The sequence below is a fragment of the Coloeus monedula genome (assembly GCF_965178545.1).
Source record: "Coloeus monedula genome assembly, chromosome: 2".
NCBI lineage: Eukaryota > Metazoa > Chordata > Aves > Passeriformes > Corvidae > Coloeus > Coloeus monedula.
Genome location: NC_138782.1, coordinates 105,030,127 through 105,082,568, shown reverse-complemented (window position 1 = coordinate 105,082,568; position 52,442 = coordinate 105,030,127). Strand labels below are relative to the sequence as shown.

The 52,442-nt window shown below is 46.3% G+C and overlaps 1 protein-coding gene across 1 annotated transcript; it reads right to left on the bottom strand.

Annotated features, from left to right (window-relative positions):
* Positions 1-13,333: 13,333 nt before the first annotated feature.
* GRHL1 (grainyhead like transcription factor 1) lies at positions 13,334-51,560 on the bottom strand (the record flags this gene model as incomplete). Its single annotated transcript, XM_082302299.1, has 16 exons — positions 13,334-13,786; positions 14,944-15,008; positions 16,579-16,664; positions 18,408-18,496; positions 18,596-18,633; positions 19,495-19,634; positions 21,871-21,958; positions 27,419-27,577; positions 39,893-39,987; positions 40,954-41,065; positions 41,544-41,700; positions 42,506-42,582; positions 43,325-43,715; positions 45,220-45,290; positions 48,301-48,487; positions 51,514-51,560. 16 exons carry the CDS (start codon positions 51,558-51,560, stop codon positions 13,672-13,674), a joined length of 1,917 nt encoding a protein of 638 aa, XP_082158425.1. The 3' UTR covers positions 13,334-13,671.
* Between the last annotated feature and the right edge of the window lie 882 nt (positions 51,561-52,442).

The window sequence follows — 52,442 nt, the reverse complement described above, 5'->3', positions numbered from 1 at the left end:
GTGGGGACACGGGGTTTGTGCCTCTCCTGTGAATCACTAACTGTTCTTTGTAAAGAGCCAATTGCATGGATCCATTTCAAGAAAAACCTTTAGGGAATTGTAAAACTAGGAGAATACTGTTCTATTTTGCATGTGTTCCAATTCTGCTGTGGCTGGGAAGCGACTTGTGTTTGTCTCCTTGCTGCTTGTTGTAACACATGCAGTTCCTGCTCGAAGCAGTTACTCGCACAGCCTTAGTCATTGACAGCACAGACTTTTAATTGAGTAGCAGCATCTGGGGGCAGCATAGCAGCCTCACCAGGGAAGAAGCAGTCACAGGGAAGTAGAATGGAATCATTTCTCCTAACTCCCAGCAGGATGTTTTCCCATGTCACACACTACAGACTCTGCCTACATGTTCCAAGTCCCCCAGGGGTCCTCACTACAGCTCATGGATGCGAGACCAGTTAAAAGAAGTGACGTTAAGGTCTGTACTCTGACTTGTGCTGTAGGGAAATTGTGTTTGATTATGTTCCCCTTGCTGAGCTAAAAATGGCAACTAAAGTTTTTAAAATAAATCCTCGGATTTATTTTAAAGTCACCTGGTTTGCCCTTTTTGTGCTGCTGCCAGCTGAGGCAGTGTTAGATGAGGAAGGAGCACCTTCATCCTCACATCAAATGTCAGGGGTCTGAACCCCATGGAGCCTGAGACCCCAGCCCTGGCAGCCTTAGAGCTTCTCCCTCTCTCCTGGCTCCTACTTCTCCCCCCTTTCTCTTTCCCTTCCCAAGGCTGCACCAAGGTGAATAATAAAGCAGTTAACATTATCCTGCTTCTTTGTACTTGCGCCTACACCCACTGATTTCCCCATGGGTTTCACCCAGCAGCACAGCTTCCTGAGCACGGCACAAGCAAGCTCCTCGGGATGATCCACGCTGGCTGCAGTTTCCCTCCTTGGAAGTAGTAACCTGGAACAAAGCCCAGCTATGCTCAGTACTCCATTCCAAAGAGCTTGGAGCAGCCTACCTATGTCGGTGTCCCTGCCCTGCCTGGCTGTGGCAATGTGCTGTCCATCCCAGCAGAGCCATCCTACACCAGCCTCTCCTTCCAGTGCTGCTGCTCCGGTATTCTCTGGATCAGGCTCTCTGAGGACCATGTGGTTTTATAAAGGCCTGTTTAACTCAGACTGCTGGCAAACACTTCAGAGAAAAGCTTTCCTTGTTGAGATAGACAATGCCTTTGTTCCGAGGTAGGAAGGAGCAGATATAAGTGGCTGCAGTGGAGGCTTGAGAAGGCTCTGCTCTGGTTATCTTATCCTTTTGGCTGGGATGACAAGAAAGAATCAAACATCCTGTGTGAGTAGGAGGGAAAATAATTAATACTGGAGACTGAAAACAACAAAAGGTCATGCAGGCAGCTCTCTCCCATTCCCTTCTTGCAGCTAATTATGCCATAAACAATTCAAAAGAGACTGAAGGGAGAATATTACGGGCTCAGGCTGTTTTCCTAATATTTACCAGCAGTTAAAAATAGACCAAAGCAGTTGTCTGGGGTGCAGCTATACAGCTAGTGCATTTTGGCAGCGGCATCTGGTCTGGCTGAAGCAGCTACTGCAGCAAACACACAGAGCCTAGCAAATGGGACAGCACGGAATAAATGTAGATAGTTACAGTCAGAGCTCCCATGCAGGGGACGTGAGAAGATGCATGGGAAGAAGTGAAAGACTGTGATAGGATGCATGTGGTAAGACATGTGTGAGGATGTATCTCTGTCCCCTCTCCCTCCTCTGTTGTGAAGGACAGAGCAGTCAGAGCTGCCACAACCCCCGATTGTCCCAAACGACGCTTGCTGGGCCGACAGCAGGCTTGCAGAGGAGAAACGCCCCACCACGGAGGAAGCTAAAGAGCTCTGCCAGGTGGTGTCTGTCACCAGCTGATGGAAACGGCTGCAGCAGCCCCTGGCCAAGGGCAGCAGCAAGACCGGAGGGATTCACCCAAGGAGTGAATGCACTGTCCTCAGTGGGAATAGCAGAGATACGGAAGGAATGCAGAGTTGTATATACAGGGTATCTCTGAGAAATAGCGGGGGGAAAGGAATATAAGAGAACCATGGAGAATAGAGGTGGGAAGAAAAAGAGAATAAAAGAAAGCAGGCAGACCAACAAGGAATATTTCTTGGTAGAATAATTTCTGAATGCAAAAGTGATGATAAGTCCACGGGCTTTTACAAAGACTGTGCCCAGCTGACATCGAGTGTGAGGGACCTTTTGGGGGGTTGCCTCTTTGCCGTGGAGCGAGCGGGTACAGCCGGAGCGACGTTCGGCCGCGGGCTGCTGGCGCTGTCCCCGCGGGGCCCAAGGGACAGGGACGCGCTCCCGGCGAGCCAAGGGCAGCGCTGGACAGCGCGTCAGAGGGAAGGGCAGTGCAGACGTGCCGTCCCCCCACACTGTCACGCTGCGTGTGGCCAGCTGCCCAAGGGGACATCTCATTTGTGGCTGCGGGTATCGGGTAGCGCAGCAAATCCCCCCGTCCGCCCCGGCGGACTGCCTACGTGTCTGCCAGCAGGGACAGCTGGCGACACAGCAGCCTTTCCCAAAGGGAGGACAAACCACGCTCCTCACGTGCTGTCCCCAACTGCTTTGAGTCAAAAGTCAAATTCTTCCTCGCCTGCATCTTTCATACTCGCTTTCAGAAACAGATTGAGCTTTTGGTGCGTGGATAAGCATCCAAGGAGCGGAGAAGCAGCCAGCACAGCATAAGAAAACATAGCCAGGTTACAACAAAAGGAAAGGCTTTAAGAGAAGAACCACAAAAACTGTTTCCCGCTCTATTTTGGACCCAGTGTGCTGATAGAATAAACACACGCTGCCAATTTTTTTCTTCACTCCCAAAAATATGTTTCTACATGAAGAAATATTAACTGCATCAAAGACTTCGTGAACCCTGGCAGTACTACTGGGAGAAATCACCACTCAAACAGATTTGTTATGAGTATGTGAAATACAGTGTTTACTGAACTGAAAGAATCCAGTCCACAAATATTGATTACAGGTGTGGACTGTCCACAGGTCCACTGTAATAGAAATAAAAAAGTGACAGCGATAAGTGTAACATGCTAGTGCACCATCTGCTTGCTCAAGTGCACCATCTGTTTTTTCTACCGCTGCGATTTGTGCCCTGATCCTATTTTAGTGGCACCAGGAGATGGATTCAAATACTAGCAAAAATTAAAATTACATCTCTTTATTTATTGTTCTGCTTAAGAGGATGTCTTCATTGTTTTCAGTGTTCCCTTGACCTCAGCACTACTGTTAGCTAAGCCTGTACATATTTTCTGACACACAGTGTATTAAAGCATTAGCAATGCTGATGGATGTTCCCCTCTTTTGGTCATCTCAGGACTTGCTGGGGCAGGTATCAAGCCTATGTGCAAACATGTGTTTCATCCTGAGTTGTCTTCCACATGTTAACAACCCTGCACTGTTTTCATGCAGCACTCAGGTGCTGGAAAACATCCTGTGTGACCAGAGACCAACTTCTGGACCACTGGACATCATTCCTAGTGGGGGTGATTGGTGCCACGGAGCCGCACAGGGCAGCAGTGGCCTGGTATTGGCAATGGCTCCCCCAGTACCAACCCTGGCATCTCCCCTGGGATATTGTCCACGGGCACCCGAGTGTTGTGCAGCACCGAGCACAGAATGGTGCCAAGCCCCAGGGAGGGCTCTGGGTCATGGTGGGGATTGTGGCTGGTCACAGGTGTCCTGCTGTCTTGTCATGTGTCATCTTTCTTGACACCAGATGGGACTTGTTTAAGACCCTGCTTTTTCCTGTTCTTCAGACTGGCTCTGGATTACCCAGCTGGTATCAGAGGGGCTCTCTGCATGGCTCAGATGTACAGTCTCTGTCCCCTCTCTTGTTTGATAATGTGAGACACTACTGAGCACCTTCAAAAGTTTCCCCCAACACCCCTTTCTGGGAATGGCCCCTTCTTATGTGCCTGGGAATGGCCAAGACATCCCAGACTTAGATTTCTGATGAAAGGTTGCTGCTGCTTGAGGTCATGTCTCTAAGCAGACCCCAAAGTAAGAGTCCATGTTACTTCTGGTCTAGTGCCTTATCTGTATCCCTGCTACCCTCCCCGATGCACTTCCAGGGTGACTCCTGACCCTGCACTTCCTGGGGAATTAATCAGTCACATATCCCTGCTCCACATCATCCATTCTGCAGCCTTTCCATCTCCTCCTCTTCCCTGGAACTGCATCTCCTATGCTTTCCTCCCTCAGCCCTGCAGAACGAGCCTCTCCCTCTCCCTTCTTGGCCCTCTCCTGGCAAAATATTAAGAATAAGGAGCATCCCAGTAAAAATGTCAGTATCAGGGATTGCAGTTATTGACCATCACTGAAAGTCAGACAAATGAGGGGACTGAGCAGGGGCAGGAGACCAGGCAGGACAACCCTGGACAGAAGTAAACACAAGGCTTGTGTGGAAGAGAATGGGACAGATGAGAAGGCCACTGTCCTTGGCACCAAACATGCCTCTAACTGCTGCTCTCCTGCATGTGGATGTCCTCATGGACACCAAGGCTCAGCCCTGCTTGCCCTGGATGTGTTCTGGCCAGGGGTGAAGAACCTGGCTGTGGGGCCACCAGCACAGTGGGAGTGTGGTCTGCCCCCCTTGCTGCTCACAGAGGCACAGGGTCTGCAGTAGGTGAGCAAGAGACAAAAGCTGAGGTAGCCCTGCTCTGCGTGCTCAGCTTTGCTTGCTGCTTCCTACAACAACATACGCGTATCAAATTGTGTCAGAGTGAGTGCACTGCGAATTCTGCTGCACAAGGTCCTCCCCACGGCAGCCAGCTGTCACACCACACACATCCAAACAGGAGTGTGATTGCTAACCCATCATGTTTATAAATAAACTCCTCACCAACCACTCTGGCTAAACCATCACCTTCTTCGAGTTTCCTTGGACTGTGCTGTGCCCACTCCCATCTCTGCTCCTGGTTGCAGGATCTGCATCCTGCTCATCTGACACCTTCCTTTGCCTCCCCAAACACTTCCAGAGGGCAGAACAGCTGTGCTCTCACAGACACGTTGTCTCCAGCTCAGGCAGCCCGTGCTCCCTCAGGGGTGACAGAGTTCCTGTGTCCCTCTCCAATGCCACATTTGTCTCACTGGGCATCACAATGCCAGATGCTGGGGGGCCAGAGAAGAGCTGCAGCTGGTAGCACAGACACCAAATCCAGGGACAAGGACATGTCCCTGGTAAATGACAGCCAAAGCAAAGGACAGTATGGGCTGAGGAAATTGCTTGTAAGGGTGATTTCCCCCACCTTAGTGCTTGCACTCAAACTATGCCACCAATGATTATATACCCTGATCAGCCTCCTACATAAAATGCTGAATTAAATATATATTGAGGGACACAATCAAGTATAGGATTTTACTGCTGAAAAATACATTTTCCATTAATAGTTAAATAAATACAAAAGCCACCTTATGAGCTTTTTTGGGGGGGAAGTCAGTAGCAATTGAGTTGTTTAACAGTTTAAATCCCTGTTCTAGTATCTAAAGCGAGGTGTCTCACCCCAGCAATGGCCACATCCCATCCCTGCCCCAGCTGAGGAGCTGGAAAACTGCAATTCCTGCTGTTGTGATGCTTCCTTAGCAGCATTGTTGGTCATACATGACTCAGTCGGCTCCATTCACTCGCTCAGCTGCAGAACAGACCCTGCCTGTTGCTTGGATCAAGCATCCAGGCAGCTTGATGATTTTTCTCATAACTAGTGCTTGCCTGGACTTACTCGCTGCAGCTCCCCTTGCACACTGCAGATCCTAATACCTCCCTTCAAAAGCACTTTCCAAGTTAGTTTTACACTGTTTACATAAAAAGGACAAGGAGTCCCTATTTTTTTCCCCAGCATGGGTAAATCCTTACATCAGCCTTGGGTGTGCACTTCCCCTTCAGGATGTTAAGAGATGCAAGAAGATGACTAAAGTGAAATAAACTCAGGTTCCAGTTCGGGGCTGCAGCTCTTCTGGGTGCATAGCTGTGCTCTTTTCCCTTCCTGAGTACAGGTAACACTGTTTACACTCAATTTCTTTCCCCTTGGTTATCCTTCCACGGTGCCAGCAGAGCAGAGAACTGAGCTGGCACCATGTCTTGCGGTGCGTTTGCAAGGGGTGGATGTTGTCCAGGGATGCCCCCAGCTGCATGCCCCCCCTCTGGGCTGCTGCACCTCTTCCCCATGGCTGCAGCTCACCTGAAGCAGCCATCACCACTTCATCTCTGATCTCTTGGTATTATTTCCTCCAGGAGACCCAGCACAAACCTTCACAAGACAAAAGGCACAAACAAGGAGGAGTTTCAGAACATCAGGAAATACTTCTCTGTGAGGGTGATCCAGAACTGGGATGCCCAGAAAGGCTGTGGTGTCTCTGTTTCTAGGGATATTCAAAAACCCTCTGGACAGGGTGCTGGGCAGCAGGCTGGGGGTGGCTGCTTGAGCAAAGGAGGAGGACCATGTGCCAGACAGCCCTTCCAACTCCAACCATGCAGTGACCTGTGAAGAGCAGTCTGAGGCTGAACATTCACAGTTCACAGTTCTGCTGGATGGGAAAGGCTCTGGACTGGGGAGAAACATTGATTTTATCCCAAAACCTTCCCCACACACCCAGTTAATTTCCAGCCTTATGGTCAAACTGAGCCCTCGCCACAGCTCCTTCTGCTCCACAAGCACCACCCCTCCTTTTCTCCTGAGCAATTGACCGAAGTAAGCTGAGCTGCGAATAACCTGCCTGAATATCTTAACCTGATGGTTTGGGCTTCCAGTCAGTGCCAAACACAGACTTGCCCAGCTGGCAGCTTATTTTGTTCCCCAGCTCAGGTCAAGTCCTTTTCCCTTTATCAGGGCATGAAATCCCAGTGCTGCTGCAGCAGCCAGGTCCCTGCTGGCCAAACTTCCACCTGCTATCCCTGCACTTTATGGCATTCACACGCTCTGTCATGCTGGATTACATCCACCCGAGCGCTGTCGTCAGGGAGCTCAAATATAAAAGCCTCAAGATGTACCTTTAGAGGAAAATAACAGCAGGGTAATGGGTAGATGTAATGCAGCGTGAAGAAAACCTTGAGGATCAGAGAGAGAGGGTTTTCAAAGAAGGGTGATGGGGCAAAATTCCACCAAGAAATTAAATATGGCATGATTTGATGGTGTTGAAGAGCATAATTAACCCCCAGCACTTAGGAACTGAAAGATGGACCTGAAGGAATAAGAAAAGCGAAGGAGAGTGATTTAGGGTGAAAATCATCATCTTCATTTTTCTTCCTCTTGAGGTATCTTTCAAATTTTCTTTTCAGTCCTGGAGGAGGACTCAAAATTTTCTTTTGAAAAAAAACACTGGAAGTCAGAATGGAGTCTTAGGGGTGCTGCTGGCCATGAATGGGGCAGCACTGTGGTCCCTTGCCCTGCAGCATGTACAGAGGAGGAGGGACAAGCTGTGCCTCTAAGGAGATAAGGTGGATTTGGGCCCTTCTCTCATCAAAACCCTCACCCCTGTTGGGGCTGGGCAGCCCAAGGCATTGCAGCATCCCCATGGGCAGAGCTCAGCTGGCCCCCAAGGCTGAGCTGTGGGTCACTGGCAGGCAATGCTCTGGACGGGACTGCCATGAAGTGCCAGCTCACTTGGGAATGGCCACATAGCACAGCAGGGGGTGATTCAGGCAGCAATGGATGTTCTTTTAGATTGCCATCGCTGATTTTATAACTGTCTCCTTTTGTCTCCGGCATTACCCTGACCTGGGGCTTTGTAGGCAGCAAGTCTCGACCAGCCTCTTGCCTGCAGCCTGGGCTCTTTTTTAAGCACACAGAGCAGAGGCAAGTGGGAGAGCAAGGGGTGGTTTAGGGCCCTTTAGGATATTCACATGGTGGGGGACCCAGCACTGCTGCTCCCCAAAAGCCCTTGGTCAGCACTGGCTGAAAGGCTCAAAGCATTTCAAGCGAGAAGCAGCAAAGACTGTGGGCACACGACCTGCAAAGCTGACCATTGTGTGATCCCTTTTCCTTTATTTACTTATTAATAGCTCACGTAACTGTTTAAGAAAAAAAAAAACCAAACAAGCAAACCTTATCATGACAAGATTAGAAGCATCACCAAACCAAGCACTGGCAACAACCCCTATGCCACTGGCACAGCTGCTGAGCAGAGCCAGCACCAGTCCCTGCACTCCTGTGCCCTTATCCCAGACACCCCCTGAGCAGGGCTGAGCATTGCTCCCAGAGTGGTCCCTGCAGACAGCAGCTGCTCCAGCCATGTCTCTTCAAGCCAGGGACTGGGCTCTGGCTGGGCACGTTCCCATGGCTGGAGCAGGCAGGTTGGTTCAATCTGAACTCCGGGGCAGTGGCCACAGGACAGCGCCCCACTCATCTCAAATCACCAAGCTCAGAAGCTGGAAGAGCAAATTCAACAGGTTGGCAGGGTCAGCGCTGCCAGCTGGGGCTGCACCCACCCAGCTCTCCTCGCCTGCTGGGCACTGAGGAGTCAAGGGACTTGATTTCCCTGGTGCTGGGGAACCACAGGACTCCATTCACCTTTCCCCATGTCACTTCATCCTCTCCGAATTTCCCTCCAGTTTACACTGTTGTTTTCAGCCTGGTGGCAGCAGCCACACGCACAGCATGCTCCATCATCCCTCACTGCTATCAATCCCTGAGCCCAGGGCTGTCTCTCCTCCCTGTGACAAATCCCCAAGAGATCTAAACACTTTCCCACCATGTTCCCACTTGTCAGAGCTGCTGCCAGGCTCAGCCACATACCTTTCCTCTGCCTGGTGCGTGGTTCCCAAACTGCAGTGGTGGTGACTAACCTGCAAGCCAGCTCTAGGCTCGGGATGCCACCTGAGGTGACCAGCGCTGCAGCAGGGACACACAGATTCAGTGCTGTTGACACTGGTCACCAGTTGGTATTGGGACATGCATGTGCAGCCTGCCCACGCTGGAGATGTGACAAAATAAATCCTGCTTGAGCCAGAAGGCACACCAGCCATCCACAAGCTGCATGCAGAGGCATGTACGGATGGATGGGGCAGGGGAGCACTGCCCTGCAGGATGTGCCAAAACCCCTGCCACCACCCCAGCCACAGCAGCTACTGACACGAGCCAAGGGGGGAAAAAAGCCAAATATCCCTTCTGCAGTACTGTTAACTATGCAAAGCTACCCAGCGGTATGGCAGGATAGTCCAAGGACAAGCAGCTAAACAAGTTCTGAGAACTCATATATTAGATCAGTTAATCTAGTTGAGGCATCATCTAAATATTGTCTAATATTTCATAATTTAATTGTAATAATAGATCCAGTGATCTAAAATACAAACCAACCAAATAGAGGAGCATGTAAGCTCCATGCTCTTGCAAACCCTGGTTAGACAAAAGTTCTGAAGAACTTTTTTCAAGAAGCTGGGGACTGATGCAGAATTCAGCTTTCCCATACAAAAAGAGGTCAGACCTTAAAAGCTTAACTAAATGTTTTCAATATTAGAACCTCAAGTCATGCCCCAGGAAGAAGCACGGAGCTCCATGTAAGGCTGCCTGCCTTGGGAGCTCAGAGCTGCATCTTTGGGGGTTCACCTTCACTTCCTTTAAACTCACTTGAATAGAAAAGGGCTGAGAGGTGTCAGGAGGAGGGACTGCTGGTGCAGACATACACAGACACACCAGGTGAAGGCTGAGGAAAATGGTGGTATCACACTGCCAGGGAAGAGGGGGTAGCAGCTGTTTCTCAGACAGCCCTGCAGCAGATTCTGTCTCATGCTGAGGTTTGCTGATGGCCACACACCAACTGTATGGGGGCAGAACTCTGCCCAGTCTTCCAGCAAGCACAAACTCAGGTGGAGATGGGACAGGGCATCCCCCAGCACTGGTGCACCACCCAGTCACGACACACTGCAGCATCTTCCTGCATCTGGGAAAAACTCTGCCACCCTGCAAAAGAACTACAAATAAGTAAGGAAATAAACTGAAGTTTTCCTGGCCTTTTCCTATCCCACAAATCTTCTGCCACCCACGCTGCTCCCCACCCAGCCCCCAGCATGTTGATGCAAGCCTGGAGGTTGGGAAAATGCCAGCACAGGAGCTGCTCCAGGACAGCAACTGCTGCAGGGGCTGGGAGCCAGCTACAGCAAAAGCTTGTTGAGACATTTTCTGACAGTGAAAAAGAGGAGGTGAACACCACTCCAGACACCATGGCATTAGGATTATCCTGGAGATGTTAGCATGAATTTTGTTTTCAGCTTAGGAAAGTCAATGCCTGCAGCTTCACTGGTGGTCCCGCTACACACCTGATCTTAGCCATGGATGTTCTGCTCTCCTGCCAAAGGAAAGGGTCCTATGGAAGCAAATGCTGTACAGCTTCCCCACGCACTGAACTGAATGAGGTCAGCTGGAATAAAGCAGCTGAGAATAGGGTGGCCATTTCTTATGTGGGAATAACAACAGCAAGGCTGGCACTAGGATTATTTTCTTTTGCAAGGAAAAACTAGGAAACAATCACTGGGGTTTTATAGATACTCTGTCAAAGGAAAATTGAAGGGGTAAGAGCAGATGCATTTGTTATATAAATGACTCATCATTAGAAATGAACATATAAAATTTAATAGCTTGGTTTAAAATACATTTTCAATTAAAAAACAGCAGGCAAACCAAAAAAAATCAGTTTCGTAAAACATACATGACATTGCTGCTACTGTTATAAGACCCGTGTCCCAGAATATCTTATAGTGGAAAACAATCGTCAGATTTAGTTCACATACTTCATTAAGCAGTAAAAAGAAATAACATTCATGTCAATCTTACCTCTATGGAGACTCTAAATCTACTTCCCTGACCCTAGACCAAGTTTCTGCAATAAAACCTCCATTTTCAGTAAAAATGTGTAAATATATAGATATGTATTCAATATATCAGGTTTTTTTAAAAAAATTCCCTTGCCATAGTAAAATTATTCCCGTGACAGCTGAAGGGAAGCCCAGGCAGGAGGCTGGTGCTGGCTGGGTACGAGTCCTGTGGCTGCTGTGCTGGCAGTGGATTCCTGTATGGGGTGGCAGGCATTGGCCAAGTCTCCCCAGCATCGTGCTGCACATCAGCCTCTCTCCTTTGGCCTCCAGCCCACGTGTTCTGGCTGCAAGCCCACAGTCAGAGATGCATCCATGTGGAGTTTGCTCGACTCCAGCCACAGAGCAAAGAGGGGAGCACGCAGTGCCCAGAGCATCGCCAACCCTCTCTTGGGGCTCATCAATGGACGAGAAGAAGGAAGGAGGAGGGAAGAGAATGGGTAATGGAATGAACCAGCTCAGGAGTGATCCAAATACAAATTCCAAAATACTGTATTTCATATAAACCATTAAAAAAGAAGGTGGGGAGGGACTTCAAGTGGTCACCTGGACTCACCACCAAGGGAGAATCAATTACACCTGTGACAGTCCAGAGATACCTTTGCCCAGCCTGGCTCTGAAGACCTTTGGTGCCAAACCACTGCCTCCATGGGCAACCTCCTCTTCTCACTAGAGAAAACTGCCTCGACAACCAGCCTGAACTTCTGCGATTCACACCCACTACTGCTTGTGCTTGCCATGAATAGGGATGACACTTCCATGGGTTGGGAGGCTGCTCCTCTCAACCATTGCATCTGAACATGACCCCTCACCAGCTAAACCATGCAGGCCATCTTCCTCAGAAGCCACAAGCTCTGGCTGAAGGACCACATGGTCTGACCTGTCTGAGACATCTGCAAGGACTCAGCTCTGCTGACAGGGCACCGTGCTCCAGGGGAGGCCTCAGCGACGCCAAGCAGAGCCAAGGCAGGGGGGTGTCTCCTGTTTCTTGCAAGCCATGCTCCTGCTATCAACTCAACATGCCATTTGCCTTCCTCTTCCAAACACCACCATGATGGAGCTGAACAATAGTAGGTTACGATTTGTTAACCATCAAGTAGAATCGTTAATTATTAAGTAAAATCATGTGCTACTTTTCCGGACTATTTCTCCAGTCTTTGCAGGTTGACCTTCATGTCCTAGGTGAGGTATGTGCAGCTTTGTAGTGTCTGAAAACATTATAAACCTCTTTCATTACCCAGATCCCTAACTAAAGCTCTGACACTGGACCTGGCACTCACGTTCATCTGCTCACTATGTAATGGAGGTTTTTGCCTTAGAGCCAAGTGCTGCCCTTTAAATGCTCCTCTCTCACTTGCTGTTAACCAAAGGGTGCCTTTCCTTCATAAACACATGCACATAAGCAAACAGCACAGAGCAGTACTTTTTGGAGGTGTCTGGCACTCCCAGCTGGGGCTCAGTGCTGTGCCCATTGGGTCTCTCCAGCTCAGCAGCTGGTCCATGGTATGCACAGACACCAAGAATGCATAATCTACTTGCAGGCCCTATGCGCTGCTAACACTTGGCCTGCTGAGCCATTTTGCCCCCTTCCTCTCTCAAAAGCCTTGTCTGTGCATTTCCAGTTGTTGACATTCTAGGCCTTGCAAGCTGGCTCCAGCCCATGGGTTCATCCAGCCTGAGCTGCTGGTGTGGGTAGCATCCAGCTGAGCCTTAAGTACACTGATACAGAAAAAAACCACCCTCCAGGAGACCTTCTTCCTGACCCCCAAAAGCGAGACTTCAAGAGAACTGCATTGCTCAGCTCCTCTTGTGACCCAGCTCTCAGACTCAGGCCCAAATTACCTCCCAGGACAGCAGTACACAGCTGTTTCAGGACTGAGTGGCAGTTCATGAGAGAAACCAGGACTTCCATTGCCTGCCTGTGCATGAGGATTTAGGAGAGAGCCGGTATCTTTTTCCTTCCACATAGGAAGATCCATGTTTAACAAGCAGGTCTCTTGTGCCTTCTATGAATGTACAAACGTGTGCTCACCTTTGGTGTATGATAAGGGTTTGTCCATTTTTAAATATCTACGTTAAATATGTTTTCTCTGTATATGGCATCCTTTTAGATGGGCTTCATTGCATATATTCACGGTATATACAGAACACCATATTTTATATATATTATATATCGCTTATATGTACACATTTACAAACCTTCAAAAATATATTGCACTTATATACAATATAGCTTCATCTGATGAGAGTTCACACAGTTACTAAGGCGAGTTCTTCATAAGCAAGGCAGTTTTACATTCCCCCCAAACAACACGAGTGATTTCAACAGTCTGCCCTGGTCACAAGTAAACATTATAAAGACTTTTCTCCAACCTGCATGCAACTCCTACTAGTATCAATTAGTAGTTTTGCAGCTCTCCCTAGCAGAAAACAGTCCAGTAAAATGGTATTAGCTGATAACGGGCTCAAACATGGTTACTGAATAGATAAATAAGACATCACCAGGCTAAAAGGCCACCTTCCAGGAGATTTCCCCTCCCGTACCTACTAGTGGTTTATACACTAGTAAAAATATATACATGCTCTCCATTTAATTGCCGATCTTTGCTTGCCCATTTCAAGTGCAAATAAGGTCATGAGCAAGAAAACAAACACAAACGCATTAAGCAAAACCACTGCTCTGCTCCCCAGAACAAGTCAAACACTTGGCTTTCTTCTGGAGGTGATTAGTGTTTTGCCCAACATACTGAACTATGGGAAAATGTTCACTTGAGACCTTTGTTTAAAATCCACAGAGGATCTGTGATCTTAGATCTCAGTCAGAGTGAGCTTGTAAGATCCTCCAACCTCTTCAATCTGCAGCTGGAAGGTATCTTCATTAGAATAGTGTTTCACAATGTTATCATCCATGTTGACCAGAATTCTGGAAAAACAAAATAGATCAGATATTTTACAGTTCTAAATGCCAAAGAGAGCAAAGGCATCCTCAAACCTAAGAAAGCCTGGACTGCCCAAGGGTAACATAAGATCCCTGCTCATCTCTCTCTGACTCATTGCTTCCCATAACAGATCTGGCTGTCCTTACCCAAATGTGCCATCAAGGCTGGCAGCCACACTTCTCAGAGTCTGAATGGAAGAGTTAAATCTGGCTCCTGGACCAGGGAGGGAGAGAGATCTTGGAACTGGCAGAATCCTTCTGAAGCTGCATGCACTTGGGGCTCTGATTGGGTTTGCTTGTCAGTTATGACCTATCAGCACAGAACCCTACAGAGCTCGCAGGGAAGAAAGTACCCATGCTTGGCCACTTCTTCCACTCGCCAGAAAGGTCACACACACACACACACAAAAAGCTGTGCTTGGCAGTGGTTTAGATATCAAAAATTCTAAACTTTTGCAGCTGTTCTGGTGGGGTAATTCTGCTATGAAAGCACAACCCTGGAAGGGTGTAATTTTCTGGCAAGAAGGGCTTTGGAGAAGGGGCTAAGACCAAAGTGACTTACAGACAACCCAAGAAAATTATTGAGAAATTAAAAGATAAAACAAAATCAGACAATGTTCAGAAACTCAGTTATTTATGCTACAAAATAAAAAGATGGTGAAGTATGGCCTCTGGGAGAAACAGACACTTCACAACAAAGTTCTCTCCAATTCAGCCCACAAAAAGACAACCAGGGTCTAGTAATTGTAGCCAAATGCAGATATAGTGAGCCCAGTCAACCACTGGAACAATTTAACATGGGTTGAAGAAGGTTCTTCATCACTGGGAGTCTTTTAACAAACTGAACTCATCTTCCTCTGACATGGTCAACTCTGGTTCAAATAACAATTAGCTCAGAGAGGTTCTGTGACTTGTATTTACCCAGAAGTCAGACTACATATTTCTATAGGACCTTTCCTATAGTCTTCCAGTTTTCAGCTGTGGATGATGTTGGAATGTGTGTACATTGTGTGCACACACACATAACTGCAAATGGCATTTGCATACCTGCAGTGCATGGAGGAATTATACAGCAGATCTGCCCACAGGTTTGAAAAAGGTGTTCATGTTCTTAGGAAGTTGTTACACAGGTACATACTCACCCTTTTTTACATTTTTTGAAGATTTTTCCTATTTTATCAAAAGGAACATCATACTTGTCAGATATCTAGAACAAAAGAAAGCAATGATTGGTGAAGCAAGGAGACTGCTGTTATTGTCTTTCACTTCCTATTTTACAGAAAGGAATAACAACAAAAAAAAAGCCTGCAAATGAAGACAACTGCTCTGCCCTATAAAGGCAACACTAAATCCCAAACTATAGTTTAAGTCTACAGATGAGAACGTCTTCTCTGCATTTAGCCAACTTCTGCACAAAAAATCTAATAATGTTTAAAACCTGTCTACTTACTTCTCATACAGCAACCTCTTCCCCTACACTCAAAAGCCCATCCATTAAAAGCCACTCTACACCCTGACTCTCATTCTCTCATGCTTCTCTGTTCTCTTAGCATACTGAAAACCATTTTTAAATTCAGTGTCAGACGGATCAAGTGAAAACTAGTCATGAGAGTGGCTGAAAGAAGAAAATACCAACACAGAGAAGACCTCTGCTGCTAAGGGCATGAGGTGATCAGAAACACTCCCCTTCCCCAGAAGGTTGACATCAATGTGGAGCCCCAGACACTTACCATGGCACTTCAGTACAACCTCCAGAAAGTCGGGAGGTCAGTAACCTAAGCCTGGTTTACTTTGGCAAACTGCTCTATCCCACCAACAGCAAGTACCAAACCAATACACTGCTTTGACATGCAAATGTACAGGGAGGTTCCCCCAAGCTACAGCTCTTGGTTCCTTGCTTTTAGAAATCCAAGTGAAACAACAAAGGTGCAGCTTCACTTCAGGACCACAGGATAAGGGAGGACTTCACAGCCTTCAATCCCTCTCTCCATTAACCCTCACCCTCCAGCTGGCAAAGCCTCACAGCCAGGATAAGATAAAAATTCTGGTTTCAGAACTATCTCTAAAATCAAAGTTAGTGGCCAGACCTGCCTGTACACTCCCAAAGCCCCTGTTCCCTGAGCAGAGGCATTAGTCACAGAAAGAGACAGACAGAAACGTCAGTTTTGAGCTCATGCCAAACATTACACCATTCCTTGGACTTAAGCTCTGTACTTCCCTTGCTCTGCAGCAGCAGGGATAATGGAAGGCTATTTTGGAAGTCAAGCACCAGAGAACAATTTCACACATGTGCACAGTTATATAAAAGTCTTCAGCAACACACGGAAGCTGGGACTTGGAGCCCTGCATTACTGGCTTGTGAAAGGGCAGTGGAGGCCCCCAAACATGGCTTTGAAATAAACCCAAGCCCCTGGACACATTCTGAAAATCACTCCATCTTCTAACTAAAGTACCCTCTCTGACAAGAGGAACATCCAATCATCAAGTTTGACACACCTGAATTTTCAGGAAGGCTTCTTACACTCAGACCCCACAGATGTGAGGTAAGGTACTTAAAAGAGAAGCTTCCTGAATTCCCTTAATAATAAATTAAAGCATTATTTGCATTAATTTGCACGTTATTGAAAGGAAATCTTCCTTATTCTCCTTATCCAGAAGGGCAGAAATATGTGGACACAAGCTGTGACTGAAAGTCTGACTCCTGTGACTGGCCAGTGTGTAAGGACTGGGTAGCCAGGGTTTTTTCTCAAGGACTATAAACCAACCTTGTTACTTACCGCTTCCATTAGGCCTTTCAGAGATGGTGTCTTTAACATTAGTGCATCAAAGACTTCCTCTGACTCTTTTCGGACATAGAGCAACACTGGAAAGCAATTTGGAGAGGAATTAACTGTGCAATTGCTTCTCAGGAAAGATCTGTGTCCCACAGTGACTAAGCACATGGGTACATCCACTGAGAATCTTAGGAAGAAATATACATACATACATTCAATATCGACTTGAAACTGCAGCACAAACATGCACAACTAGGTTAGCTCAAAACTTACTCCTTCCACATAAAGCCACTGTATGCTCAAGCATCTTTCCTGTCAAAATACTTTCACATTTTATTTTCTCTATTATTAGAAAAAAAAAAGGTCGTATTTGAAACAAAGAAAGGAGGAACAAAACCCACAAATCTTGGAGACTCTTGGGTTCCTCCTTATCTCACAGTCATTTGCCAAGAGACTTCTCACAATCAAATGATTTGACAGATGCTATCACAGCAGGTGAAGCCATCCTGGCCACCTCCTCATTTTTAAATAATTTATTTGTACAGTTCTCTGCTCCTCCTACGCTGTCTCATCTTTCCTCCTACCCCTTGCTGTGTTTCAGTAATACTCATACCACCACAGCTGAAATACAATGCAGGCTTGGTCTCCTGCGAGGAGGGGAACCAAAGAGCAAGAACCCCAATTAGGTGAGCATCCCTAGCGTTCTCAAGCTGGCATAGACTCCCTGTATGTAACATCAGCCTCATTAAAAACTGCATTAAGGCTGAGGAATAAGCCAGGAGAGCAAGAAAGCTTGGACTTTAACAGCTTTGCTGTCTTTAATCCATCTTCTAATGACTAGGTATTGCAGCCTGGATTGTTTGCAAGGGTTCATCAGCCACAGCTTTGACACACCTGCAACATGGGACAATTACTGGCATTTCTAATTGAACAAGGTGAACTCAGAACAGCACAGCATCTTGATGCATTTCCCAATTTTCCTGCTAAAGGCAGGTTTAACAAGGGAGGACTGTAGATTTGAGAAAGGAAGACAGGACACATACTCTCAGTTACAGCACAGATGAGAGTCAGCCAAAGAAGAGAGAATCCCATGGGCCTTGTTTTATGGCATACAGCAACATGGAAAAACAAGAAGTCTGATTTCCTTCTATAAAATTCATCCTTCCTTACTAGTTTATCCAGACTGCAGAAGTGCAGCCCCACTGTGGTCAGACTTGCTAGACTTAGCATTTTCTGCTTCACAGGTTTAATACTTTGTTGTGGTCTTTCCACACACAACTGTCATCAAGCAGGCACACCACCTCCAACATCCCAAAGGGACCTCTGACCTCCATCCACAACACCACAGCAACATTAAATTGCAAAGACTGAAACTCAGTTAAAAATTAGCAGAATATTCTCTTATCTTAGCTTTCAGAGGTGAAAATCCCATTTCCTGGCACCATGAAAGATGCAACAGTGTTATATCCAGAACCAGTTCTGGTGTTCATTGCTCCTGGAGGAGATTTCCAGAGCATTTTGTAGCAGATTACATGATGAATTCTCTCCCCCAGTCTATTAGGAATACTGGTAAGCTGCTCACCTCCTCTTGACTCTCTTTCCTTATAGGTTCAGAGCCAATTACTGTCTGAGTTGGCAGAAATCCCCAGATATTCTCACAACGTACAAGATTTGCACAGCTGAACCACATCCTGATACATGAACTGTCATACTCAAAGCCAGAAAAATCAAGCTCAAGTATACATCAATATGAATTTAAAAATTCATTAATGCATTTCTCTATCATGATGGACAAATACTCCAAACATTCAGTTTCTGAATGAAGAAAATACCTCTTTTTGGCTCTTCTATTCTGGACATCTTATTTGGAGTAGCAATAAAGTCCTCTTCACCAATATAAGCTCCTCTCTTCAGGTTGGAGCTGTCATTGACAGGGCAAAAAGTCAGCAGTGGTACAATTACAGGGACTTATCCCTCTGTCTGAGGGCAAGGTGTCAGGAGGTTGAAGGGCAGCTCTTACCTTTCACCCTCTAGTTCTTCTGAAGCAACAGGAAGGACCTTTAAAAACAAAGGGGAGATTTTGTGAATATTTCATCCAGAACTAGAATTCCTTTTCTCTTATAATCTTTTGATGCTCAATCTTCCAAAAGCCAGTAAGCATCTTCTTTACCTTTTTTCATAAAAAATATTAAAGGATCTCAAATGAGAGACAGGAACAAAGAGGAGCTAACCATCTTTCTACCTGGACTGGTGTAGAGTCTTCTGACAAAACTCAGCACTAGGGCCTTTGTAGGAAAACATGCAGGACTGTCAGCCTTAGGGATACAAGTTTATTCTCCATCCCTGTCAGGAGCTCAGACAATGCTCTTAGAAAGTAAAGCTTAGATGCTGTGAGAGCATGGCAGAACTCTCAGCACAGGAAAGTTCAAGATTTTGAAACCTGGTTGCATGCTAATTTTTTCCCTTCCAGTTTCTTGTAAGCTGGAACTTTCCAGGAATGCTGAGGCAGGGCGCTCTGGCAGGGGATCACAGAGCTGACATGTGCCAGTTCCACAGGATAGATTTTCACCCTGCAGCAGGCATCTGGAGGAGCCTGTGCTGCACAACAGCACACCAGGACCCCAAGGGATGTTACAAGAGAAAACCAGCCTGCAGTTCATGCAATGGAAATGCTGTGGAAAAATTCTTTCAGGTTCACAGAAACTGGACTTGATAGGAAAACAATTTCATGATAAAACATCCCCAGTTAACTCCAGCTAATATATCTTGGAGCAACATCTCTTGCCCACATGACACTCAGCCTGCATTTGATTACAGCACTGCTGCAGTCTGTATGTACATATGCACACACAGCATCCCAAGCCTTTTGCAAATATATGCCAGAGCCTCCTCATCCCCACACCCATGAGCTTTACTCACATGAGCCCCACGCTGCAGGTTTGCAAAGTGAACATCAGGAATGAAGAGTACAGGCTGAGTGTCTAGGTCCATGAAGGGCTTGAAGATGGTGATGTCAGTACGTTTGTGTGAGGGAAGCATGGGCACTTTGACATCAGAAACTGAGGAGACAAAGATCAGGATAGAGGATACTGAAGGCCCTGATGGGGCCCTACATCATTTAAAAGGTACACACGCTACTGAACAAGGGTACTCTGCAGTCAGGGTTAAAGCAAAAAGCTCCTGTGGTAAAGGAGTTTGAACTTTGGTTGTCTACCTCTCAACTGAGGGCCTGGGCCCTGAGGAAACAGCTTGTTTCACAGAGTAGTCAAAGCTTTCTCCATCTCTCCAACTGAGCTGCTCAGTTTTGTTCAAATATTAATTAGGATGGACAACAATCTAGCACTCATCCCAACAGAGGAACCGAGGTCTTCCATCTACCAAGTAAGCCATCCAAACAGAGGGCAAACACTAGTGCCTGCCCCACCTTCTCCCTATCCATTCCCTCAAAAGCTTGCTGGTGTTCCTATATCAGGAAGGTAGAAAGAAGACAAAGGGAGAACTTGCGTGTTCCCAATTGGGAGCATCTATCTCAAAGAGACAGCACCACAGGAGCACTATACTACAGAGACAGTACAAATACTGGTTTGTGCAAGTCGTTGAAGTTACATTTTGATTCCACACTTTCAAGTTTCCCATTTTGGTTCCTCTTGTTGTTCATCCTGGTCACCTCAGGGTGACAGCCCCTAGTCCATCCCCCTGGGATCAACACTATCTCCCACACAGCACTTTGGCTCCCACAAGGCACCAGCTGATGTGACACAACCCACCAAGAGGACAGATTTCACCCACAAAGACTCTCTGAGGAGAAAGTGAGGCAGGAGGTGCCTTAAACTGCACCTCAGATATAGTCATGTAGTCATGTCAAACTACCACAGTTGAAGACTTTATTTTACTAAGTGGAAACATATCCATCTGAGGTCAAACCAAGTGCAAACAAAACAAATGTTTTTCAAACAAAACCATTTCTCATGTCCTCAGCAGAAAATACACTATTATCTCCTTGCAAAACCGATTTTTTTGAAGATCGCTCAATTCCTGTAAAAATAACTTGGACCAAAGGCCACCAACTGTTTCTGCTGTTGAAGAGTTCATGTAAATGTGGCATTAGCGATCCTGGAGGTGAGCATAACAGCTTATGGCTTAAAAGAATCAAAACCTTCCCACATAAGAGCTAAAAACCAAAGGATCGCACTTTCCAGGAAAATAGGGGGCTCATCAGGCTAAGCCCAAGACTAGAAAATTAACATTGGAAAGCAGCTCTTGTAAAATCATCAAATCCTGGAAATGTGTACTGAAACTGTCTTCCCTTTCCAGCCTTTATGCAAAGGGCTGCATGCAGTAATCTTTTGGGAGCTGCTGGGGCTACTACGTTTGTGAAACACAAACAGTGTGCTAAACTGCCTCTCATGATGTATTTCAAAAAAAAACCAAAACCCCAGCCCTTTCCACAACTGCCCTTGAGCAAACAGGCTCCCTTCAGCATTATCTTCTGAAGCTGCTCCAGCAGCCTGTACCTGCTGTGTCAGGAAAATCCTGCCCAGTGAGCTGAGAGGTGTGTGCTGGCTCAACCAGTTGGGCTGGTAACAGCACACGGAGCAGAGCAAGTGAGAGCACGCGCCTGCCCCGTGCCAACGAAGCACAGGGAGATACAGCTTCCACTAAGCAGCTCTGCTGGTGAATAACCAGTCATCCAAACACAGGATCTGTCATCTGCAGCAGCTAAAGGAAGATGCTCAGCAGGAAGAAACTCTTCATCCTTTACATACCACAGTGCTGAGGTCTCCACATGCTTCACATGTACAGAAACTTTGAAATTACTTGCTAAGGACCACTTTGCTCTAGAAGAGTGAGCATAGGGCTGAGAGGCTAGAGGCTCAGCCCCAAGGCTCCCATGGCCTTGCTGAGGAGCTGTAAACACATTTTTAATATAAGTTAAAGCCTAAGTTTAGAATCAAGCTGAAAATACCTGGAACAGATTGTTCTCACTGCTACCTGGATTGTGAGGGGCTCCAGCACTGCCCAAAATCCCACCCTCACCCCACCACTTCAACTATTACAACCCATACTTGATTGGATACACAGAAGAACCCTGTCTCGGACAGAAACAACTATACAGAATGAAGCCCTAAATGACCCAGTGTGTTGTAAAACACAGTGTCTGTTCCATAAGGAACTGCTTAGAACAAGCACTAGTCCACACAGCATAAAAATTGACTTGAGAGTTCTACTGCACAAGCTATTTCTAGCCAAAATGAAATCCAGTATTAAAATACTGACGGAATAAGTTCTACTTACAGGCATTCAGCTGAGAGCTGGGATCAGTGCACTTGCCTTTTCTTTTGCTTTGCTTTCGCTCTTCATCCCTGATCTTCCTCTCTGCTCCCTGTCAGACAAGAGAGGGAAAGGAATGGGGGAGTGAAGAAGAGGGGAGGGGGTGAGAGAGAAAGAGAGGTATTTTTATTTTTTTGAGGTTTTTTCAGCTGCAGAGGCAGGAACACCAATTCTTCCAGAGCTGTGTTTGTGGAGGTCAGTTCCACAGTACCCGAGCTGCAGGTTTGCCAGTGTGCCAACTCTGAGATCTGCTTACTTTTGAGTCCTATCATCTAATGAAATCCAACAACCATATCCAAGATGCAAACACTTGCTTTTCTTTCAAGTCAGATGCAGATACGATGACAAAAGATACCCACATCTTACAATTGTATAACAATTGTATAAAGCATTAGATAAAAATATAGTTGAAGTGTTTAAAACAATAAAGATTTGCAGGTTCCCCCAGTTTAGGAGTTCACTCAATTGTCATTAAAATCTACAGAAGTCACACCACACTTGGATCACCAAGTGCAAGATACTTCCTGCACATTTCACACAGAGCCTGCAGCAGTTGCACCAGCCTTCACTGAGCTCAAGCTGCAGATGTGTATTGCTTTAAAGCAGGGACTATTTCTTCTCTTTTTATCAGGGCCAGGCCATGGTGGAACCCACAGATCCCTAGCTGGGTTCATGCCTGCACTGTTCCTGGCCTTCCAAACCAAGCAGTAGAGGGTACAGTGCCATATTGCCATACTTTCTGCAAGGTGCAGACAGCCATGATGGAGAGAGAGAAGGAAGGAAGAAGCTTTGGAATAGTGGTCATTCCTCCAGCTCTGCCCAGATCTCACATGTGACTGTGAGTTAAGTCAGGGATGTTATGTTTCCAGCTGCATGAAGTGATAAGCCCACAGGAGATCCCCAACACTCAATCCTGGTGCTACCACCAGATCACCAAAACTGGTATACACAAGTTCTACCTGTCTCCCAACACCCTTCTGCAAAGCAGGGCAAAAGGTAACAGTTATCTGGCCACACCAAGCCCTTATTTCTCATTCCCTCCCCTTCAAAGCTGCCAAAACACATCCACGTCCTTGTATGGTGCTGGAGGAAGACTCGATTAGCTATGGCAAATAAGGTGTTAAAACTCCTGTGGCCATGGGGTGGGAATCCATGCCTAATGGTGCACATGAGAAGGGGAGCAGCCCTCCTTACTTCCCAGTAAATCAACACTCTATAGATGCCAGGCTGCCTATGCCTGCTGGTAGCACTGGGCTCATCTGCACAAGCAATAAAAAGGAAAACTAGCCAAGATATTTGATACACGTTAATATGTATCATCTTTTCTCCCACCCAACGAGAAGGAAAAAAGCAGCTTCAGGCAGCTGTGGTAAAAAAGAGAAAAAAATTACACACGAAAACACAGGCATTGCCAGGTTTGCTTGACCCCATAAAGCTGATATGGTGCACTACAGTGAAGACATCCCACCTAAACTTCAGCACAGCTGGACATGAACTCCTCTGTGTCATCCCTTACCAGAGTAGTCACAACATCTCAGCTTGACAACAGAAAGATCAGATTTGGCTCCAGATCTGATTTTTACCTTTCATGCAGAAGTAATAAAGTTGTGCTACTCAAACACTGTGCTACAGAACAACATCTGCTTCCTTCTGGAGAGCATGCTGATTCAGCAAAAGCACACATTTTGAGAAAACCTCTGCCTTCCCATTCCCTGCTTGAAAGTCAACTTGATACAGGCTACTGGGGCCCAGGTAAATACATCTCAAATCCCACATTTAAAAAAAAAAAAGTAAGTTATGTCTTGATAACACGCTTTTCTGCCCTGCCAGCAGAGCTCAGGGAGCAGTGGTTTCAAACTGAAAGAGGGTAGTTTTATATTGGACATAAGGAGAACATTTTTTATGGTGAAGGTGGTGAGGTGCTGGAACAGGTTGACCAGAGAAGCTGTGTATACCCCATCCCTGGAAGTGTTCAAGGCCAGGTTGGATGGGGCCTTTGAGTAACCTGGTCTAGTGGAAGTTGTCCCTGACCATGGCGGAGATCTAGACTAGATGACCTTTAAAGGTGCTTTGCAACCCAAACCATTCTGTAATCATGCAACTGAAGGAACAGTCTCTACGTTGCTGCCCATTCACATCAATGCTCCAGCAGCCTTGCACCCACTATTTCCTTCCAACAGCATCTCACTCATTTGTTCCTACCATCCCATGAAAGCCTTCCCACAGCACTGCCCATCGCTGCCAGAGTAAACAGCAGATCCCAGAGGGCAACACGAGCTGTAGTCTGTGAAACCCCGGATTTAATTTTCCTCATGTGGATGCACAGCTAAGGTACCATTCAGAGCAGAGGTCTTCCTCCTCTGGGACAGGTCAGCCCTATCCCTGCTCAGCCCAAATATTGCTGGGCCAACTGAAGGAAGCTTGTGCCATAAAATCCTACAGGATGATACCATTATGCCCATACTGCTTTACTCAGGTCCTGAAATGACACAAGAGTGGATGAAAACCAAACATCCTGGGCACTGCAAGCACAGCCTTGACAAAGGAATAGAGGAGACATCTGTGTTAGGTGGCCACAATATCATAATTTTCTGTTGGTTTGGGGTTTTTTTCCAACAGACCTCCACACCATAGACTTGGCCCTCCATGAAGAAAATATGGGTAACAGAACTTCTACAGGTATGAATGATCACATGGGGACAAACACATTCAGGGCTGTAACAGGTGTGGATATCATAGTAACAATGGTCCTATAAACATTCAGAAGCAGCTGGCTGATTACACAAGATTCAATACATGGCAGAAAATAGGTGCTTTTTCTGAAATGCCAATGCTCTTATAGGAGCCTGGAGCAACCAGCCAGCATTAGGGTCCATAAGTACATGGGGTTGTGTATGGTATGATAGCATGCAGGGGCTACAGGCATGGCTTCTCTGAGAGGCTGTTTATTCCAAGAAGCAGGCTCCCTCATGCCCAACGGAGCCAACGCCAGTCAGCTCAAGATGGCCAAGGCCCACTTGGCTACGCAATGGGGGTAGTGCCTCTGGGCTTATGTACTTAAGAAAGGGAAAAAATGTTCTGCAGCAACACTCAGAAGTGAGGTGAGAATACTTGAAAGCAAAAGCTCTGCAGATTCCAAGGTCAGTGCAGAAGGGGGAAGCCAGGCACTGGAGCAGCCTGTGGTACAGCCCATGGTGACACAGCTGTGCCCCTGCAGCCCATGGAGACACATGGTGCAGCAGAGATCCTGCCTGCAGCCTGTGGAAGTCCCCACACCAGAGCAGGTGGATACCCAAAGGAAGCTGTGATTCTGTGGGAAGTCTGTGCTGGAGCAGGGTTCTGGCAGGACTTGTGGCCCTGTGGGGCAGCAACACTGGAGCAGCCTGTTCTTGAAGGACTGCACCCCATGGAAGGGACCCCCACTGAAGCAGTTTGTGAAGAAACATAGCCTGTGGGAAGGATTCATGTTGAAGAAGTTTGTGGGAACTGTCTTCCATGGGAGGGACCCCATGCTGAAGCCTGGAAAGGGTGTGAGGAGCCCTCCCCCTGAGGAGAAAGGAGCATCAGAGATGTGTGGTGAACTGACCACAGCCCCCATTCCCCATCTCCCTCCTCCCCTGCAGCAGTGCAGGGGGATAATTCGGGAGTGAAGTTGAACCTGGAAAGAAGAGAAGGGTGAAAGGAAGGTACTTTGAGATTCAGTTTTATTTTTTATTATCCTGTTCTGATTTTGCTTTACATTTCTCCTTCCTTTCTTCCCTCCTCTTTTAATTCAGGTACAATTCGCAAAGTATCTGGAAGAATAAAGCAGGAGAGTAAGTCAAAATCCCAAATGGAAATAAAAAATACACTGGCATTACTGTATTACTAGATTTGCTGAAATTTCTGCCATAGCTTGAAGGAAGCCATTGGAGTCTATGTGCTGACTACACATCTGCCATTTTATTAACCAACTTGTCTTACTAGCAGTGGCACAAGCCTGTCAGTCATTTTAGTATTGTGTCAGTAATTGACTGGACAATTTAGGAGTAAAAGATCCCCCTCTACCCTGCAGCAAGTCTGTGCTCTCTGTATTGCAGAGAATACAGGTTGATAGCACACAAGACTCCCAGATTACTTTGGTGAAAAAACTTCAGATGACACACTTGCCTCAATCTCATCTTGAAGTAGGAAAAAGAATAGAGAAAAAGAAGGAAAAATAAAGGCCTGAAGAAAGCTCATGAGACCCAAGCCTCTTAGGCTTACTGGCAAGTCTTTAAGATGGCTCTGGAGAGCCTTTGCTAAGTCCCTGTAAATTCTTTGCAGAAAGCATCACAACAGCAGCAGCTACAGGCAGCTCTCCCAGGCATGCAGGAAGGCACAGGGACCTATTTAAAAGCCTATAGATGGACAACAGAATGTGGCAGGGTGAGTTAATGGAATGCTACAGCAGGGGCACAGTACAGAGGGCACCATATATTTTGGGGGTAAGCAGAGACAGAACAACGGTGCACAAGAATCCTTGTGTTGGTGTCCTGGGGAACACCAGGCAAGACTACACAGTGTGTGACCAGGGCAAAGCCAGCACAGGACTGGAGAGGGGGGCTACAGACCTGCCTCAGCTCTGCAGCTGCACAGACAGGCATTTGAGGTATCACCTGTAAGAGTCCGCCCTATGAAGATGGAGTCAGGATTCAAAGAATGAGAGGTCCAAATCAAGCAGGGTATCAGCAGATAGGAAGTCAACATGGTTCACAAAAATCAAAAGGACTGGGGAAGTCCAGGAAGCATTTATCATAGCCTACAATAATCTTGGTCTCTCTGGAAATAACTTTACACATTACTTGCCCTGGACTTTCAAAAGACTGCTCAGACAGGAACAGGTTATGAAGACTGGGAAATTTCCTTTCTTTGCAAACTCAGTTAAACTTTTACAGCTGCTTTCAGCGCAGCTTCTGCTGTTTCTTTCACAGCTTCTGTTGAACAGTGGCTTTGGGAAAGGCATTAATTCTGTGTGCTAAATGCATTAGGCAGAGCAGTCAAATTACAGCACCCATCCAGCTTGTAAATAGGCTTTTTCTTTGCTGCTGTATCTCACAGCGGTACATCTTTTGTTCACAAGGTCTGCAAATTACTGGTTCAGGGTTTTTTTATAACAAATGCAGCATGAACACATGAAGAAATTTAAAAGGAACAACACAACAGAGCTTGGGCAAAAAGACAAGCCTGCACTTGCTCCAGTCAATGGCAATGATTTCTCCTGCTGAAGGCTCTTCCCACTGTCAGTCTGCCACTGACTGACCTTTCTCTAAAGTCAATGCTTAGGAACACTTAGCACTCCAGCATTTTGAGAGCAGCAAATGTATTTGAGGTCATCATTACATCTATGAGCCAAATAGAAGGGGTTGAAATTTTTTCCTTGCAAAGGCTAAACACAGGACTTTTCAGTGAGCCAAAATAGCAAGTGACACAATTTGCTAAGCCGTGGAGCAGACTTTCCAAAACAGTCATTAGCACATTGACCCAACCTTACCTTGTCGCAGAAGACTTTAATTTGGCAGTAGGCTCTGTGGACAGGTTTGTTACTCCTGTTATTGTAGCTGTAAGTGTCAATCTGAAGATTCAGGGGCAGGCCTTTAACTCCTTTCTGAGAGGAAAAATCTGTGCTGAGGCAGTTCACAGAAATGAAAACCTGCAGAAGAGGAAAGCAGCAGCTGTCAGTAGTGACACACAGAATCCTGGCTGACCACTGAGCAAGTGATACTCAGGGAGTGCTAAGGCCCAAATGCTGGCCCTTGCTACTACAAGCAGCACCTTGTTTCTTCTGAGACATCAGGTAAAATCCCCAGGAAGCAATATAACATTTTTACATCTTTATATAAGCCATTAGAGGGGACACAAAGCCACTTTGTCCAAAACAGATTTCAACAAACTCTCCAAACTTTGGTAAGACTCCACCCATTTTTCCACCCAAGAACTCTCAGATGTCACCATCAAACTTTTAGCAAAAGGAATGGTCCTACACTCAATCCTCACTGCTCAGTGTTTATTATCGTCTTGGTAAGAACACGACCATGTTTCCAAAAATTCATATTACTTCGGGCATGTTAAAACAAATCTTTCCATGAATTTTACATGAGCACAGCTTATGCTTGAAACTACTTGGTTGAGGTTTTTTTGGTTGTTTTTTTCTTAAGGTTATTAAAAGCTTTTAAAAAATTATTAGGCAACATGTAATCTTTAAACACAGAAATAGCACCATTATTCCAGTGAAGGTTTCTGGGCTTTACACTAAGTTGAACACTACTGTGAATATTCCTTAGGAAGACCTGCAATATCCTGTTAAGATTCAGACGGTAGGAGCAAGAGAAACATTTCCATTATTCTTATAAAAAATTAATTACAGGGAAAATTAATTGCATTTCTGAACATATCTAATTTCATTTCCATAACTGCCTGAAAAAAACAACAAAAAAACCCTCTCAAAACCACAAATTACAGACAACCAGAGAACAAGTCCAATGCTGCTTAACAGAAAGAAGAACCGTCCTTAAGTGGATATGAGCAGATAGACCAGAGTACTTTGTATCTACATAATGGGCTTGCAGTGTGCTAGGCTTCTCTACAGACACATTACTGGCACATCTCAGAAGCTGTAAGGATTAATTACGAGGAATTTACGAGCCACCAAGACCTGCAACAGCTCCTCTCCTCTCTGCCTGAAGAATAAAGGCTGGGAACTCACTGCTTAAAAAAATAATCAAAGCCTTGGGAGCCAGAAGCACCTTCGCAGCGATTTTGCAGGAGGACCGTCCCAGGACCCGATCGCTCACTTACTGCGGTGCTTCCACCAGCACAACTCGAGTCTCAGCAGTGAGCTGGTGCCACCTCCCGGAGCTGCAGGGGCTCACACAGACTAAAGAAAGGTTACAGGCTTTGGCTTTGCTAAGTGCTCGAGGTCCTCTTCACACAGGTTCTGCAGCATCCTTCACCAGTTTTAACAACGATGGGAAATGGAAATGTAAAACCCTGATCTGGTGATAATTTATAACCACTGTTTTTTCCCAGCCATGCATAACACAGCTGTATAAAAACTCGGGGCAGGGAGGAAGAATAGTGCAGGTGAGGGACTCCTCTTGTAATAACTTGTCTGAATATTGAAGGTTCACATGCAGCTTCCTGCAGCCCCTGTGCTCCGGGAGGGCAGCGCAGTAGCTCAGCAAACAGCCCCCCATTCCCTCGCGTGCACACACCATCCCAGAGATTCCAATGTCCCCAGCAAGTCCTGCTGTGCCAAGGGACATGGAACATGTGAAACACCACCCAACCCAGGCCAGCACAGCACATCAGCAGAGCCCCAGCCCCCGACCTGCGCTGCTGCCTCTGCGGGGCCTCAAGCCAGGAAGACACGCAGGACACAAGGTGTGCTGGTGCTCAATGTCTGCTCACCCTCCAGCCTGTGTCCCAGCATCCCAAACCTGTGTTGTTCCACAACAACTTCTTCTGAAAGCATTAAATACATGTCAAATCACAGTCAGGAAAATTATTTTAAAATAAGCTGTTCGCAGTCTTCCCCAGACTAATCCAAAGGATGGCTTTGAGCGCTTTTATCCACCCTGCTTCCCTTTTTGCTTGCTACCTTTGGCTTTACAAGGGCATTTTGCCTGCAGCACCGGCACACCCCGGGGGAAAGCTTCAAGGAGTTTGAAGAGCTGCTCTCACCAGTTTGGGAGCTTGGTAATCAGATGTATGCACAGCCTGAATAATTGCATTCCCTGAGCAGGGGTTTTGTTTTTTAAAAGACCCTCAACTCTGCTGTTTGCATATTTTTACAGTTTAAATTTTAATTTGAAATATACCTACACTGAATATTCACACAACTCATTTCTGTATGAAAAAATGACTGCATTCCTTAAGAAAAATATGCCCAAGCAGCCACTTCAGCAGGTCTACCGCCACCTCGAAATTTCTGTGAAATCCCTCAAATGAGTTTCACACCACTGGACACCAGAAGATTCAATGTGCAGCATCAGTCACCAGTTCTCTAGCACATGGTGTCACTTCTCTTCTGAGACTTCAGGTCAATGTTTTCAGTTTTTATGGCTTACCAGCCACACAAAGCCCACTGGGCTGAAGGTAGAAGAGCTGGTCTCAGCACAACAGACATGTTACTACAGCAGAGCTGCACAGGTATCCCATGGGAATTTAGCATTGCTTGTCAGATGACAAAGATTATCCCCCTACTTTAGAGTCTCCTCATTTGATTAGCTTTGGCTTTAAGCAGCTGACTTCATTTTCATGCCATTTAAATCTTCAGGACTCTAGGCAGGAGATGACAACTAAAACCTAATCACATCTCTGAAGCAACAGAGAGCCAGCCTGTCTTCTCCTGCTTGCACTAAACCATTTCAGTTCAAAAAGAGATCTACTTCTCCCTACCCATCCTGTAACTCCTATTTTTGAGCAACTTCAGGTTGCCTCAAGTTTCACACCAGAATTTAACAAACAGCTTTTCCAGTTTGGGCTAAAACAGTTGCAGCCAGGTTCTTTATGTACAGGAATATCTGACTTACATTAGAAATGAAATGTAAGGCCAAGTGACTGCGTCAGCTACATCCCCACCCCAAAATTGCCAGAAGAAAGAAAAACGAACCACAGAAGTTGCTCTGCGTCTTTAGCCTGCTGAGCAAGATTCCTTTTCATGTGTCCAACCTATTTTTCTAAGGGCAGTTCCGCATTCTCAGCTATATTAAGATTTGTTGTTACTTTTAAAAAAAACATTTTCATCTCACCTCCCAAGATTCAACATAAAGACAGCACTTAAAAATAGAGCACTGTCAAGCCTGGGCACTTACAGACGTGAGCCAAGCCCTCAAAAGTCACGGAGATTTTCTTTAAAACTGAGATTTCTAAAGGGATTAGAAACCTGTTCTCAAGTTATTTTGCCTGCTTGGCAGTTGAGCCTTTAGTCTATATTTGACTACATACGTCCAGGCTATTTGACTACATATGTATCTAGGCTATCATATACCTAGGCTTTTCTCTCCAACCAAAGACAGGCTTTATTTTCCCTTTTTTTTTTTCCTGTTGATTTTTTCCATGTTTTTTCTAACTCTTGTTAACAAAAGCTGAGATACTCATCGAGGCAAATGGCTCCACAATAGTGGCATCTCAGACAAAATCAAACAGTATGAAAACTGTGAGCTGCTACAAACTGCTAACCCCCACACTTGGCATTCGCCCCAGCACTCTAGAGCCTCCTTTCCCCAACACCATGCTGGGTTTCTTACAGCCTTCTGGGGCAGCCCAGCTGCACACAACAAAAGACTGAAGGTAGAAGGATTAAAGCACCTCCTCTGGGATCCTGCTGGAAAGTTAGCGTGGGAAGAAGTCAGACCGCATGACTTCTCAGTCTGCTTTAACCATCCAACCCCTCATGCCCCTCCTCACCTAAGGTGGGAGGAACACATCGCGCCTACATTCAAATCCACGAGAAACAATCTTCCATTTTAATAACACAGAAAAAAAAAATTAATCCGACAGCTCTGCCATGTGCCCTCAAGGAAGGGCAGCAGAGACAGCCAAGTTCTTTCCACACAGCACCTTTTTCTAACAAGATCTGCCTTTCAAACAAACCAGGAAAAACAGACATAATTAAAGGGCAATCAAAGTGCTGCAGGAACCTCTCTGTCAGCAAGATGAAAGATGCCTTTTTTAAATGAAGGCTTGCATACCCAGATCTCTTCTCCTCAGTTTATCTTGGACGCTGTACTCTTTTGTCACACAAAAGCACTGGCAATTCTGATGAGTCCAAAGGCTACATATGCAGCAGCTTTAGATGAAATGTTACCTTGTGCAGGCTCATCTGCCCTAGTGCAAAGCCCAGCTGGAAAGGAGCAGTGTAGGTACTCACCCATGGCACCCAGGGCTGCCACAAGAAACAGGGAGCAACTCATGTTAGCACACCATGAACTCCGCCCAGTCACAGCAAACACAGGCACGGGTAACACTACCGGGCTACCTTGTACATCCTTCTGGATAAGGCCCTACACAGGCAGACGTGGACTCTTCCAGGCTGATCACCTTGCTCCATATTTATTTCATTTCAAGAGAAGGCAGGTAAATGGTATTATCTCCTCCTATTTATGCTCCTTTATATTTCTGTGCCCAAAGGATTAAGACCTTAATCAACAATCCAAGTCCGTTGGATATTTCATTCTATATTGAGAATTCAGATAAAAAATTCAGCTCTTTTCTCACACTAGGAGGCAAAAGCCTCTCATTTTAACCACAGAATAGTTCGGGTTGGAAGGGACCTTAAAGATCATCTATTTAAACACTTCCAGAGATGAGGCATCCACAGCTTCTCTGGGCAGCCTGTTACACTGCCTCAGCACCCTCACAGTGAAGAATTTCCTCCTAATACCTAATCGAAATCTGTCAGTTTGAAGCCATTCACCCTTGTTCTGTATCATTATAAGCCCTTGAAAATGTCCCACTCCAGCTTTTTTTTAGGGCTCCTTTAGGTACTGGAAGGTGTTCTAAGGTCTCTCCAGAGCCATCTCTTCTCCAGGCTGTACAACCCCAACTCTTCAGCCTGTCTTCACAGGAGAAGTTCCAGGCTGTGTTATATTCAGTCTATGTTATACTCAACAAATTGTCAGGATGTTTTTGATGTTGGATTACTGCATTTGTACAGAATACAGAGTTTGGAGCCTACAACACAACAACCAGACACAGGTTAAACTGCAATGAGCTTCTTTCCAGGGAATGCAGCTGGATACTACTTTTCTTGACCTTGGCTAAATAGTTCCAATGTTATGCCCAACATACAGTAGGCAAAGGGATTCTAGTGGGTCTAGAGACCATTTTCCTGATACAAAGGCAGTATCTTCCCCTCCTGTAACGAAAAATTAACCAGAAGCTCAAAGTTTGCAATTTCAATGCTGATAGCTGAAATCATATGGTTTCTTTAAAGGCTTGGACAAATACAAACATCAAAGAGAAACATAAAAATGAGTCTTTTCTAACAATTTGTCTCCATGTCTCTCATCTATGCTGCAAGCTGGCTGGATGCAAAACATCTCCAGTCCAAAAGCCTTATGAAGTACACCAGCAGAGTTCCAAGCCCTTTCGAGAGGCAGAGCTGTCAGCCTGGGCACTACCTTGTGCCAATGTAGCTATGTGGCTTCCAGGATTAGCTCTGGGCAAGAGCCAGGCAGCTTGGAGTGCAGGCAGGGCAAGCACAGGTCTGCCTGCACACATCCACGAAGGCATGTCCTAAGAAAGCAGTGCTGGGAAGACTCTTCTGTGTTTAAAAGAAAAAAAAACCCAAACCCACACTTTGGTAAGATCACCTGAGAGGTGGCTAATCTTACTGCTCTCACATTCGTTTCTTCACCTCCCACATGCACCACAGGTTTTGCATCAGCAGAAGGTGAGCCAGGAAAGAGATAAAAAAATTGGGCAATTCATGCACCTGTGGGCTCTCTCAGCCGCCTCCTGCCTTTGGGGTCGGATACTCCAAAAAAGGCTTGTCTGGAGATGGGTGATAGGGCTGCATCCGCTCCAGCTCCACTCAGGCAGACCCAGCACCATCCTGCTAGCAGCCCAGGGGAATTAGTTTGCATTCAAACCTACCAATCCCAATTTGGGTGACTGACACAGAAGCCATCATGGGTCCCACACCACGTCAAGGAATGACAAGTGGGAAATACGATCCACCTCCAGATAAAGAACATCCTCCTAGCAAGTTTACTGCATCAACAAAACAAAAAGGAATGGTAATGAAAGGAAAATACATATTCTTTCTCACAAAGAGCAATGCTGATTATTATTCCAACCTGTTCTGAAGCAAGGAGATATAGCAATGTCTCTGCTCGCAACATGTGGGAAACCTGGGGATAATGGTTCCCAGTTGTACTGATGCTTCCTCCCACCCCACACTTTGATAAGATAAAGCTGCTGGGCCAGGTTTTGTTAGATAGGTTGGAAAGAAAATAAAAACAACAGTTTAGCAAGAACAGTGACAATACATTGAAAAAAACCCAAACAAGCAAACCCCACCAAAAAAACCCCAATACACCCCCGACATCAACAAGAACATCACAAGTCTCCAAAAACAATGACAAAACAACACAAAACAGAGAATTAAGTCTGCAAAGACACAAAAATGGCTGAAAAGAAAGAGTTGCCATCAGGTAAAAAAGGAATAGAGAAAAGGGAAAAGGAAAAAAAAAACAAACCCTCCTACTTTTCTCTGTAGAAGAGCTAATGTCAAGAGATTTTTCTTTCAGCTTCAGGAAACACCCTGTCAGCTCGTACAAGACCAGACAATGGCAGAGGCTTGGGACACCAAGTTCAGAAAAAATACTGAGTTGAAAACTTGCTTCTAGTGGGCAATGCTTAAAATCAAGGGCAGCAGATGCTTGTTTTTCAGAAAACCCAGGACAAAGTAGGGAGAGGTCAGTGTTAAGAGGCAGGTAAGCAGTACTTGCTATGACTTTCCTATGTCACTGCTCCAAAGGCTGTGTGTACTTGTGCCTCAAAGTATTTGTGGTCTGCAGCTTTGGCTTCATACCAATCTCTTTCCTTCAAGTATGTTTGACTCATCACATTTCATAGTTTCATTTCCAACTAGCCAAACCTGTACCTACTCAATGCTGCTGAAGGTGGCAACACCTTCTTTAATGAGGCATATGACTGCTGCTTCATTACAATGGCATCCATATAAATGTATGCAATATTCATCAATCAAAAAAGTTGAAATTCTTCCTGCAGTGAACACCAAGGGAGGATTATGCTAGAATAAACTCTTAAAATAAATCAGTAGTGTACCGCCCAGCCTCACTTCAAGTGGTAGCAAGAGATCCACCCTCTCCAAAAACTGAACTCCTCTAAAGAAAATAATCCAGCCAACATGTGGGAGGATCTGCTGAGACGACCACCCTCATTGCGTAAGGTTCTATTTTGACAGGCTATCCCAAATTAAATGCAAATTACCATAATATAGGACCATTCCACTCTTCCTGGACAAAAAGTAAAAGTAATAAAAAAAGCACTGTTTAATTGCTCCGTCATTCAGGGCATCACTTAATAGATACCACATCATCTTCCCTTTGGTGAAAAGGCAGCAAAAAGCTCTTGTCATGATACTCTCTAGCTCAAAATGCCTGTTACATTCACCATGTATTCCTTTTTAGCAGAAAGGGTCTTTTCACACAGAGTATCTGGCTTACAATACTTTTTGTTTTTGGAGGAAAGGAAGGAGTAGGAGGACAATAGAACCCTTAATGTGCAGTGACATCATTTTTGGCTACAGTCCCATTACCCAGCCTAAAGCAAGCCAGACCAAAGACCTCCATAGGGGCCCTTCTCTGGGAGCTGCTGGAAGCAATGCAACTTTTCAGAAGGGACCCATTGGGAAGCACAGATCCTTGCCCTGTTAGAGCTACAGAAATGGGCAGGGAGACTCTTGCAGTCACTGTGCAGACAACAACTCGCCCTGTTCAGACAAGAGGCCCCAATACTCCTGCTCCACAGGGCAAGAGCTCAGACAGGATTTGAGCAAAGCAGGATCCAGGCAAAGCCAGTTAACCCTGGGGAAACCAATCTGTCCACATTGTTCAAGTGCCACTGACCTGAGAGCAGGCCATGTCCCCAGGCCAGACTTATGGGACAGAATTTGTTTCACAGACTAACGGGTAACACAGCAGAGATAACAGGACAACAGCCAACATTATGAAGAGCAGTATGAAATGTGCATTTAACCACACATATAGCGGCAATTTTCATTAAAAGACCCCTAATGGGTACCAACCAAGAAAAGGAGAGCCTGGCATGTTGTACAGACCTGGGAAGAGATGGCTCCCAGCCTCAAAAACTCATGACCTGAACCTACAAACACTTCTCCTGACTGAGATATGGAGGACACAAAAAGGGCTGCAAGGATTCCTATTCCCTACTTCTAACATTCCCACACCTCAAAGACAGCCAAGCCTGCTCAGTCAACAAGAAGAAGCAGACAACTCCAGAGAAAGCTGCATCCCACCTCTAGACATCCTGTCCCTAATGAAGTCATAGACACGGAAGATGACGAGCTTGTGTTCAGACATCTAAAAGCTCCTTTGCAGGAGAAGAACCCCACCTTGACTGTCTGCCCAACACGGCAGACATCCAGCATGGGGTGGGAAACTGTTTGAAGTCTCCACAAGCCTCAGGGTAACTCCAGCATTACCTGTTGCATGAAAGTGAGTATCAGCTACATATCTTGTCAGACTCACTGGATCATGCTTCCACTCAAGCAGGATGCTGACTGAATAGCTACACTGGCTTTCTTAAATATCCCATTCAACAACTCACCAGTTCATCAATTAATTTTCCAGTTCACCCTCTTTCCTTTTCTTCTCACAAAGCATGATTGTCTCCTCATTCAATTATTCCCCTCCCCTGCTCTGTCAGGTGATGGGATCAGACCTCACCTCTAATACAGACACCTGAAAACCCACCTGAATCACTGCTTCCCTACTCTGCAGTGTCTCCTGACAATCTTTTTAACCCTGACCTCACTCTCCTTCAAATCTCAACAGCACCGCTTCAGGGCAGCTTGCCTCTTTCGAAGCCTGGCTCTCCTCCCCACCCTCAGCTCCCTTCACTGTCTCAGAGCAAGAAGACTTTGGATCCTGGGCCCTTTTCCAGCTTGAACACACACTTGCAAAGATCAGAGAATACTTAAACCAGCCTCTGCTATGAAGCAGCTGCTTCCAGCAGCTCCTGTGATATCCCAAAACAACAGAAGAGGGCAGAGGGGAGCTGCCAGAGAGGAGCATATTTGCTCTGAAATCCGTGGACACAGTCTGGTCCCAGAGTGGGAAGTGTCTGTCATGCATGAAATACTCCTGGTTTCTACACCCAAGGGCTCATGAGCAGCACACCAACGCAGGCAGCTGTGGGACAACTGCAGCCGTGCAGAGCCAGGCTTGTTCGATGTGTCCAGTGACCAGAGCCCTGGCCTTGCTCTTGGCTCTCCCAGCACAGTGCAACTGGGAAATGGGAAATACTTGTTACTGAGGCCATCTCAAACATCCATTGTGGATTCCACAAATCCACAGCTGCAAAATCCACACAATTTTTCTTGCAACAGTAGGAGCACATGACTTGTATTGTATGAAAAGAACATTTCTTCACCAGAAAGGTGCAGTTTACTAAACCACCCTAGTGGCCCAAGGGCACTGGCAAAGTGCTCTCAGGCAGGTGACACCCTCCTGAACAGACACAGTGGCAGAGGTGCAATATTCCTGTACATCCCCCCAAGAAGGCAAGCACCTGGTCCCAGAGCTGCTAGGGGCAACTCCTTGTGATAATACGGTATTTCTGCCTTCAATCTGACACACACCCTGCGTGCCCAAATGAGTAACTACATCAGAAATCCCAGACACAGAGCCTCATCACCTCCCATTTGACATGGCTGCACATGATAAATCATTTCCACAGCAAACTGGAAGCAAAAGCAAGAGGGAGAAAGAGCAAGCCCAGAAGAATCACCTGGCTCTGATCCAGGTAACTCCAGGGCTCAGGAAGCAAATTTCTAATAATCAAGGCTTGCTAGCCGGTTAAACATACTGTCCGTGCAGCACTTCTGCTGTTATTAAATATTAAACACTGTATTTATTACTGTGAAGGAATTTCTGTAACATCAGAAACTCAGCTCTATCTATGTCCTGCTCTCTTCATATACTTTAAGACTGCTATCAGGGGGTGGGGGACAGGGAGGGAAGGAAAAAGAGAGAGCAAGAGCATACAAGGTAAATGAACCATGCAATAAAAATTGTTGAAATTGGCTCAGACATCTCCTGATAAGATCACAGAAGTTGAGAAAGAACTGCTGAATTTCTACTGGTGAGAAATTCAGTCATTGACAAAACACATCTACTCAGGGAAAAATTGAAGTTAAACAGACAAACACACAGAGCACTTGCTAAAAATGCCATTTTTTTAAGTACTGAAGTTGAGAGTATTTTTGTCTTAATATGATTCTGATCCCAGAAGTCAAGACTTGCACATTTGGTATCAATAGTCCACTCTGAAAGTTCATACAAACGAGGACTCACAGTATATGGATCTCACACACTAAGATTGTGAATCTGGAAGCAAATTTGCCTCTGTAGCTACAAAACCAGTCTTTCTTACACCTCCCCACATCACTTCATCCCATCAAGTTCAGCCCCGAGATGAACTGTCACCATGAGGGTCCTTAGATCGTTTCAAGATGCTACTGGCAATTTCTGAATTTCTGGCAATAGACTGAAACTAGTCATTCAGGGATCTGTAGAGTAATTCAGCAACAGCCACCTGGTAGGAAGGGATGGCTTTCCTTGGGGCAGCCACAAAGTTCTCAGCACCAGCTGTGAGCCCTGCTCCTGGGTTAGTGGCCCATCCCTGCTGCTGCAGAGTGCCTCAGCCAGCAGAGAGGCAGCTGCAGAAAGTGCTTCCAGCTCCTTGAGGACTTGCATTGTTCTGTCTGCATGATCCACTCTGTGTGCAAATCCTAAGTCTTTGCATACCTCGTGGACACCAACTTCCTGGGTTTGTTAAATGTTTGACTCACTATGGCAGCAGGATAATACTTACTGACTCCTTCTGACAGCTCTTCTGAAGCATCATCTGTTTGTTCACATAGTGAAGTGCTTCATGTTTTAGAAATCAAGTCAGCTTTTTAGCATCCTCCAGCAGGTAAGGCCCTCCCTGCCAGCCCTCTCAACCTGACTGAAGTCAATCTGGTGAAAAAGGAATCCTGGCACCCAACACCAGCCTCACAAGTAGTCCCCCACACGCTGCAAAGCAGCACTTTCAGCAGCAGCATACATACAACTCCTCACTGCTGTCTACCAAGCATCCCAAACGTCTCCCACAGAGCTGAAATCTAACAGCAGTCCCCATACAACATTTTCTCCACAGCCCTTGTACAGGACAGAGCACAGTTTGTGGTGACAGCAAGCTCCGTGCAGTGACACCAGCCCTTGCTCCTCCTGCAAAGCACGGCATGCACAGCTCCTAAGAAGGACCTGTGTTCTTTGTTGAGAGTTCCCATGTCCCCCCAAGCCAAGCTCTCCCCAGACACGGCACTCTGCAGCCATCAGTACTTTTCCCCATGATGCTGGTCACTACTGGTACTGCTTGCTGATACCAGTTACTAGTACTAGCAAGGGCACAGGCAGTCTCCAAAAACAGAAGGACACCATTCCCAATTTTTAAAGAAAACCCAGGCAGTAATGAAACTCTCCAAAGAAAACTCCTTCACTTTGACTCCAGCAACAAACCAGTGAGAAATGCCTTTAGAACTGAGTTGGTTCCATGCTCTGACCTGCTTTCTGTGAACCTAGAAGATGCCCAAGCCTTTTCCAGAAGCCAGAGTGGCTCAATCTGCTGCAGTTAGCTACTAGCTAGCGAAGCTGCCTGTACTTACACACCTACCAAAGCGCCCACAGTTCTGAGCAAAGATCAACACAGAGTTCACCAGGAGGCTGCTCTAGTTTGAAATAGGTCACTGGGTGTTGGGATCTGTGGTTTAAGCAACACACGCTTTGGGAGCTCAGAGGCAGCAGCTGCTCCCTCTTTGGTGGAAGACAAGCCCATTGCAAGAGCCTCAACTCCCCAGCAGCTGCCCCCTGCCTCCCGCAGGGATCCTCAGGGAGGCTGCACAGTGCCAAGCCCAGCTCCGCTCCATCACACCTCCCGCGCCACTCCATCTGCTCGGGAAACGCTCAGTGCTTCCTTCTGCCGGTACTTGTCTCTCAGGCAGGCGCTTCTGCCAAGAACCCTAAAGCAGTCGCAAAGCTCTCCCAGTTGCACATGCAAACCCTCTTAAGAAATAGCCAGAAGGTTTTGCCTAATGTAAGAGTGTAAACAAACTTCTTACATGCTAATCACCAGGTAGGCCACACACCCTTCCCTTCCCCCAGCCCCTGAACTGGCTAAAAGGACAGGAAATATAATCGTGGTCACATACCTTCGCTTCCTCGTTGATGTCCCAGGTGAAGGATATGGCGTTGTATGCAATCTCCTCAATGTTACTGATGGTGTTGAAGCTCTCCTTGTAGTCAGCTGTTAGAAAGAAGGATTCATGAGGGAGACAAAGAGGAGATATCACCTGAGTCCTTAATCACATGAAGCAGCCAGAAACTGTAACTCTTCAGCAGCCCCTTGAGGGCAAGAAAAGCTGAACTGTACTTCGGAATGGATCGTTAAAGAGGCTAGAAATGGTTTTCACGCACAAAAAAAATCCTCAACAAACAGGACAAAGGAACAAAATGGGACTTGCAAAAATTTTAAACTAGAAACTCCAGCGAAAAAGGCAGACATCCTAAATATCAGGTGTTCTATGCCTTAACCTGCTATGTAGGGGAAACTCTACCCTGCATGGCAAGGACATAAGCTCCCAATAAAACTCCTTCAATAACAAACAAAGATTTGCATGCGCGTCTGCTTTAAGTGCCAGGTGATTAATCCCTGCTTTGATTCACAGAAGGAGGGGACGAGGAGTACAACCCAGCCTTCAGCCAGAGAGGGCTGGAACCCAGCCAGCCTCAGCCTTGACTGGAGGCAAGTGGAAATCTGCAGTGTTTTCTTTTTTTCACATGTACCAAAGACCAGTTGTGAGCAAAGCTGTGGGAAGGTGGATCATTAGTCTTGAGGTATTTCTGCGAGGATCTTGTCCTTTGAAGAAACACAGTATTTAGGACAGCCACTGGGACTACAAGCTGTGATTTAGCTACAAGCACCAGGATATTAAAAAAAACCCTGTTGTTTGGAGGGGGCTGTTGATCTCCCAATACAAAACCCTAAACCCCACCAATCAAAATCCTCCCACAAATCAGCCTCTTTAAGGTGTCCTAAAAACTATAGCATTAGCTCCAAGCAATCACAAACTGTCTCTGGGCTTTCAGCAAAGCTGTGGATAACAGAGAGTGATCCAGAAGTTCCTTAAAATAACAAAGCTTTAGGAGGAAACCAAAGCTTGCCAAGGAATTAGGTCTGAAGTTTGACATCAGCAATGAGAGTGTTCCTTACCTATATCAATGCATCTTTGTTTGGCTGTGTGCTGTCTTGAGTGCCAATATTTCCAGTGCCTGAGCTGATCTTCCCTTGTTTTGTCTTCAGCAAACACAACCATAATGACACTCTGAAAGGAGAGAGGAAAAGACTAAGAAAAAAAAAAAAACAAAACAACAAAACCAACAAAAAGGTGAAAGAGAAAAAGAGAAAAGGCCAGAGAGTATATTTGTTTTGGAGCTTTAGGCTTTTCTACTTGAGGCACTACAGTATACCAGCACACCGCTGCCAAACAGGAAGGCAGACAACAGCACCTTCTGGGTCATAAACAGAGATGAGCAGAACTCCTCTCCTAACTAGAATTCAAGGATCTCATTCCAGGTGTTGCATCATCTTTACACAAGTGCTGACACCACTTCTTAACAGTCTGAGCCAGGATGGGTTGGTCTGGCAGTAGGTGGACAGCAAAGGAACGAACACTGACGTAAGAGCGCGGGTAAGCTGGCCTTTGTGCTGATGCTCTGGTCTAGATTACTGCACTTTGGGAGAGTTTAAGGTTACCATTGTACACACCCTCCTCCCAAGAAACCACAAGTGCTGCCACTCACTCGGACTTTACTGATGGGGTGATGGATTCCTTCACTGCTGCTGACTTCCTTCAGCGTGATTGGGTAAAATTGACCTTTATTCAGGTAAGTCATTGTGCTGTCCCCAGGCTTCTGTCGGAGGGACTTGGAGGCTTCCAGAGTGTATTCAAAGTTATTCCTATAGAGTGAAAAGGGTAGTGATTGCTAAGGCATCTTCCTGGAAAGCTGATTAAATGTTCCACATTTAATTTGGAGAAATTCCAAAGTCGTTAGTTGACTCATTAAGCCATCAACAGGCAAGGAAGTTGGAAAACAGGATGAGCCCCTTTTTCAACCATTTCCTTCATGAATGAACATTTAAGAGAAGTTCTTGGCAAGCTAAATCCTAAAATACATCAGCAGGCAACACTGGAAGGTCCCTGTTCAGGCTGAGAGCAGCAAGCTGCTCTCAGGGAACAGAAAAGTATCTTTAGAGATTTAATTAAATTCACAAGCTAATAAGCTACTCAGTGGCCATCACCCTCTTGGTCAACTGCAACTATCAAAACAATGAATTCACTCCCCTCCTCTGGGGTACAGATGAGTTTTACTTCTCCTATTTCTGCTGTAGATTCCCAGCAGATTGAGAGTAAGACAAGCAGACAAGGGAGAGGGCACAGCTGGAAGCAAACTCCCAGACCACTCACAGACAGCACTGCACATTCCCATGGGACACGGATTTGGTGCAAGGACAATAACTGAAGCTGGGTGGTATTTCCAACCCTGCAGGTAGTTTTCCTTAAAGTATTTGTTTTCTTTAAAGATACAGTTTTCAACTGTGAAATTCAAATGAGAAGACATAATTGTATGTTTGAGATCCAGAGCCTCCCCTCCTCCAAAATTCAACTGTGACTCAGTGCAAAATGGCGTGAGTTGTACTGCTTGCTCATGGCCAACTTAAGAGAGTAGGAGGATATGGGCAAATGGGGGCCTTAAAGCATTACCCAGAAATGCTGTCAAAAACATAATCTTCTGAATTCATGTTGGCCATTCGGAGATTCAGTTCAGTAGGAAAGAAAACCTGGGGTAGACAAAACAACAATTAACACTGCAGCAACAAGGAAAGTCAGTATTAAATAGATACTTCTTACCACGGAACTTCTGTCAGGCAAATTGTTCACCAGATAACAACTGATTTTTGATTTGAACAAACAGGACACTTGAACAGTGTTTTAATCCAAAACTTTTGGGTGCCAACTATGCACAACATCTCGTAAACCTTCCAAGTCAGCTTAAGGCAAAATTTTAATGCTTTCCCAAATCTCAAAGGGCATAGCTACACAGCTCCTTGAGGTTTGGCTTAAAAATCAAAACATGGTTAGGCTATTTTCAGCTGATATCATAAAACAAAATCCACAGATTTTCTCACTCAAGAGCCCTACATAATCCAACTGTTTTCCACTGAAACACCACACCTAGAAACTGGCAGTAAGGAAGCTTACAGACAGTCACCTCAGTTTGGTACCTGCAAAGGCACCACAGAGTGCTGAACTCTTGCAAAACCCGGCTCTGTGGATCAAGAGAACTATTTCCACACTCTGCAAGCCAAAGCCTCTGTCACTAGTAAGATTAGTCATTTGCTTTTGATAATGATTTCATGTTGTGAAGGTTTTATTTACCAAGTTTTAATTATGCACCTTTCTGAGAAAGTCTTCTGTTTCTAAGCCACTGAACAGATTTCTGGCTCATGTAACAAGAACAGTTAAAGATGGAACCAGATCGAGACACACACACACACACACAGCAACTGCCTCTCTTGGTACCTCTTGCACACCCTCCTTGAAAGTCTCCGAGAAGGTGGAGTCTGGCGTTCGCCTCTGGGAGTTTTGGGGCTGGGTGTTGGAACTGAACTGGTCAGGATTGAGGTTCCTGTCGAAGACCACCACCCGCTCGGGGGGCTCGGGGTGGTACACGGTTGGCGGGATGCCCACGGCAAAGCCATGGGGCTGTGTCTCCGTTTTGATGGAATGGGTGGGCATCGTGGCAATTGAAACGGTGACCGTTGTGTCAGGGGTTGTGAGGTGGCCTCGCTTGTCCATGCCCATCTGGGGGGTGTGTGGAAGGACAATATTGAAAGGCACATTTTTCAGAACCTGGACTCTGTTTTCTCCAGCAGAAATGAGTGACTGTTCCGTCACATTTGGGATGCTGTTCCTTAAAGGGACAAAAAGAAGCCATGCATAAATTACACATTTTATTTTATCATTAAACAAGAGTTAGAAAAACTTTTCAGCCTTTTGGACAAGGACAACTGACACCAACTCTCCTCCTTGTGCAGAATAGCTCAATCCTAACCTGAAAAGCTGAGAAACTCATTTAAAAAACCCCCAAAACTCCTCACCCACTGCTAACCATGCCACCTTGGAGATGAATTACCCTGGAGCAAAGGGTGAGGGTTCGCAGCCCAGATCCTCACTGCTTGGAAAACAGCAGTCCAAAACTAAGCACTTCCCACCACACATTGGCACACTCAGGCTCCACAAAGTTGCTCTTTGGCAGAGGGAGAAGGACTGACAGCAAGGTTGCTGCTCCTCTGGCCTAGTACTGTGCACCACCCGGGAAGCACTAATAAGGAAATTACACCCCTCTTTTCATTCACAACCCTCCAAGAAAATACACACCACGACTCCTGGGAGTGGTTTGCATAACTTGCTGCTCTCCACCCCACCACACTAATTTCTGCCAGGACAACACTGAGATCTGTGGCTGAGCTGACCTCATAGCTAGTAGCCACTAAGTCAGCCTGCCCTCCCTTTCTCCCTCCCCACTAAGTGGTCCTGCCCTCTCCTTTGCACCAATTCTGATGCTCCCCTGTCTCCTTGGTGAGCAAGTTCAGCTTGCTTGGCTGGCAGAAAACTAGCCACCTTTTCTTTCCCTGTTTGGTGATGGGTCAGTGTGAGACCCAATCTGGTTCAAGAGGAGCAGTGGGAATACACGGCTGGGAAGCAGCCTGCTCTTCTCAACAACAAGTCATTCAATCAGCTCAGTCAGATGACAAACCTCACCTCAGGTCCTTAAAGCACTCTAGTCTGTCCAAAGGAAGAGGATGGTAGGAGTGGAAGCCTGACTTGAGTGAACCTCACATTTGTAACACTCAATCAGTATCATCTGCTTGCGAGGCACAAGAGAGAGAAGGCAGGAAGGGGAAGATAGACAGAAGTTCCAAAGGATACAAAGAAAGTCCCCAAACAATACAAAACCCCATCACAAACACTTTGAAGCCCTCCCCAACCGGCCCATGCATGAAACAGCAATGCTGCTGGTACCTGAAAACAAAAATCAGCAGAGAGCAACTGAAGCAACTGCATGAAAAATGAAAAGGGTCACCAGTGACCTCTGCAGCCTGGGGAAGGGGTGCCTGTGCTACCAGGCCGTGCCTAATGTTAGAGAGCAGCTTTTGCTAGGCTGGCTGTATGACATTAGCACACTAAAAGTAGATGGACAGCAAAGAGCAGCAGTTTGAGCCTCAACTCTCCACACTATGGTCCAATCTCCATCCTGTTCCTGGGGCAACGCAGGAATCTGAGGCATAGAGTAAAAGCTAACAATTTCTCTCTTCCAGCACATCACCACAGTGCAGCAAGTTACTTTCTTTCAGCAGCTTTGATAGCCTAGGAGGGAAGGGAGGAAACAGAGAAGCAATAATGAAAAAGAATACCTTTTGCTATGGTCTTGCTCAGCATGTTCTACCTCCGGTTTAGCTGTTGAAGATCTCCTCTCCCTTGGAACCTGGGAAATTTAAAACATACTATAATTCAATTCTTCTTCCTATACAAAAAAAAAATAGCTTCTTAAAATCTGGTCAAATTAAGGAAGCATTGCTTTTGATGCCAGTCATTATTTACATTACAGCTTAACCCATGTTCACATGGCTTTGGGATGCCAGGCTGACCCCAGGAGATGCCTTGTGGATCCCCATGGAGCCAACTCAGCCACCTGTGCTAGCCCTGGGCTCCTGCCAGCAACAGGTGGCGAGAAAACCAGTGCAGAAAACCATCCATCCATGGCTGGAGCACCAGTACTGGGGTGAGCAGGACCAAGAGGAGATTTCCCAAGGTTTGCTGGCAGTGCAGGTTCTCTCCTCTGCATGCTGGCAGAGTTCAGCTTGCTGGATGAACTCAAAGCTTGAGAAAGGATGCTGCTCCACAGCCACTTCCCCAAGTACACGTGCTCTCTAGGCCATTACCTCTAAGACCACTTGAGGCTCTCCTTTCTCCTCAGTGACCAGGGCATTTGGGGAGGCCCAGATCCAATCAGCACATTGAGAGACTACAGCTCATATTTGTGCATGGCCACACGCAACACACTGGCCCAGACCATACTAAACCTTTTACCAACAGAATGTAACCAGCACTCTGGATTTAAGACAGCTCAGTATTGTTCCTTGTACTTTATGCCACAGACAGGATTTGCACTGAAAACACAGCATCGATCCAACAAGTCACATTGCCCACACAAATGCCATTTTCCTGGCTGTGCTGCAAGGCCAAGGCACACAGGAGAAGGTGAACTCTGGGAGCTATAGTGGCTCAGCTTCTTGCATGGAGCACATAATCAACACCCCAGCAATCCAAACCACTCTCGCAGCTGCTGGCACAAGCCCGTGGTGCTCAGGTCCCCTCAGCCACGCAGCAAGCCCACACAAGCTCTCCTGCCAACCCGCATGTGGGGCCCAGGACTTTTGTAACCCTCATCACACCTCCTGAATGAGCAAAGCAAACACCTTCTGGTGTATGTATGGAGGAGTGAACTCCTACCACTTTCCTTCATCAAAACCTGCTCAGATCCTGCCTCCATTTGCCAGCCTGGATCCAAGGTAGGGAACTGCCACTTCAGCACGAACATGAAGGGTGAGGGCACCCCTGCACAGACTTCTTCTCTACAGCCCCAACTGAAAACTATGTCCTTGTTCTTACACATAACCTGGAATCCCCAGAAACACCGGAATTGTTAGACTTCCCACAGTAACCAGCAAAATCTGGAGAACCTCTACTTGGAGACTGCTGGGAGGCCAACACTAACTAGTCACTGAAAAACAAGGGTTTTCCAAGCTGCATTTGGTCAACACTCCCAAACAAATTTTTATCAGTTTTGTTTCTTATAAGGCCTTATTAACCACAGTTGAGCAAGCCCAGTAGTCAAATGGAAGGAAACAAAAGCTGTTTGGTTTTACCATTTTGGCTTTTTTTATAGGAAGGCGATCTCATCAGCTGCCTTTAATATGCAGAGGGGGTGTATTAGAAATGCCTTGACATCATTGCTCTATAACATTACTCCATAACAGCCCTCAATAAATCTTTCAACTTACAGCCATTTTGCTTTACACAAGTGTGCAGCATACCTGTTCTTCGACCGATTTTTTCTGTACACCCACTGATACTCAAACATAAGAGGAAACCTTGAATTAGGCATTAATGTACAGCAAATCCCTTCTGCTTTGCCAAGCATGAAGGATCAACATCAACGTTCTTTTTGTAATCTACAGGTTTAGAAATCAAAATTGATTTTGTGGATTAAAATTGTTCTGGTGAAAGTATGTTGTTGTTTCCTTTTTTTTCCCAAAAGCATAGCAAGCACAAGAACAAAGCAAGTTTTCTCACAAAACTAGCTGAATAACATCCACATCAGTGAGTCTGTGGCATTTTGTCGTGTGTGTGGAGTGTTAATCTCCATACTAAGCATTACAAGAACATTTTGATGTGTAAGACATGTTCAACTCTTAAAAGGGCAGACAAGGATTTTGTCTGCACCAGGCAATCTCTCCTCGTGCTTGAAGAACATAACTGAGGTTGGCAACTGCACTCACTACTGTTAAAAGACACAAGCCAAAGTGCCAGGCAGGAGAGCCAAGTCAGCCTCCTGGCCTTCCTGCATGCTCAGCAAAGCAAAAACAGGCATCTCCACCCGGTGAGCCAGGCCACCATAACACAGGCATCTCAGCACAAGCAGGACCCCTCCCTGCCTGGAAATGCCTGCTGGTCTCCACTGACCTGGCTGGAGATAACTACCCTGGCTTATACTTTTGGTATTTGGGAAACAAAGCTCAGCAAAATGCACCCCATGCACACCAGAATGTCCTCTGACTGCTCAGTTCAGCTGTGAGGATCTAGGAAGGCACGTGTCTCTGAACAGACCATGAACACTGGGGAAGAAAATCACTGCTGTCAAAGGATTAACAGATTACAGCAGTTGACACTCACTGAGGGTTAGAGGGATACAGACAGCAACTCTTTCAGGTGGACACTTCTGTCCCACATACCACCAAAAACCTGTAATTATACCTTAATATTAGCTGAGACTGAAGTAACACAACAAAGCCCCAGCAAAAGCCAATGGTCCACCAGAATAGGGATCATGTGAGCAAAAGAAGAGGAGTTTCTTTCTCCATGTAGATTTATATTCAGACAGGGATGTGGTCCTAAAGCGTCATTCTTTATGACTATGTCTATAACATACTGCCTCTTGAAAAACTGGGGTCAACAGAAAAAGTGCTACTCAAGTTGCAAAGTAGAAAAGTGATACTTAACTTTTACATCAAGATCTAGGGGATCTTATTTTACTGAGCTAAAAATAAATTTTCAGAAGGGGAGATATAGGGTTTTTTCCATTTAAAACCCACATAGCTTAAAGTCCTTGTGATCTGTTCACAGCTTCTGTAAAATCCTCTAGCAAATGACACCTTTTCAACAGGTAGAATATGAGCTCTGCTGGCTGCCAGAGCAAACCCACACCAATCTACCTTGTAATAATCATAGAGCAGTCCGAGGGCAGCTGCACTGTCTTCATCCCCATTGATGCTCATCATAGCTTTGGTAGCTGCTGTGAGGGGATTTTCAAGAAAAGTTTTCCAGGCCTCATCTTCATTGGTGTAAGGACGTCTCTGAGAGTAGAGAGAGTCATTCTGAAGAACCAACACGGGTCTTTTACTTGAATCATAAAAAAAGAAGAAATAAAAAAAAGCCACCTGTTAGAATACATGAGAAACATTCCTAAAGTTTTTCAAAATTAGCTGCCCGGGTTTCATGGGGTTCATATTCTGATTCAGTGTACTGCAAGGATTAGTCAACACAAAAAGCCCAGAAACTTAGTTCTGATCTCACTCATGCTCAGTGTAAATCAGGATTAATTTGACCAAACTCAGATGGATTACACCAGCCAATACAAAAAGGCAAAGCCATGTAAGAGCACAACCGACCTGCTCATGCTCTGAGTCCAACCCAAAAAGAGTTACACACTTACTAGCCAAACCACCTAGGAAGCCTCCAGCACATCCTATGAAATAATGCCAAGCTACAACATGATCCAGTTCCTATGTGGAACTAGAAAATGTGCATTAATGAAACACCTCTTTTCTCCAGTGCTTTCAAGTGTCTTCACTCTCAGAATACACCTAAAAACACCACCTAGAAGCTACTGATTAGTTACAGATGACATAGGGAAATTGGTAAAGGGGAGTTCAAATCATTTTGGCACTGTTTTTTTCTGACAAGGGAAAAAAACCACTTACTGCCTAGTTACTGTTGAAATAATCCACCACACTAGTTTGAAACACACTCAGATGAGTGAAGAAAAAAGAAAAATCTGAGTTATTCCCTCTATGTTATAGTATACATAAAAAATTATATTTACCCTGAACATTTGGAGATTGCTGGGAACAAACAAACTCCAAAATGACTTGGACATTCTGTCCACAGACAAAAGCAAGACATGTAGAAAATGTTGTCCTGCCAGACTAGACAACTTAATATTTTTTTGGTTCTATTGGTAAAACATATGCTTCATTTTTTAAGTCAGCTCAAACTAATGCTTAAATCTGACTTTTAAACCAGTTCAGTTTTATTTCCAGGGAAGTTTAACATTCGTTTACTCCAGATGGGCTGGGGGAGAAGGGGGAGGCCTTTTTATTTTCCTTAATAATCCCAAACTTGACATTTTTAGTGAATTTGCAATAGTTTAAAATAAAAAAGTAATTATTTAAAACTGATAACCCCACAAAAAGCAGTTGCCCACCACCTTCACACCCTTTTCCTAGTAGGGAATTACTCTTTTCATCTATTTACCCAGATACATTCAGAGACTGAAATATACTACAAATACAAAAAGTTGTGAAATACAAAGTTGTGAAATACTCTAATCACTATAATCAGCTTAGCAGTATCCTACATTTATCACCACCTTCTACCAAAAAGATTGCAAAGCAAATTACGCATTTGATGCTTTATCAGTTACACAAGTCACCCCACTGAGCTGCCATCGGACAGCTCGGCTGAGCTGAAGGCACTGAAAGCAAGTGGGAGTTTCCAGGACTTGTAAGAGCACTTCGTGGCTATAAATCAGTATCATGTAGTTGGAAGAAGAGCAAACAAAAACAACAAGAGACAAGTTCTTGCACCAAGCCCTCTCCTTAGGTCTTTATACGTATTTGTGTACACACTGACACAGATGCCCAAACGCAGATACCTCTGGTATTGAGGACAACTACTTTCTAATCAAAGTGAAGGGACCCGCAGAAGACAAAGCAGAATTTTCTTTAGGAACATGGTACAAGCTCCTGTTCTTATACAATGTGATAAAAGAAACCTCAAATATCCATAGCAAATGGGAAAATCCTCCAGTTAAACTCAGTCATTAAAAAAAACGCAACTGAAGTAACCTGGGTGCAATTCCCTCGATCCATCTCTGCCAAGCTGAAGGGCTAAGTCAGCCTTGCTGGAACTCACAAGACCACTGATTCCCTCCACCAACACAATACTCACAAGGGAAGAGAAAATCATCAGAGAACCAAAAATACTGAGAACAAAAGCAGCAACTAACCAAAAGCCTAGGAAATGCAAAACCTACCTATTTTTGTGTTATTTCTTTGTCTTTGAAACACCCAAATTCAATGCATATTGCCCTACAGGTAACCCACCCACCTAAAACAGCACAGAAAAAGTTATCTGCAAAATTATCAAGAAAAGTGCAGTGTTTGGCAGGAACTCACGCCTTTCGGAGAACTACAGCTTCTTTCAGGAAAATGAGACTATATTAATAAGAGAAGGCTAACATATGTTTTTTCCTGCGTTTTAGAAGATAACTGGCATGCTGATCTGCTCACAGAGTAGTAGACATCCAGCAGAGGCAGAAAATAAGTTTCATACAGCAGTTCTAACAATTTCCCAATTTTACTTTCTACGTGACCACAGTGGAAGCAGAGGAATACTACAAAAAGCAGAAACTCTATCTTTGCCTGCGAGGCTTCCTCAGCCTAAGACGTTCTGTGCTCAGACCACAGAAACTATTCCTCTGTAATTCGCTGATCCAGCACCAGCCGTCCAGTCCCTCACCCTGCAATTTACCTGGCGACGTTCAGAGCTGCCCAGCCGTGCTCTGCCTGCTCCTGCACAGAGCACACCTCTAATGCTGAGGCAGCACGGAGGATTTCTGTCACTGGCATCTCCGTGCCAGAAAAGCAAAGTGCATGTACCCAAATTGCTACGGCCTCATCCACTAAGTGTCATTGGAAATAAACACGCCTATGAAAAATCCTAAACATAGGCATGAGTTGGTGAGCTGCTGCATTGGAGTCCTCTTCCTAGAAAGTGGCACATTGAAACAAGAACTCGGGTTTAAAATCCTACGCATTCCCTAGAAAATGAGTGCATTTGAGTCACCGATCATTCAAAATATAGAAATTTTATAATCGGTTCTTGAAATTAAATCACTTCAGAGTCACCGCCTTTTCTGACACTTAAGTGTCCTCGGCCGCCGTCAGCCGTGACAAGTGACACAGTGACAAGAGCAGCAACAGAGCCGAGTCCTCAAACACAGCCTGGCATCCGCTTGAAGGCGAAGTCTCGTATTCAACACCACGAAGATACAGAATACATACGAGTTCAGTTTAACTCTTTCAGCACGCAGTTTCGGCTACTCCGGGGTCACCGCAGCCGAGCTCGCCGGCAGCCGCCCTTACCTGCCGAAATCCACCTTGCCGGAGGGATGCGCCTCGTAGAAATCCATGGGGGCCGCTGCGGCCGCCGGGCAGCGGCGCGGGGGCTCAGCCCGGCTCCCTCGGCCCGGCAGCTCCTCCCGACGGCGCGGCCGCCGCCGCTGCCGCCCGCATTTAAGGCGCGGCCCGGTGGGGCGGGGGGCGGCCCCACGCCTCGCTGCGGGTGTCGGGTTTCAAAGCCGGCCCAGCCCCGGCGCTCGCCCCGCGGGGCGGGGTGGCCACCGGGGTCGCCCCGCTGCGCCGCCGGCCCCCCCCCCCCCCCGGGGCTCAGCCCTCGTTCCCCCCGCCATTCCGCACCGCCCCGCCGAAGCCTCCGGGTACTCCTCCGAGAGAGGAGCGATGGGGGCGGCCCGCACGAGAGCGGCTTCCCCGGCCCGGCCCCCGGGCGGCGAGCCCCTCTCGCCACAGCCCCCCGGCGGAGCGGCAGCACCGGTCGGACCGGACGCGGTAGTTCTTCCCCCGCCCGGCTCACTCACTTGTCGTAGTCCTGTGTCATGTCTGGCGGAGGCAGCGGGCGGCAGGACTGGCCGGGCGGGTCGGGAGGAGCAGCGCCGCGCACCCGCCGCTCCGACGGGTTTTGTCGGCTCCTCTCGCCCGCTCAGGTGCTCCCGCAGCCGCAGGTGGACGCGCGCCGCGCCTCCCATTGGCTGCCGCGAGCCGAGGGGCGGGGCCGCCGCCCCGCCATTGGTCGGGCGGGCTCGGGGGCGGGGCCGGCGCCGTGAGGGCTCCGCGGGCCGGGCGGCGGCGGGACAGAGCCCCCGGGCGAGCGAGGGAACGGCCCGGGAGCTGCTGTGCGCGGGGAGCGCACTGGCACCCTCTTCGCGGTACAAATGGCATTCCCTTCTCCCTCTCTCCCATCCCCTATGGCTTTATTTCTTTTTCATATACTACAC